General features: G+C 46.6%; 4 protein-coding genes and 1 long non-coding RNA gene across 5 annotated transcripts in view; 1 reads left to right on the top strand and 4 right to left on the bottom strand.

Annotated features, from left to right (window-relative positions):
• The window catches only part of LOC127336829 (receptor-like protein kinase HERK 1), a 2723-nt gene extending 2722 nt beyond the window's left edge, over position 1 (bottom strand). The window contains exon 1 of the mRNA XM_051363692.2: position 1. This exon is cut by the window's left edge and continues 2722 nt beyond it. The gene's annotated coding sequence lies outside the window, so the exon portion shown is untranslated.
• A 1293-nt stretch (positions 2 to 1294) lies between these two features.
• On the bottom strand, positions 1295 to 1685 carry LOC127330795 (uncharacterized). The gene is made up of 2 exons (XR_007869431.2): positions 1495 to 1685; positions 1295 to 1363 (listed from the first exon to the last, which is right to left on the bottom strand). It is a non-coding gene; the product is annotated as an uncharacterized lncRNA (long non-coding RNA).
• Positions 1686 to 35757: 34072 nt separating this feature from the next.
• On the top strand, positions 35758 to 41163 carry LOC127336830 (peroxidase 50). Its single transcript, XM_051363693.2, has 4 exons — positions 35758 to 36154; positions 36253 to 36450; positions 38998 to 39163; positions 40486 to 41163. The coding sequence occupies exons 1-4, from the start codon at positions 35933 to 35935 to the stop codon at positions 40890 to 40892; spliced, it is 993 nt and encodes a 330-aa protein (XP_051219653.1). The 5' UTR covers positions 35758 to 35932; the 3' UTR covers positions 40893 to 41163.
• A 435-nt stretch (positions 41164 to 41598) lies between these two features.
• On the bottom strand, positions 41599 to 43988 carry LOC127336831 (universal stress protein A-like protein). Its single transcript, XM_051363694.2, has 4 exons — positions 43684 to 43988; positions 43493 to 43602; positions 43206 to 43324; positions 41599 to 41914 (listed from the first exon to the last, which is right to left on the bottom strand). Exons 1-4 carry the CDS (start codon positions 43862 to 43864, stop codon positions 41836 to 41838), a joined length of 489 nt encoding a protein of 162 aa, XP_051219654.1. The 5' UTR covers positions 43865 to 43988; the 3' UTR covers positions 41599 to 41835.
• Positions 43989 to 44235: 247 nt separating this feature from the next.
• Positions 44236 to 46728, bottom strand: LOC127330796 (uncharacterized). The gene is made up of 3 exons (XM_051356885.2): positions 46596 to 46728; positions 45947 to 46518; positions 44236 to 44245 (listed from the first exon to the last, which is right to left on the bottom strand). Exons 1-3 carry the CDS (start codon positions 46725 to 46727, stop codon positions 44236 to 44238), a joined length of 714 nt encoding a protein of 237 aa, XP_051212845.2. The 5' UTR covers position 46728.
• Between the last annotated feature and the right edge of the window lie 24490 nt (positions 46729 to 71218).

The following is a 71218-nucleotide window of genomic DNA, read 5'->3' as shown; positions in this document are numbered from 1 at the left end:
CATTGACACCGGCAGTGGAGGCGTGCCCGTGCCGCCTGCGGGGTGGCAGTACTTGTATGAGATGCTTGCGGGTAGTGTTGGAGATGACGAACGGAAGGTGCAGAGCGGGAGTGCTGTCTCTGTTGTGTTGACTCTGGCAGGGAGAATATTAAGGTGGACTTGGACCTGGCACGTAGGAGAGCGTGCAGCGGGGGCAAACGCCAGTTTGGTCGTACTCCAAACTTCCAATTTAATTCCACGATCCACTGCTCAAGTGGACGGTCCTTTGTTCCACTTGACCGAAAATTCGATTTTTGTATTTCGGTCTATTTTAAATTCGGTCAGAAAAAAATGAAGACCGAAATATACTTGTTATTTTTACTACCCGACAAATTCGGGTACCTAATAATTCGGGTTCGGGTTCGGTCATGACCGAACAGTGTGGCCGACGTTGTCAATGCAAAACTTAGACATTATTTAGTAAAAGGTTGGCAACATTTTAGATGTACTTAGGATGTTTTTTTCATTGCATATATTATTATCAATTGGCACGAATAAATGTTCAACAATCTAAACAAAAATGTAACAACGCTACAGAAGTTTATGAACATTCAACAATATCACATCTCACGCATATCACAAAATCTAAAGATTGGGACAGTCTTACGTAAAATTCGGTCAGTTCGGTCTATTCGGTTACTTAGAACAAAATGACCGAATTTACCAAACTTAATTCGGTCTATAAAATTTTCTACCTAATATTTTATCGGTTATTTCGGTCTCGGTTTTTTCGGGTTCGGTCTCGATCTTTTCGGTTTCGGTCTTCGGTCATCGGTTTTTTTGCCCACCGTGAGTTCCACTGATTGAACGCTTTTCCGCGTTCCCCCTCCAGGTTACCAAACTAATTTCACCGTCCTACGTTTGAGCATATATATGCCTGGTTATGTGGATAATTTTAGGACACTGCTGAGAATCCTCCGGAGGATAAACTCCTTCCAGCCTCCTGCTTCCCTGATCGACACGTGTCCACTTCCAGCCAAAATCCTGACGATGCTTCATCGCAGCAAAAAAATATCCCGCTTTTGCTTCATTGAAGCACAAAAACGATTCGCCTAAAAAATTCCAGCCTACTGTTTCCCTGATCGACACGTGTCCACTTTCAGCCAAAATTCGGACGATGCTTCGTCGCAGCAAAAAATATCCCGCTTTTGCTTCATTGAAGCACAAAACGATTCGCCTAAAAAAAGGAAAAGACACGAGGAGCTCGCTGGAGACTTCGCCGGAGACCTCGCCGGAGACATTGAAGCACAAATAATGTAGTAAAGAAGCAGAGCCACGAAACATTTACAACACTGCCATTGAATATTTGCAGCACCTCCCCAACCTCACCGGAGACTCGCCGGAGTCTCGCCGGAGACATTGAAGCACAAATAATGTAGTAAAGAAGCAGAGCCACAAAACATTTACAACACCACCGTTGAACATTTGCAGCACCTCCCCGACCTCGCCGGAGACCTCGCCGGAGACATTGAAGCACAAATAATGTAGTAAAGAAGCAGAGCCACGGAACATTTACAGCACCGCCGTTGAACATTTGCAGCACCTCCCCCGACCTCGCCGAGAAATGAAATTGTCTTGCTGCAATGCAGCCCAAATTTCATAGTAATGAAGCTAAAAAAGTGTAGTAATGCAGCCCAAAATAAAACTTAGGACAATCATAAAAAAAGATGCACTTGTCCAACAAATGAAGTAATGCAGCCCAAATTTAACAGTAATGAAGCTAAAAATACGTAGTAATGCAGCCAAAAAATAAACTAAGGAAGCACAGCCATGGCTCCGGCGAGACGCTCATAGCAAAATTGGGATTGCAGCACCGTCGATGCCCTTTGCAGCTCCGCCACTGCGGTTGCAGCAGCGCCGCCGCCGGTTGCAGCTCCGGCCACAGGCGCCTGCAGGAGGGGCAGCGTCGCACGGGATGGAGGCGGCGGAAGGAGTCGGCGCCGCGCGAGATGGTGGCCTACTGGCTGCTGCTGCTGTTGTGGGGGAAGGAGGCGGCGGCGCGCTCCCTCGAGGCCGGCAGCCTGAAGCAAACCACGGAAGGCCAAGCCGTTGTGGATGGGCGAGACCTGGGCGGCGGCCGACGAGGTCGTACTTCTCGAGGAGGTGGAAGACGAGGTGGAAGAGGAGGTGGTCGGGCGGCGGCCGGCGAGGTCGGTGGAGCACTGGTCGATGAGGTGGAGGTCAGCGGCGGCGCCCGTTTATAGGATGGCGCAGTGGAGGTCGGCGGTGACCGCGGGCACAGTGGATCCCCCCGGCGGCGCATGGCTTCAAGCTGAGCTCAATGGAGACAGCGGCGGCGCAGTGGTGTGGAACCGAGCCTCGCACTGGTATTTTTCGATCCGGAGGGATAACCTCCTTTGACTAGCAGGCTTACGTGTGTGGGACCCACTGTTGCATGTGTGTCAGCGCTGGCCCGCACGATAGAAACCATCCAACGGCGATGCGCCCGGAGGCTGGCAACGCGCGTGCCTCCGAAGGATAACAAGCATTTTCCATAATTTTAGCTATCTCAGAACTAACTTAGTTCTCGGCCAATTCCTACTGCATCGTGATTCATGCACTTAAGTTGCAAGTTACATATTTTCAATTTCAAATGAAGTTGCAACTACAAAATATATCTGAACCGTTAAATTTGCCTCGCAATTTATGCTAATTATGAGTTATAATTAAAATCGATGACACCATCTAGCTGAGAACTAAGCTAGGTCTTAGTCGACTGAGAACCAGTCACTCTCATATATGCCACCAACTTGCTAAAAAGCGGCCATTACAAAAAGCAATGTTATTTTTACTATTAAACAAGTAAAAAAATACCCGTGGGACGTTACTATAGAACAAATTCATACCTATGTGGGTAATAAAGTGGTCTCTTAAATATGCAAAAAAACATATCAAGAAGTCAGAAAATGATAGGCAACAACAACACTGCTGCTCTCGTCTCTTTCCCCCAAATCTTCTAAGCGATAGTTCCATGGAGGTGGTCAAGATGCAAGATGTACAAATATATGTAGCAGTGCAGAACAAAAACAGAGGTAGTAGCAATCCTTACTTGATTAATTTATAAGATGTCAGACTGAGGTTCTTCAGTAAACATTAAAAAAATGCACTTAATTGGTATACAAAAAATCCTGACAGAACTGGGAACTGAGATAAGTTATTCGCTGCATTCATAATTTATTTTTATCCCAAGAATAAACTTATGGGGCAAGATTCGTGATTATTAATTTTAATCAGCTACCAAATGAGGACTTGTAAAATGCTATCGTAGGTTAGATGGTTGAACGTTGCCCTCACCATGAATTACCATCATTATTAGTTTTGGTTTTAATATGGAGGACTTAGGATTAGAGAAAGGATATACTTAATTCATCCTGTTATGGAATCTTCCTAAGATTACCGATTGATGATGCATGGCAACTTCTAGAAGAAATCTATCGTAACAGTATAAATTGGTCAATAGAAATAGAAAGTGCTGGTACATTACATATTGATCAAAGATGTGTTGATCCATTCTTAGCAACTGGAAAGGTACAAGACTGACGACCCACAGGTATAGGAGGTGTATCGTAGTACTTTTGATAAATAAGAGTGTCGAATCCAACGGGGAGCAGAAGTTGTTGACGAGCATTTTCGATCAAGAATTCACTGTAAACATTAGCAAACAGGTTTTCAGAGGTATTTAGTATTGCAGATAAATAAAGTACGAGTAAATAAAATATAGTAATTATAATTGCATCGAGTGGCCCAATCCTTTTTGGAGCAAAGGACAAGCCGGTTGTTTTACTTATGATGACCAAACGTTCCTGAGGACACACGGGAATTTCGTCAAGTGCTTTCGCTTCACATAGCTAAATAATCTTCATTGGTTTGATAAGCGTTGTGTGAGTGAACCTATGCTAATGCACTACCGCAACTTTGGACTAATGCATACTTGTGATTATACCCCTTGCAAGCATCCGCAAGTACAAGAAAGTAATTAAGATAAATCTAACCACAGCCTTAAACTTTGAGATCCTATACTCCCTCGTGCACCAGTTTCCTAACGGGGGTTAGGGTTTCTGTCGCTCCCGCAACCCCATAATTAGTAGGCAAATACACGATACATTCCCCTAGGCCCATAAAGGTGAAGTATCATGTAGTCGATGTTCACATGACACCACTAGAAGAATAGCACCACAACTTACATATCAAACCATTAAAAATTGGGTGTGCCTACGTCTCAGTTGACTGAGATTTTCTTAAGTCTCAGTCAACTCAGAAAAGTGCAACTACAATTTAAAGAAAAGTGCAACTCGGTTCAGTTGCACAGTTGCACATTTCTGTCAGAAAAGTGCAATTGCACTTTTTTAACAGAAAAGTGCAACTCAAGGCACATTTTTATAAGTGACTTGGACTTAAGAAAATCTCAGTTGACTGAGACATAGCAAAACCGTTAAAAATTACTCAACATAGTTCCACTACTAACAACATGACTTCTCTCATGTTCTCAAGAACTAAACGAACTACTCACGAGACATCATATGGATCATAATCAGAGTTAATATAATGATGAATAATAATCTGGACATAAACCTTAATTCAACGGTTTCACATAATCAGAGTCCATTTTAAAATAAGTTTCTCAAAGTTCACATGTAAAAATAGTATGCACCATTTTATTTCAATTCAGATTCAGTTCTAAAGACAGGCCAGATGGTAACAGTACAATCAAATTCTGATGGAATTTTGGGAAAATTTTTAATAGCGCCGATGATTTTTCGTCCAGAAGTTGATATTTCTTTTCACACCCGATGCAACGCACGGGCAAATTTCCTAGTAAAATATAAAAAGGAAAACAATAAAGCACGTGTAGGTTAAGCAGCTAGCTTAGTTTATTACTTGTTGATCGATGCAGCCTGGTACTACTCATGGAGGGTGTGTATCCGTATTTGTACACCTGATATAGTAACAGTAGAGTACTCACCACGGCAGGAGCAGACACTCCAGTTGATCGATAGAACCCTAGTGCGCGATTTGTTTTTACTTGGGCGAGGAGAGGACTCAACTGAACGTAGACCCAGGAAGAACAATGAACGCCTGGGCTGGAGCAATTTGGCCCGCGAGCGTAGACAGGCCCATCGTCTCACCGAACGGGGCCTCTGCACCCAGCTGCTGGACCCGTCCAACCTCAATAAAAAACAAACGCAAATTCTATCTCATAGTCGACCTCCTTTTGGTCGTACGCCGAGGTCGCGCGTCCACGCCGTTGGATCAGATCGGACGATCGCGCGTCGTCCCGCGCGGGGCCACCACCTGGTCGTAACATCCGATCGCTTTTTGGTGCGTGTAGTAATTTTTCAGGCGGTTCAATTTTCGGGACTCGTACGGTCGTGCTCATCCATTTCGCCCTTCGCCCAAATCTCTCCCAGAGCTTCGCCCGCACCGACGGCCAAATCGCCGCCACTCCCCCGCGATTCTCGCCGTAGAGTAGAAGATCCTGGCCGCGGCGGGTGTACACCATGCCGGCTGGCGGTTGATTCGTCGTCGGAGCTCCATTTTCGTCCGCTCGGCGGGGGGAAGGTTTGCTTCGTCGCGCGCTGGTCACATCCCTGCATTGCTCGTCGACGGTGAGGTCTGGTTTGCGCGCTCTCCTCCCTCGACTGCAGCACCGCATCTGTTTTTGCTCTCTGTGGTTACATCCTTTGCATGTTCTGGCAGGGATTCGGGGATTTTTCGGCTTTTCTCTGTTTGCTGCTACATCTACTTTTGCGCCCGACCTGTTTCCTGGTAAGTGATGTCGATTTTCGTTGAGCATATGTTAGGATCTGTTGAAGCATTCACGGATCTAAGTTATTTTTCGAGGATCTCCCCTCTGCAACTGCTGATTTTAGTTGTAGCAACATATACATGGTCAAGCTCATAGCTGATGTTTGTGGATCCTTTTTTTTATGCAAACAGGTGTCTATCTGAGCTGTTTATGTTGATGCTGCTTCTGCCCCCAGTCAGATCTGCACATATCTGTGGTTTCTGGTACATGCTCATAGCTAATGTTTGTTTTATACAGTGTTACATTCTAATGGTATGCTCTTCCTATCTAGTGGTTACATGCACCCATGGTTTTGCAAGCAGTGTACTATGTATGTGGGAATGAAAATGTAATAGTGTCCCCTGTTTTTCATTTTTTAGATTGTGCATCTGCAAAATCAAATGCTAAGTCTAGTTTAGTCCCTGCAAAAATTAATGGTTATCAGTTGTTCAGATGTCACAAAGCATGTAGCACATGGTCCACAAACCATGTAACTAGGTCACACAAACCATGATATAGTATCTGCATTACTGCATGTCACATGATAGCTATATCTGGGGGCATGTAACTGAACATGATATGTTTGTGTTCATTACCAGCAGCTATAGCTGTGTAAGTGCTTGTAACATATTTTGCTAGATGTAGCAAGGGGAAAGGGATTTTTCTTTTTTTGCTAGGTGCATGTAACTGAATCTGGACAGTATATTACCTCCAGACCTCGACGTAGTATGTTACATGAGATATCTATACTTAAATTTTTTTTTCTGGCTGCTTTAGGGGCATGTAAGGTAACTATAGATTTTCTCATCTTACATGCAGTGTTTATAGCATCACGTCGACCTTGTTTAAAATTTATAGCTCCCACTCTCTACCATCCTTTTTTTCTACGATTGAGTTTTTTGGTGAATGTAACATCATAAGGTGTAGGACACAAAATGGAACATGCAGCTTACATATATGCTATATGCAATAAGAGATTTGAGCTAGCTTTTTTTCCTTCTGTATATTCAGATTAGTTGTTTTTTGTTTTCCCAGTAAAACTAACTAATGTTCTTAGACATAAAATATAACTATGGACAACAGCGAAGAATCTAGGAACCCCATGGTTTCTCGTTTAGTTATGGATTACCTTGGTCTGCAGCCTGGCCCAGTAATTGGTGTCCTCTTGGTTTGTGTCCGTTTCTCTTCATCACCTGAGGCAATTTTCCATGCACTCCACACAGTCAGAGCTTTGACTTCTGCTCCTATCAATTATGTCGTAAACAGCACACGGCATGCTCAACTGATTGTTAGGTGCACAAACCCAGTTGATGCACTAAACCTAGATTACACAAGGGGCACCTTCAAGTTTAATGACACGTTGATCAAATGCATCAACCTCGAAACCATCAGCATGTTACCTTATGATGAAGACGAAGTTTACTCATGCACTGTTGAGCATTTCCTTGCATGCCATGAAGGCAATTCTATTATGCACTACCCTAGAGGGTTTGGGACTCCAATCGAAGACATGGACTTGCATTACTACCCCACGTTGTCCGCCACCACAATGGACATCCTTGGTGTACAAGAAGGCCCTTCAGATTCTCTGCTCAGAGTGGAAATCAAGTATTTCGGACGCCCTAGGGATTTCTTGTATGCCATACGAGTTCTCAACCTCCCAAACCACAAGTTTGTTGTTGACCAAGATGGAACAATGTACATGAAGTACAGGACCACATTTGAAGCTCATTACACATCTATCCATCACTTCTACGTGGGTGGACACATGATGATCAAGTTCTATCGAGTAGCATATGTCAACAAAAGGATTGCTGCCCTTGACGCGTCTTTCATGCCAATATATTTCAGGGCTTCAATTGATGATGCATGGGAACGTGTTGTCTAGTGCATCTAGGGGAGGAAATACCATCAGGCTGCATCGGGGGGGGAGAGGCTTCGAGTGATCGTTTTTTTTTTGGAATTTCATAACTAGATTTTTGGGAGGATGTTCCCAAATCTTGTTTTGTCATATTCCCCCTGTGTTTTTTTTTACCTATGCTGCAATGTACTTCTGAACATGGAAATGTAATAAGTACTTTTTATTATGTCGAACTTTCAATCTCATTTTCTATTAGTTCCTATGAACGACATTTTATGGTCTGTAATTTTTTTTATATGTGTGGATTGTTCGATTCTTTTTAGAGATGGTCTATAACTCTTTTCTGTAATGTATTCCATCTCAATTTCTATTAGTCTGAAATTTTAAGGGTTCACTTTTTGGGGAAATGTCTTATGCAGGTTACATTTTTCTAATAAATTGTAACTTCTTTTTTTATGCAGATTTTTTGTTACAGGTACAATGACAAGATCTAGTAGTAACAAGAAAAACAAGTCTGTCAGAAGATATTCAAAGTACAACCAGATGCGCCATAAGCTTACACTGAAGCGTTCGATGTCACCAGTCCAATTCCTAATCAAGCAAGAGGAAAATGTGCCTGAAGCTAGACCAGCCATTCAATTTGTGAAACAAGAATCTCCAGGGGCTGGTAATGAACAACACCAAGATAATATGGTTAGTCACTTTATAACATCCTAGTCTACTGCCTTTTTTGCTCTTTTTCATTTGTATTCTGTAATTGTCATAGTGAAAAATACATCCTCTGATTTTTTTCAACTACTTTTTTGCTTTGTTCTGTAGACAAAAAGTAAGAAATTGTTTCAGAGAGCTTCACCTATGAGGATGGTCAGGTTATACCCAAACATTACAGAGGAACAACAGCTGTTGATAAGGAACAATGACTATGGCGGTCTCCTGGATATTAAGTGTTCTAAGTTGCATCCCGATCTGTGCCAGTTTCTAATGGAACACTTTGATCCAGCGTCTTGCACATTAGTGTTCCCGGGACGTGGCGCAATACCTGTGACAGAAGAGTCTATTCAACAAGTTATCGGTGTTCCATTTGGAGATATTGATGTCATTTTTGCTCGAGATCGAGAGGCAACTGCTTTCATGAAGGAGCAACTATCGCTTACTGGGAGGAAACAGCCGACCCTTACCTCATTAGAAACAAAGCTTACTGCAATGAGACCTGCTAACAACAAATTTCTGAGGCTTTTCATAACTTTTGCAATGTGCTCTTTTCTGGCTCCAACAACTGGAATCCGCGTCAGCCCTAGAGTATATCCTTCATTGACAAATATTAAAGAAGCAAAACGGCTCAACATGTGCAAGTTTGTTATAATGATCCTTTGTAAATCATTGAGTGTAGATGCAGACAAGGAACAAGTCGGTCCATGCATGTTGTACCTCATGGTACCTCTTCCTTCTCCAATTTATTCATACGTTTTTGAAATCTAACTTTTACACATGCATCGTCTCTTCTCAACATGATTCTACAAAGGAAACGCTTTTACTTACATCCATGGTCTTCTTTTTCTTCTCTTTTTTTATGACAGGTAAAATATCTTGACTCATTACAGTTGCGAGATTTGGATGTAAACCCTGAAGGTACTAGAGTGTCAGTATGGACAAATGAAATGGTTAGAAAAGCTATAAAGCAAGACACTAAAGAAAATGGCTCATTCGGTGCAGTACCGGTGAGTTTTTCCCTCTTCATTTAGGTGCTTTTGGTATTTTTTTTTTCATAAACTCCATTACTCTGAACATGTTACATTGCATTTCACACTCATGTCTTTTTTAGAAACAACCTTATTATATCCTTATGTTTTTTCTCGATATGATTGCAGCTAAAGCAAGAATTCTCAGAAGTACAAGATGCATCGGATGACAGGACAATAACAGATGGAAGTGATAATGAAAATGTGAATGTTGCATCCGATCCAGAGATGAATGAAAGCTGTGGTAATGATGGTTGCATGTCGGAGTCTGAAGTTGCAAAAAGCATAACAAGTGGCCCATCTGATGCAACAACACAGGGGTATGAAAACAACGATACTGCTAATGACAATGGGCAATCAGAAGAGGATGAATATGTTCAGATGTCACAAAGCATTCTATTCTCAGACCCTCGCAAAATAACCAAGTTCAACGAAAAGAATGCTCCACAAAATGTTACACAGGAAGTAAGTCGTGCAATCGTTTTTTTATACTTGCACATTTAAATGCTGACCACTATCATTACATCCTTTTTGAAAAATTTATATAAAACACCATTTTCTATGAACAAAAATTTAAATTTCTTCTTCTACAGTACATCTCATTTCTTTCCAATTATCTTCTTTTGTAGGACAAAAGGAGATTTACTGAAGCAGTTGAGTATGCGTGCCATGGTTTTGAAGCTTCCTTGCAGATGCTAGTCAGGAACCTAGCCACGAGCCGAAGTGACCCAACGACATCAAGGAACCACAATTCTATGCCAGAGAAATCAATATTACCCAGTCCCAAAAAAAGCAAGAGAGCTCCTTCAAGGAAACCAAAGGTACAGAAAGACACAGAGTTGCAAGGTCCTAAACATGAGGATGTTGGTACGATTCATTCTCAAGTGGAAACCAAGGATGACATCATCTAACTGAGAACTAAGCTAGGTCTCGGTCATCTGAGAACTATATGCCACCAATTTGTTAAGAACCCTATATTGTTAAACTAGTAAAGAAATGCCCGTGTGACGTTACTACCGATGTGGATAATAAAGTGGTCTCTTAAATATGCAGAAAACATACGCCCTCTCTCGCAGTTTATTAGGCTGCGGGTACCCCTAGGTCGTAAATTTGATAAAGTTAGCATTAGTTATATGTTATAAAAATTATATCATTCGAAAGTTTAGATGTTCTATTTTCTAATGATATAATTTTTATATTATATAATTTAAATTAAATATGTCAAATTGGTGACCTAAAGATACATGGAAGACTAGTAAACTGAGACGTAGGGAGTATCTAGGATGAATCTCGCCTTTAATAAATGCATATTGGTTGATAGAAATAATAATTTCCGTAATGAGGGCAATCCTATTTGTGATAAATTGTGCGAAGATTTTAAAAGAGCAATTAAGAAGACTGCTAGGTTTGAACCTATCATATTACTGACATCTCTCTCCTTAGGGAACCCATTAGGGCGAGAAGCTCCATCTGAATAAGATTCAAAGACAAATTTTGATTTCCTCTTCAAAGAAGGGTGCTTCTAAGCTGTGATTCTGCTCGACAATGATTTTCTCTTGAGGAATAAATCATCACACAAAGAGCAACAAAAAGATCTTTTTTTAATTGATCCTTATGGCATTTTTTGGCTATATCTAACATAACTCTATCATCTGTCATATGTCCGTCATGCCCTTCAAGAGATTGGGAAGCATTTTTCTGCTCCTCTGATTTGATATAGGCATATAGCATGGAAATATGTTGTATTCATATCTCCTTCCTTCATATTTCTATCTCTAGATCTCTATTTTGCTTTGACTCCCTCTTTGAACCAAATGTTATGCATGTCAGCATAGATTTATTTTAATCTACCCTATTCTAATGTAGAGAACTCATCGATTTCAGCAATGGTATCTAAGGAATCATACTCATCCGTGAGCTTCTTTTTATATTTCTAATCCCCGACTCTATATTCTTACTCTAATCTTTTGACCATTTCCTAAACCTCCTCAGGTTTTTCTACCAAATGTTAATTGAATTTCTACCTCTAATAGCTAAATCCCAGTTTTCTCACCTAGCTCTTTGAAATCGGCTCTCATAGGCTACCATTTTTCAAATATATAAATGATGTCTTGGGATTAACCTAAATCAGCTCTTGTAGGCAACCACTTTTCATATATATAAATGGTAGGCTAGGGAATAGTAACCTGATTAAACTAGATTCCGTAGGCCACCATTTTTGAAATATGTAAATGGTAGGCTTGGGAATAACCTCACAACCAGATTCCACTGAATTTTTGTGTGATAACTCCCAACTCTAGGGAGAGCTCTCATGATAGCAAGGGAAATTTTGATCAAATTCTCCATTGCAGAAAACTCTATCAATCTTAGACATGATCGAACTTTCTTAGTTGTTACCCCAAGTAAATTTCGTACTACTTAACTTAACCCTAGAAGACTCCAAATCTAAATCGTGCATTAAATTTATCACTACACTTGTGGTTAATAATACCAATAATTTCTAGGTCAAAAAATACCATTACTTTTATCACTTAGAAATCTAACCAAATTAAAGTCACCGCCAATTAAGGTGTGTCTGTGTACATAAACTCTTTTTTTTTTGTCTTCATAGGAGGAGCCATAGACTGTAATTACCCTAACTACAATGCCATTTGCCTTCAGCTTGACAATAACAAAAATAAATAAATTTCAAACTTTCCAGCTAATGATATCATAAATATTCTTGTCCACACCAACAAAATGCCTCAGCAAATGGATGGGAGGGATTTTCATTAAAAAAAATCCTACTGCCAACTAGAGACTTCAAATAACTATTAGCAAGATGTTCCTTTTTAGTTTCCATAATATCAACAGTACTTGCATGAGTTTTCTTATAAATAAATTAATTTAAGCTGATATGTTCCTGCTTTGGGCCTAGATGCCCCTAGGGATCCAAAAATACAAAATCATTTGGAGATTTTTGTCCTGTGGTGCTTGCCCCGCCTATTTATTTCCAACAAAAGTCTAACCTAAAAGCATCACGGAAACTTTCTCATATCCACCATCCACCAGATGAGTGGATAAAGGAACAACATGAGCAGATACACTAGTGTGGTCCAAATTATTACTGGTGCTCCTTGAATGAACTACTCCCTCCAATCCATATTACTTGATGCTAATATAGATGCATCTAGACACATTTTAGTTGTAGATACATCCATTTTAGCATCAAGTAATATGGATCGGAGGAAGTACATAATCCTAACACGAAAAGTGAAGCTACACACGGTTCTCATGCAGAGAAGTACGTTTACATGGAGCACGGGGCATGTCGAAGAAGGGAGAGTATCTGATAGATTTACCGGGCATGTCTCTACCTATCATGCAGAAAAGTATTTTCACATGGAGCACGGGCCACGTCGAAGAAGGGAAAGTATCTGAGGGACTTAGGGCATCTCCAACCGCGCGACCCAAACGGACATACTAGGCCTTCCGGTTTAGGCCGTTTGGGTGGCCGAGCGGACACGTGGACAGCGGCCCGCGTCCGCGTGTCCGTTTGGGTCGCGCGCTGCGCCCAACGCGCGGACGCATCGCATAACCGTAGAAACAGGAAAACAAACAAAAAAATGCGAATTTAAACGAAATTATATTGAACATATGCCCTATTTTGGGCAAATTTGTACATAGCCCTATTTTGGGCAAATAAAACTAACAAAAGAAGCCCCTATATGGGCTTTTAAATTTAAACTAATATTTAAAAACCCTCACTAGTAGGAAAACCCTTATAGGCGAAGCTTAGTTCTGTGGCGCACCGTTCTGAATGCGCCACAGAAACTTATTTTGTGGCGCACCAGGAAGTGTGCGCCACAAAAATAGCATATTTTTGTGGCGCAAGGCTGAACCGTGCGCCACAGAAATTATGTGGGGCCCACATTCTGCCACCACGAATTATTAGGGTAGGTATTTCTGTGGCGCACAATGCTCTCTGCGCCACAGAAATAACTATTTCTGTGGCGCACTGGCTCTGGTGCGCCACAGAAGTAGTTATTTCTGTGGCGCACTGGCTCTGGTGCGCCACAGAAGTAGTTATTTCTGTGGCGCACTTGTGCTGGTGCGCCACAGAAATAGGGTAAGTTATATCATCCCCGTACCCCTCCCCTCCCCTCCCCACGCCCGTACGTTCACCTCCTCCGCGCGCCTCTCCCCTCTCCCCCGCCGCCGCCGCCATGGTCGTCGCCGTCGCCGTCGCCGCCGCCGCCTCCTTCCTCCGCGAGGGCCGCATGCCGCCACGCTCCACCCATCCCCGCCACCTGCAGCACAAGCCGCCTGCGGCGGCGTGGAGGAGGAGGCCGCCGCATGGAGGAGGAGGGGCCGCCGCGTCAAGGAGGAGGAGCCGCCGCGTCTTCCTCCTCCTCCACCCCTGCCGTCGTCGTCAACCTCCTCCTCCACCCCTATCGTCGGTGAGCTCCACCTCTCCCCTCCCCTCCCTCCTCCTCCACCCCTGCCGTCGTCGTCAACCTCCTCCTCCACCCCTAGCGTCGGTGAGCTCCACCTCTCCCCTCCCCTCCCTCTTCCTCTACCCCTGCTCTGGATGTGTTGATGTTGTGCTCTGGATGTTGTGCTCGATCTGGATGCTCTTGTGCTGCTGTTGTTCTCTGGATGTTGATGCTGCTCTGGACAAAATTACAGAGAGGATGATGTTGTGCTCGATCTGGATGCTGTTGTGCTGCTGTTGTGGTCATCATGAATAAAAACAGTCAAACATTCTTTTTGTTTTACTTTGTCTTTGTTAGCTATATATTTTTTCTATGCTCTGCTGTGATGCTTGTGTTTTGGAGCAAGCACTGGCATGGCATGTGAGAGAGAGCATGAGAGAGTTCTTGGGGGCAGAGATGATGGCAACATCAGCACTGGTCCTGCATTGGTCCTGCTTTGAATTAGTAAGATCAAGTAGTGGCTTGAGTTCCTGTTGGTAACCAATACCAACAGAGAGCTACTTCATTTTAAGTAGAATTTTCTTTTAAGGACTCTAGCTAGATTAGAGGGGAAAAAGATTGCTGATTTGTTGCCTATGATAATGGATCATCAAATGTTTCCCTTTGTCCCTGGTTGCCTCCTTAATTGATGCCTTATGATCCAAATGATCCAAGTCCCTTGCATGATCCCATTTGTCCCTAATGTTGCTTAAGATGAATAAATTCCCTCTAATCACCATTTGGAGATCAAGACTAGTTCTTGATATCCATTAGCTAGACTCCAATATTAAAAATGTCTCCCAAATATGGAGACAAACATTTTAACATTACCCCAATGTTATTTCTCTCAAATTGACAGTTTCTGATGGTATGCTTGCTCCTCACTGTACTTTATCAATTCCCTACTGATCCTAAGTACCCATGAATATCTGGTGGTGTTCTTCTGCTGTTTAGTTACTGTCAACACATGTGTTTGCATGTGTGTGTGAGCTGCTTGTAGTGTCACTTGACTATTCAAGTTTCAATGTTGGTTACTTTTCCTCTAGTGCAAGAAATGGTTGAGCAGATGTTTATCCACTGTTGGCCTTTATTCTTGGGTAGCTCAAAGTGTCATGCACTTACTTTGGATCATCAAATGTTTCCCTTTGTCCCTGGTTGCCTCCTTAATTGATGCCTTATGATCCAAATTACTATATTATTGGATTGAGTGATATGGCTACTGCTTGTTTGCTCTCCAAATTACCAAGTGATGAATATATAATCCCTTTGGAGCATCTGCCCCATGCTATATATGTGTATTTGACCATGCTTATGATGGATTTCTTTTAAGGACTCTAGCTAGATTAGAGGGGAAAAAGTTGCTGCTTTGTTGCCTATGATAATGGATCATCAAATGTTTCCCTTTGTCCCTGGTTGCCTCCTTAATTGATGCCTTATGATCCAAATTACTATATTATTGGATTGAGTGATATGGCTACTGCTTGTTTGCTCTCCAAATTACCAAGTGATGAATATATAATACCTTTGGAGCATCTCGCCACATGCTATATATGTGTATTTGACCATGCTTATGATGGATTTCTTTTAAGGACTCTAGCTAGATTAGAGGGGAAAAAGTTGCTGCTTTGTTGCCTATGATAATGGATCATCAAATGTTTCCCTTTGTCCCTGGTTGCCTCCTTAATTGATGCCTTATGATCCAAATGACCCAAGTCCCTTGCATGATCCCATTTGTCCCTAATGTTGCTTAAGATGAATAAATTCCCTCTAATCACCATTTGGAGATCAAGACTAGTTCTTGATTTCCATTAGCTAGACTCCAATATTAAAAATGTCTCCCAAAATTGGAGACAAACATTTTAACATTACCCCAAGTGATTTACTTGTCGATGATTAGATGGTTGGTCGATCACTCGTACACTCGGGGGTGGAGCAAGTGAGGCTTGGTGTGATGGCACAAATATCAATATCTTGTGCATCCTACCTGGCCTCACTTACTCCATCCCTGGATGTTAATATTTGTTTCGACCAACAAAGTATGAGGCATTCCATTTAGTTGATACCACTTGGCTCTTTCTTCCATTTTAGTGCCGATGATTAGAATGTTCGGTCAACTGTACACTCCGGGGTGTCGCTAGTGAGCCTGGTGTGATGGCACAAATATCAATCTCTTGTGCATCCTACCTGGCCTCACTAACGCCATCCCGGGATGTTCATATTTGTTTCGACCAACAAAGTATGAGGCATTCCATTTAGTTCATACTAGCTACTTCTTAATTGCATTGGCCTTTCTTCCATTCTAGTGCCGATGATTAAATTGTTTGGTCACTTGTACACTCTGGGGTGGGGCCACTGAGCCTGGTGCGATGGCACAAATATCAATCTCTTGTGCATCCTACCTGGCCTCGCTGACCCCATCCCTGAATGTTAATATTTCTTTCGACCAACAAAGTATGAGGCATATGATATCTAGTTGAGATACCACTTGGCTCTTTCTTCCATTTTAGTGCCGATGATTAGAATGTTTGGTCACCTATACGCCGCAATATACTTTGTAGACGAGCCCCCCTTTCCCTGGCCGCCGTTCCGTGAACGAGTCCTTGACGAGACAACAACGCCGACATGCCTCTCCGGCGCAGCACCACTTTTCTTCTCTCGCCGTCCAGTACGTGAACGAGTCCTTAATGCCAAGACGGTGCCAGCCTCCCTAGCATCATGCCGACCCACTGTTGTCGCGCTTCAGGCCGTGTCGATCACGCGCCACTGCACTCTTCGCCTTTTTGCCCGGTGAACGAATAGACTAATCGTTGGAATAAGGAAGCCGATGACGGCCGATCGCAATTTAATCTTACGACCGGCTGTCATCGGTTTCCTTATTCCAACGATCAGCCTATTGGTTCACCGGGCAAGAAGGCGAACAGTGCAGGGCGCGGGACACACGGCTTGAAGCGCGGCAACACGGCCCGGCATAATGCTGGGCAGGCCGGCACGGTCTTTGCATCAAGGACTCGTTCACTGGACAGCGAGGGACTGGCGTGGTTCTGCGCCGGAGATGCAGATCGGCGTTGTTGTGTCGTCAAGCACCCGTTGACGGAACGCCGACCGGGGAAAGGGGGCCCTTCTGCAAAGTATACGGCGGTGTATACTGCAACTATGGTTTCTGACCATAGTATTTGTGTTGACCAACAATGTATAAGGCACATATTCTATTTTGTCATTCCATTTGCTTTGAGATTTTCAAAATGCCGATGATTAAAATGTTTGGTCACCGTATACTCGGGGGTGGCGTAAGTGAGCCTGGTAAGATAGCACAAATATCAATCTCTTGTGCATCCTACCTGGCCTCGCTTACACCATCCCTAAATGTTAATATTTGTGTTGACCAACAATGTATGAGGCACTTATTCCATTTTGTCATTCCATTTGCTTTGAGATTTTCAAAATGCCGATGATTAAAATGTTTGGTCACCGTACACTTGGGGGTGGCGTAAGTGAGCCTGGTAAGATAGCACAAATATCAATCTCTTGTGCATCGGACTTGGTCTCACTTACGCCATCCCTAAATGTTAATATTTGTGTTGACCAACAATGTATGAGGCACTTATTCCATTTTGTCATTCCATTTGCTTTGAGATTTTCAAAATGCCGATGATTAAAATGTTTGGTCACCGTACACTCGGGGGCGGCGTAAGTGAGCCTGGTAAGATAGCACAAATATCAATCTCTTGTGCATCGGACTTGGTCTCACTTACACCGTCCCTGAATGTTAATATTTGTGTTGACCAACAATGTATGAGGCATTTATTCCATTTCTCTTGTGCATCGGACTTGTTGGTCTCACTTTCTTCCATTTTCATCATAGTAGGAACTGGATGAAGGACCCCGATGCAAGCGAGCCTGGTGGGTAGAGATGACGGAGCTAGCAAAGGAGGAACCGGATGAAGACTACTTTGTATCTCGAAATTGTGAATTTTGTATGAATTAAGAGTTGTATGCAAAACATTTGACACTTGCCACTATATATGTATCTCGATCGGGCTCTAAGTAATGTGATGATGATGTCTATGTTATATCTGTGCAATGTACATGATATTTATATTATATCTGAATGTTGCTGTATAAAACCTGTGTATCTGTATTGCTGTCTATAAACTGCATATGTATAGCGAGCGACACAAAATCGTGTATAATACAAGCAAATTCTGTGGCGCACTTAGAACCAATTCTGTGGCGCACGCTTTTACGTGGCGCACCTAAGAACAAGTGCGCCACGAAACCTTAATTCTGTGGCGCATGGGCAGGTGCGCCACAGAAACCTTATTTTTGTGGCGACGTTTCTGTGGCGCACCTCCCATGCGCCACAGAATCCATTTTTGGTGCGCCACTGATGAGGCTTTTCCTACTAGTGCCTCTATTAGGGTTTGGTCGACGGCGCGGTGGCCGCCGGTGCGCCGCCTAGCCCCTGTGGGCGTCGTCGGCGACGTCGTCGACGTCCCCGGGCGGCGAGGCGCTGTTGTGGCTCGACCGCGCCGGGGACTCCGGCCACGGAGACCACAGGGCCTCCTCCCACGGCGAGTGGGGGTCCGGAGCCACCCGAGGCTACGGCGGCGCACGGAGCAGCGCCTCCTCCCCGAGGCGCTGCGCCTCTCTGCCCGAGCGCGGCGCACAGCCTCCCCGGCGCCGCCGCCGGTCCGCGCGGCGCTTGTCCTCTCGCTGCCGCCGTGCTCCCGGCGGCGCTCCTCGTCGGCGCGGCGCTGGCCTCCTCCCGCCGCGCCGCCTCCTCCTCCCGACACGCACAGCGGGCCTGGGCGTAGAGCTCCCAGCCCTCCGCCTCCTCGACCGCCGGGGCGCGCCGCCTCCTCCATCTCGGAGGTGCGAATGGCCGCATGGAGGTGCGGCCATTTCGCCTCCTCCTCCGCCGCCGAGATCATCGTGGCGGCGCGGAGGTCCGGGTCCTCCTCCGAGGACTCCGGCCGGCTCGAGAGGAGAGGCGGCGGTTGCGGCAATGCCGCACCGCCGCGGCGGCCTCTCGATGTGGAGGCCGCGTTGGTTTCCTCCCGATGGCCGCAACGCCGGCGGACGACGGCGCTGCTCGCCGCCTCGTCATCGTTCGCTCCGGAGCGAACCGTCGCTCGGGGCCATGGCGGCGGTTTTGCTCGGGGAGTGGAGTGGGGACTGAGTGGAGGGCCGGATCCCTCCGGTCCCCATTTAATAGTCTCCCCTGGTCACCGACAATTGAGCCCAAGGGAGACGAGGCGACAGCGCTGCGGACGCGAGCGGACGGCGCGTGCCATCCGCGGCCACGCAAAGCTAGCCCAGATTTGGGCCGGGTTTGCGTCGTTCCGGACGCCGCGGCCGTCCGCTTTTGCGGTGCGTCCCCGCGCTGGGCCGCGTTTTTGTCCGGCTCGACCCAAACGGACGCGCGGGCGCCGGTTTGGGTCGCGCGGTTGGAGATGCCCTTACCGAGCAGTAGAACTCTCCCTGTGTTAAAATACAAAGTAACAGTAGGGTAGTACCAGCTGCCGAGAGATACGATCTCATCAGAAATGTCCAAAATCCCTCGTATTCTGCTGTCTGAAATAAACAAATCCTTTTCGTTCTGCTTTTCCGTTGTGACGGACCGAAGGGGCGGCAGACAGCGAAGATGGATGCGTCTGCTAGGGAACAGTAGAAAACAAGGCGTCCAATGCGCTTCAGTAGAGGCGTCCGATTCTCGTCACCAATCTATGCTGTCAACTTGCGTTCCTGGTTAGATTAGCCTCTCCAGATTAATCTTCAGTCAGTCCCGATCGTTTCCCCAAAAAACCCACTCCGCTCTGCACCACTTGCGTCGCACGTTGGGCTTCTGAAATGCTCCAGAGATGTCTGCTCGTTTTCTGCGTATCCAAGGTACGGGTGCTAAACTAACATGATTGCGATGTACCAGTAGTAGCTAGTGGGTTAGTGGAAGTATTTTTTGTTTAGCCATAGATTTGTGCAAGTTACTCCAGGTGTTTGCTAGGCTAGGCGCATAATTGCATTGCGTGTTAGCCGTAGATTATCCTGGCCGGCTGCTAGTTAGCTTGGTACTAGGGAAAGCGGCCGTGTTTCGTTGCAGCATGTCCGTGAATCTTGTATTCTCTCGCCGACGTGCGGCGCAGGTATCGGCCGGACAGGGCGGCCTGGCTAGTCTACCGTGCCCATGGCCGGCCACAAGCTGGACACGCAACGACGCCAGGCATGTGAGGACGCCTTGGATGGTAGCCAGAGCTGTACTGATTCTCCGGGCAAGCAAACGGAGTGCAGAACTGAGCATGCTCGCCTGCTACATAGCTATGGCCACTATCCCATACTGTAGACTTGGTGCATGCAGGCAGACCATCAGTTCTTGGCCTTTATTTGTTCTCTGAAGCATCTAGTCGCTCGATTACTCGACCCTGTAGGGACAGTGATTATAGTCGTTCGGGTTCTCAAGTGTGTTTTGTTGCTCGATAAAGGTCCTCTTAAGTAATTACCTAGAATTAGCATGTAGAGTAGCATTAGAGCATCTCCAGCCGCGTCCCCCAAAGCGTCCCCCAAACCGCGCCGGATTGAGCGTTTGGGGGACGTGTTTCATTCGTGCCGCCTTTGAGAGACGTCGCTCCCCAGTCGCGTCCCCCAAACAAAAATTCGGAAATTTTAAACTTAACGAGATTCGACTAAGATTCGTCCAAACTTACAAGATTCGAACGAAATTTGACTAAATTTAAACTAAACCTAATCTAGAACCACTTGCGGCGGCCGGAGGCGTCGTAGTACTGCTGGAAGTTGTACATGTCGTCGGTGACGACCTCCTGCTTGACGCGCTCGCCGACGGGCTCGTCGCCGGGCTCGTCCTTCACCGCGCCGCTTGGTCCTGCCTCGCCGTCGTCGGTGAGGTCCACCAGCCGGCTTGCCGAGTCGCGGATGGACAAGGCGATCGCCGCGTCGAGGTCGCCCCTCCGCGCGTCCTTGTCGTTCATGGACGCCAAGAACGCCGCCGCCGCAGACACTGGCGATCCTCGGGGTCGTCGGCTGGCCGCGATGAGCGCCGTCGCCGCTCATACTCCGCCAGCAGCGCCGCCTGCGACGCTTCCTCCGGCTCCTCCTTCACCTCCGGCTTCGGGATGAGGAGGGCGCCGCCGCGCCTCCCTTGCTGCCGCCGGCTGCCGGTGCCGCTGCCGCCACGCCTCGTGTTGACGGGCGTCGCCGGCTCCTCCTTCACCTCCCGTTTGGGAACGGTGTACGGCGCCGACCGGTAAGACGAGGACGGCGTCGATCGCGCCTGTCCTGAGGAAGATGAGTGCGAGGAGGACGAGTACGTCGTCCTCCTCGGCTGCCATTGAGGAGACGGCGGCGGCGACGACGGCATCTCCAGCCTTGGAGCGCCGTTGTGGATGCCGCGGATGACGTTGTCGAGGGTGCGCCCCGGAACGCCCCAGAACAGGGCGCGGCCGTCCTTGTTCCAGCTGTTGGGGCCGCCGACGAGGTTCTCGGTGCTGTGCATCTCGACGTCGTACTTGGCCTTGAAGTACGTGGCCCACCAGGCGTCGTTGCCCTTGGCCGCCCATGTCGGATCTGCCCGCTCCTCGGCGGTGAGTTGAGCCCGCCGGGCCTTGATGGCGTCCCTCCATTGATCCGTGTCCGGCTTCGGCGGCGGCGGGATGCCAATGCCGTTCACGGCCATCTTCCAGCCGCCGCTGCTTGGCAGCCGCATGTCCGGCGGGACTGGATACCGGGCATGGTACATCGCCCACGCCTGCGCCACGGTGAGGCTGCCGCGGCCGAAGCCGTTCGCCGCGGTGATCTTGCGGGAGGACGAGGTCGACATTTTTTGGAGCGGCGAGGAGAAGATCTGGGAGGGGGGAGGCGGCGGCGATTGTGATGAGCGGCGAGAACTGCAGGGCGTCTTAAAACAGCGGTGGCAGCGGGTGGTTGCACGCAATAACTCCGGCGCGGACGGCCACGCGGCCATGCACGACGAGACGCGTCCCTGCGTCGCCTGGGAAAACAGGGACGCCATTAACGTCGCTTGACCAAAGGTAGGCGACGGGGTTTTAGCCTTCCGTGCCGCTGACGGGTCGGCCCCGCCACTCCCCGCCTCGCTTTTCGTTGTGTCCGGCGTGCCCGGTGCGTCCCCTGTGGGACGGGGACGGGCTCGGGGCGCCGGACACCGTATGGGGGCGCGCCGGACAAAATTGGGCTTTGGGGGACGCGGCTGGAACGGTTTTTTTGTCCGGCGCGCCCCAAATCCCTTTGGGGGACGCTTTGGGGGACGCGACTGGAGATGCTCTTAACAAGTGAAATGAACCAGTGCCTTGAATGAGTATTTTCGCCAATTTTAGAGGAGGTTTCACCCTAACACCTCCAACTTGCTAACACTAGATGACACCCTCCACATCTCCTTAACGGCCGGCGTCGGAGGAGGCTACTGGGCAAAGCTCACACATGGGACGGCAGTGGTTGGGCCCTTCTTCACAAGCGGTAGCGGGTGTGCAGCGGGGTTTCGGTAGCGTGGTGCTGCCGATCTCCCAAGGCAATCTCGGCACATACATTGGTGGTGGTGGTGGGGGGCTCCCTGCCACCCTTGTAGGTACGTCTAGCAGACATCTAGGTTGGTGGCTATAGGCCGTGTGGCAGTTCGTCCTGGTTGTGAAGGTTGGGTGGCACCATGGTGGTGCCAGCGTTAACGGGCTAGGTGGCCATGGCCATGATGTGGCCGGGTGTCATGGCGCATAAGCTTCCAGTGATGGTAGCAGCACCAACCTCACGAGCGGTGGCGATCTAGCTGGATGCAGGTTTGGGGAGGTGTGGCTGCCAGTGAAAACCGAGCTCAAATTAGGGCGTGGCGGACGATGCCGACTCTTGTGTGTTGCTTCCTTGTTGAAGGTATCATTGTTGCAACCTTCTACTCCTTGCCGGAGCTGCTCCGGTGGAAAACCCTAGATCTGGTTCTCCCTGATGGGAAAATGGCGATGCGTGGCGCCATTTCCCCTAGGGGACATCGTTTTTGGAGTAGTTGTTGGATGGAGGGACTCTAAGGTGGAGCGGTGTGGTTCTTTCCGTGTCGACGACTGGGTCTCGGCGGTGTGACACCGTGAAGTCTTGACGGAGTATGCGTGTTGAGGTGTGCGCGTAGGGAGGAGACGCCATTTGGCGCCATGGTGGCGTCATCAGTAGGGTGGGTGAAGCCAATGCATATCTTAACCATTAAGATTACTCGGTGTTTCGATATCGGTGACAACATTTGCAATCTGTAGCATGTACATGAGGTGCTCGCTAAGAGTCTACTAAGACGCTTGAGCATTCTTCTTTTGCCTAGAAGGCATCTCAGGGTGTGCGATGTGTTCCTAGTTCCTAACTGATGGAGTAATTATTTTATTTTCTGGGCTTAAGTCCATGTTGTCAAGATCTTTATCCATTATCAGGTTCGTAGGTGTGTTGTGCAGAGGCTTCAGAGCTTTTGATATGCTCTTTGTTCGCGCTTTTTGGAGTATATTAGTAAAAAAGACGGTGGGCTTGTTTGATTCATATGATAGGAAAAATGAAGGAATAGAAAAATTAAGGATTGCTATGACATGCCTCCTTGAATCCTATGGGAAAGAAACCTACGGAAATTGGTACAAATGGTACTGGTTGTTTGATGGTAGTATAGGAAATACATAGAATTTTTTTATTGAGATTGAGTGTATCATAGTTGTCATGAACACATAGAAATTTTTACAAGAGGTTTAATCATATAGGATTGTACTATAAGAGGTTTACTTCTTTTTCTGATGTTCGTATTTCGTCTAATTTGAGTAGTATAGGTGTCTCTTTGGGTTCTCTGTCAGATGAGATTGTGGTTTCGACTAATGTGTTGAGACAGATAGAGCTTGACCGTTTAACGGTTGCTCCGACTGAATCCACTGGGTCTGAAACTACCATAGTAGATGATGATGAAGATGATGACATCCTAGATGGTCAGCTTCTCTCGGCTATTATTGGTAATGTTACAGAAGTTGATTTAGAACACTCGAAACTTAGTTCAGTTTATGATCTAAATGCTTCTGCACGTGGTTCTCGATCTTCGGCTGGAAAGAAATCTCGTAGATTTAGCAAAAGTTCTAAGAATAAATTAGTCTCTCGATGAATGGCATGTTTTGGAATAGCAGAGGTCTGAGTGACTTAGCTAAGCATTCCCACATTGCGGATGGTTGTAGAGATTATGATTTAAACTTTTTCGAGACGGGTAGGCAAAATTTCTCACAGAGTTTTCTCGACCATTTGTCACGTGGGATTAACTTTCAGTGGTTTTTTCGCCCGCCTCGTGGTAGGTCTGGGGGCATTTTACTTGGCGTCCGCATAGACACCATGACTGTTTTAGCTAGTTCTGATGGAGAGTATCACATTAAACTTGATATTCAGAACAAAGCGGACGGTTTCATTTGGAGTCTGGTTGCTGTGTATGGTGCTGCCCAGGATGCTTTTAAGGCCGACTTTTTACGTGAGTTGGTAAATCTTGCAAAAGATAACCCATATCCGATTTTGATCGGAGGGGACTTTAATTTGCTGAGATTTCCTCATGAGAAAAGTAAGGTCTTTTCGATGGCCATTGGCCTTTCTTGTTCAGTGCTGTCATTGACAGTTTGGACTTAAGAGAGGTTTTTATGTCCGGTCGACAGTTTACATGTGCCAACAGCTTGCCTGAACCCACATACGAAAAGCTAGATCGTGTGTTGATGGATACCGAATGGGAACTTAAATATCCAATGGTATCTGTCCGTGCACTAGAACGTATTGAAAAACTGTCTGACCATGCTCCTATCCTCCTAACCACTGGGAACCCTCGACTCGTTTGTAAACGGCCGTTCAAATTTGAACTTGGCTGGCTACATCGAGATGGGTTCCAAGAGATGGTCAAAAAGGTTTGGGAAAGACCCGTCGGGGGTAGCACTCCAATTCAGAGATGGAATAATGAGATGCGAGCAATGCGCAAACATCTCTCTGGTTGGGCTGCCCATACGGCTGGTATTCTTAAAGAGGAGAAGGCTCGCCTTTCAAAAGTGATCGATGACCTAGAGGCTATAGCGGAAGTGAGACCGCTGTCCACGGAAGAGATTGATCTTAAGAATCAATCAAATGCACAGATGGCGGGTCTCCTCCGAGAAGAGGAACTCAAATGTTATCAACGATCCAAAGCCCAATTCATATTGGAAGGAGATTCGAATACGAGATATTTTCATGGCTTGGCCAATGGAAGACATCGGAAAAAACTATTCACTCTCTCATCCAAGAGGAAGGGGTGATTGAAGGCCATGAGCAACTCAAATCTTACATCACTAATTATTATAAAGATCTGTTTGGGCCTCCGGAGGAAAGTTCCTTTTCTCTTAATGAGGGCTTAACGGATGATATACCCCAAGTTTCTGCTGAAGAGAATGGCCTACTAACCGCACCTTATTCCGAGAAAGAGGTTCAGAAGGCAATTTTTCAGATGGAATGCAACAAAGCACCGGGTCCAGATGGTTTTCCAGCGGAGTTTTATCAAATTTTCTGGGATACAATCAAATCGGACCTTCTAGATTTGTTTAGTGCTCTACACACAGGACAACTAGAATTGTTTCGTCTAAATTTTGGTGAAGTAATTTTGTTACCGAAGGTTAATGAGGCAGAAAGGATCCAACAATATAGACCTATATGCCTTTTAAACGTCAGTTTCAAGATTTTCACGAAAGTGGCCATCATTAGACTTAATACGGTTGCGGATCATGTCGTCCAGCCATCTCAAACCGCGTTCATGCAAGGAAGGAACATCCTTGATGGTGTGGCGGTTTTGCATGAGACGGTTCATGAGATGCATACTAAGAAATTAAATGGGGTTATTTTAAAATTAGATTTTGAGAAGGCGTATGATAAAGTAAAGTGGTCTTTCTTACAGTAGACACTCAGGATGAAAGGTTTTTCTCCCGAGTGGCGGGCTCTAATTTATGATATCGTGTATGGAGGTAGTGTGGCAATTCGGGTTAATGACGACACCGGCCACTATTTTCAAACACAAAAAGGGTTACGCCAAGGAGATCCGCTATCACCGATGTTGTTCAACATTGTAGCAGATATGTTGGCGATACTCATAGAGCGGGCCAAGTCTGATGGCCAAATTGAAGGTGATTCCTCATCTGGTTGATGGGGGCTTATCCATCTTTCAATATGCCGATGGTACAATTCTATTTATGGATCATGATCTCGAAAAGGCTCGTAATCTGAAATTAATTTTGGCAGCTTTCGAGCTGTTATCGGGTTTGAAAATCAATTTCCATAAAAGTGAATTGTTCTGTTTCGGTGATGCCCAAAATGATATGACTCTATATTCAGAGTTGTTTGGTTGTGGGCAAGGCCAATTTCCTATTCGCTATTTGGGTATTCCGATTCATTATCGGAGACTTACGATTGCTGAATGGAAAATTGTCGAAGAAAGATTACAAAAACGCCTTAGTAGTTGGAAAGGTAAATTGTTGTCCCTGGGAGGAAGATTAGTACTCATTAATTCGGTACTCACAAATATGGTACTGTATATGTTATCATTCTTTCTTCTGCCGAAAGGAATTCTGCATAAACTCGATTATTATCGATCCAGATTCTTTTGGCAAGGGGATAGCGAGAAAAAGAAATATCGACTGATGAAATGGAGTATAGTTTGTAGTCCCAAAGATCAAGGCGGACTTGGAGTTCACGACCTAGCGGTTAAGAATTCAGCTCTACTGGGTAAATGGCTTTTTAAGCTTCTTACCGAGGATGGGATATGGCAATCTATACTTCGGAGAAAGTATATTGGCTCGAAAACGTTATCCCAAGTGGTTTGGAAACCTGGGGATTCCCATTTCTGGGCTGGTCTCATGGCGACAAAGAATGTTTTCTTTCGCCATGGTACTTTCTCGATTAAGAATGGTGAACAGATACGTTTCTGGAAAGATGTTTGGTTAGACAATGCTCCCTTATGTGAACAGTATCCTGCTCTATATAGTATTGTTCGTCGCAAAGATGATACCATTGCCGCGGTAATGGCTTCCTCACCCCCGAACGTGATGTTCAGACGAGTTTTGCTTGGACAAAGGGTATTGGCATGGAATGATCTAATCCACCGGCTGGGAGATTGTTATCACCAGAATTTGACCGAGTCAGAGGTGGGCCGCGATCAAGATGGATTTGAAGAATATACATGGAAGAAATATGTGGATCGGCCTTTATATGCAAAATATGGGCTAGTTGGCCCGTGTATCTGTAACATAGTAGATTACGTGTCGTTTTAGTTAGAGTTCGCCTCGTGCACGGTGGGGATTATTCCCACGTTAGAAAGTCCCCTGGACTATAAATATGTATCTAGGGTTTATGGAATAAAACAACAACCAACGTTCAACCAACCAATCAATCTCGGCGCATCGCCAACTCCTTCATCTCGAGGGTTTCTACCGGTAAGCATCATGCTGCCTAGATCGCATCTTGCGATCTAGGCAGCAGAAGCTTCATGTTGTTCATGCGTTGCTCGTACTGAAGCCTTTTTGATGGCGAGCAACGTAGTTATCATAGATGTGTTAGGGTTAGCATAGTTCTTCGTATAAACATGCTATCATAGTGCGACCCTTGCATATCTAGCCGCCCTTACACCTATCTTAGGTGTAGGGGCGGCACCCCGCTTGATCATTATTTAGTAGATCTGATCCGTTACGGTTGCTCCTTGTTCTACAAGGATTAGTTTAACATCTGCAATAGTTAGGCCTTACAAAGGGTTGGAGGATCCAGCGGCACGTAGGGTGTCGTTTGCTAGTCCTAGGCAGGATGTTCCGGGGATCAACCTCGTGTTGGTTTTTAGGCCCTATCTAGGATCGGCTTACGATCACCGTGCGTGGCCGCGAGGCCCAATCGTGAGTAGGATGATCCGATTATGCGGTGAAAACCCTAAATCGTCGTAGATCGTTTTAGCTTTATCTTGATCAAGCAGGACCACCATATATTCGTGCACCTCGTACGAATCATGGGTGGATCGGCTCCCTGAGCCGATTCACAGGATAACCTGAGAGCCGATCGAGGCTCATATTTAATGTTTACGTGTATGCCATGCAGGAAACTAAGCGAGGCATCTCCATCACCTTCCTGACCAGGTATAGGTCAGGTGGCACGCCCTTGCATCAGCATCGGACGTGTGTACCAGAGGCTTTGTGGGCCGTCGCTCAGAGGGACCAGGGCCAGCCGAAGCCCTAGGTTGTTCCCGGCTCTACTGTGTTGCCCGTCGCTGCCCGCCGGTGGGTTTTGACCGCAACACATTCTGGCACGCCCGGTGGGACAAGCTTCTACATCAACCACCTCGCCATCTACATCTGAGATGGCAGACGGCACTCCAGTCACGTACGAGGATCTGACCGGCGAGCTCAAGAAGAAGTATGACGAGATCAAAGTCATCCTCGAAGCCGACCTCATCGGCTCTTTCCACAGAACCCGTTCACATGGCATCAGGTGGAAGGGGTTCTCGCCTAATGGTGCACTCGATGGGATAGACCTCTCTACCCCGTCGGAAGAACGCACCAGGTCCCTGCGGCAGGAGATCAACTACTTGGTGGCTCACTCGCTACACCGCCACTCTGAGAACCTGGTAAACACGTTGGAACGTGTCGCTCTTCGCGTGATCCAGGAGATCATGAGGCACCAGTACTCGCCGTCAGGACCAGCTCTTGGGACGCATCAAGGAGAGTTGCCACTCCAGTCCCGTCCACCGCTGCCATTTGCGTTGGCAGCACCAGAAGTGCCGACTTCACCGGCATTCGTCGTCTACAAGATCGGTGGTGACCCTAGTGACTACCAGTTCTTGCATGAGGCGCCTAAGGAGATCCCTCACGGGTACACATGCACGTATGTGCCAGATTGCGGTAACTGGGCGCTCACAAACCAGGCCACAACATCAGGGACTTCTGGGAAAATAGGAGGGACGTCAGCGATGGATCTTGAGAAGCAGACGTGGCTAACTAAGTACGTCACCCCGACGAACCTCCAGAGCTCAGCTCCTGCAGTTGGCTCAGAGCTGGAAAAGCAAACATGGCTGGCTAAGTACGCCACCCCGGCGAATCTTCAGAGTTCAACTCCTGCAGCCCACAAGACAATGGATCAGATCAGCACCATACTGAGAGACCAGTTCGGCATGGTGCCGAAAAGGAGGGCAATCGGCTATTCCAAGCCGTACCCTGACGACTACGAATTGATCCCGCTACCACCTAAATATCGGCTCCCTGATTTCTCCAAATTCAGTGGATCAGATGGTTCCAGCTCCATCGAGCATGTGGGCCGATATTTGGCATAGCTAGGAACGGCCTCAGTGTCGGATTCTCTACGCGTGAGGTTCTTCTCACAGTCCCTCACGGGATCGGCTTTCGGGTGGTACACCTCGTTGCCACCAGACTCGATCCGGACTTGGAAGCAGTTGGAAGAACAGTTCCATATGCAGTACCACTCAGAGGCTTCCGAGTCTGGCCTTGCCGATCTAGCACAAATACGTCAGAAGCGTGGAGAAACTGTGACAGAATACATCCAGCGCTTCAGGAATCTTAGGAACCGATGTTATTCGGTTCGTGTGACTGAAAAGGAAGCAGTCGAGTTGGCAGTAGCGGGCCTTGCAACACCGCTCAAGGACATGGCCTCCCAAGCAGACTACCCCTCACTGGCGCACATGGTTCGAAGCTGTCGGCATATGAACAGCGCCACCCGGACCTGTACCAGGACAAATTCAAGCGTGCAGTAGTCCTGGTCGAGGCAGAGGAAGACGAAGTTTCTGCGGGAGATCAAGAGGTAGCAGTGGCTGAATGGGCTCGGGGGGAACCCCCGTGTCCTGCAAATGGGTAAAGCCACCAGGCCCGCCCAGGGTGTTTGATTTTGACGTGACCAAAACTGAGCAAATCTTCGACCTCCTGCTCAAGGAGAAGCAGTTGACGATTCTCGAAGGTCTCAAATTCCCCACGGTACAAGAGCTGAACGGAAAGCCATACTGCAAATGGCATAACTCGCTCTCCCATGCCACCAACGACTGCAGGGTGTGGCGTCAGCACATCCAATCGGCGATAGAAAAAGGACGTCTGATTTTCAACCAGTACGCCATGAAGGTCGACACCCAACCCTTCCCCGCCGTTAACATGGTGGAATGCACTTACCCTGAAGGTTGCCAGCCAGGATCCTCGTTCAGCATCAACATGGTAGGACCTGGGCACCACTCTGGCAAAGATGGAGACGAGGGCAGCTGCTCCCGTAGCAAGGACACAGAAGAGGCCGCTCCACGCGATCGGCTCCGTCATGATGGCAAGCGCTACGTCACAGAGGGAGAAGTGAAGAACATAAGATATCAGCGACCCCTCTCTGATCACCTCCTCAACAAGTATGTGAGTCAGTATGACCAACGCCGACGATCCAGCGATGATGATGAAGGAGATCGTCTGGCTAGAGAAGCCAGAAGATATCGTCGGCATGATCGCAATGAGGAGGAGCACGAGCGCCGTGCCAAAGGAAAATCAAGGGAGCAAGACGACAACGACAGGCACTGGGACTGCCCCTTCTTCAGACACTGCTGGGATTCAGGAATGAGCCGATTGCGCACAATCGGCAATTGCCCAGAATGCAACCAGAAGAAGAAGGAGGCAGCCAACGTGTTCGTGTTCAAGCGCTTAGGGCCTCTCCCGCCACAAAGCAAACGTGCTGAGTCCCCTCGATGGGAAGATCTCGAGGATTCAGAAGACGAGGGACAAGAAGAAGAAGAAGAAGACAGGTACCACCGTCCAAAGTGGTGCCCTGATGGACTCAGCCGTTCCCAAAAGCGCAGGGTTCAGCGATTGCGCGGCCTGGAGGAAGCCGAAAGGTTATACTTGCATACGCTAAGGAAGGCACGACCTGATCTGGCTGCGAAAGTTCAGCGAACCCTGGACGAAGAGGGTCGTCCACGGAAAATGGAGTGGCGTCCCAAGCCAAGGAAAGCCGATGATGAAACATCGGCTGGCACAAACATGGTGTTCATCCTCCCTTCGGAGTTCAGTGCTCCAGGATTAGACGAGGCACCTGTGACACAACTTGACTGCGGCCCACGGCCGGTTATCTTTGAGAAGCCACGAGAAAGGAGCTACAGACATCTGAAGGCCCTGTACTTGCGAGGTTATATCGATGGGAGGCCTGTAAATAAGATGCTGGTGGACACCAGAGCGGCAGTCAACATCATGCCATACTCTATGCTACGTCGGCTGGGACGCTCTAGCTCAGATCTAATCAAGACCAACGTGACATTGAGCGATTTCAACGGCCAAGCGTCTGACGCACAAGGTGTTCTGAACGTGGATCTGACCGTAGGAAGGAAAACTATCCCTACAACGTTCTTCATCGTCGATAGCACGAGCACTTATGCTGTTCTGCTAGGAAGAGATTGGATCCACGCCAACTGCTGCATTCCCTCCACGATGCACCAATGCATAATACAGTGGGACGGAGATGAGGTAGAGGTCGTCCCAGCCGATGACTCATTAGAAATTTCAACGGCTGGCATGAACGCATGGGAAGCAGCAGGCCAAGAACCCCTCTCGGGTATCAATTTGGACGACTGCGAGCGCATCGATGTGACGAAGGGAAGGGTTAAGCTGGTTTTATCCACTGGCCTGACCATGTAGCTGAAGCAAAGCGATGAGCAAACGTGGCGAGGCTGATCCTTGTGATCGGCCCCAAAAATCTATGAAGGGACATTACAGAACCTTCAGTCAGCGCTTCAATCAATATGGAGGCCGATCCCAGCAATCGGCCAAAATTATCCTCACCACATGTTCTATTTGTGTTCGTCATGGATCCTACCGGAGCCGACGTACGAATTACAGAGCCGATATCTGCCATTCCCTGGCAGATTCGGCTCGGGGGGCACCTAAACACGATGAACATGTGAACATGTACAGGAGAACATGTGTGCAGTGAAATATTGGGGCCGATAGGAAAAAATCGGCCAGTAAATTTTTTTACAGCCGATGCAAGGGCATCGACTTTATAACTAAGAGACGAAGCCGATGCGCAGCCATCGACTCTAGTACAATTATACGAGGTTTACCGGATCTCCACCGAATCCAGTTCAGCTGTGGGGCCCTCTGCTTCTTCGCGGGAGTAAAACAATGAGAACTTCTTCAGCCGCTTTGAGCCGAGTTCAGCAGTGTTGACAGAAGGGGTACATCGGCTTTCTAAGGAAGAAAGGTGATCGGCTTTGTTGCATCCTCTCTGACATTCTCGCCCCGAGTAAGGCTCGGGGGGCAGCAGACCTGGTGGACGCTCTGTTCAGGAGCCGATTGGGGTACCATCGGCTGATCTTTCGTTGCAACCTTCTTCACAAAATGATGAGTGTTTAAAGAAGACCATTAAGTTTGGTTGGAGGAATTCAAGGGCTTCCCTGAAGACTCTACATTATCCACCAGATTTCAAAATCATCAGTTGAAGAATGGAAGAGAGAATTTTAAAGGACCGATGCGTTGCTATCGGCTCATTACGCATTGGCAAAGGGGACAAATTGGCAAGATCAGTATGAGAGGCGAATCGGCTAAATTAAGCTCAAAGGAAATCGGCAAAATCAAATTGGGAAAAGTTCTTCATTGATAGATTTCTTACATAAAGAGCTGATTGCTCTCAAAAGGAAGTACTAGGGGATACATTGCCCCATCTACTGCTACTGGTCCTATACTAGAGGTCCTATCTACGGGCCGTCGCTGCCCTCGTCGTCGCCGTCGTCGCCGCTATCGGCGCTGCTCCCGGCGGGCTCGTCGTCGCTCCAATGGCCGCCGACCGGGCCCTCATTGTCCTCGTCCTCTTCGTCAGCGTCATAGTCGTCGCTGTCGAAGTCGCTGAGGTTCCCCGGCCAGGGGCAGAACCGCTTGGCCGGCGGCTCGTCGGAGGAGGTGTCGTCCTCCTCCTCCTCCTCTTCTTCCTCCTCCTCCTCCTCGGGAGAGGTGAAGTCACAGGAGAAGCGATCGTCGTCGCTCTCCTCCTCCGTTTCCCCGTCGGCGAGGAAGCGGAGGTCGCTTTCCCCGTCGGTCAGGGACTTGTCGTCCTCCAACCAGATGGAGAAGTCATGGCTAGACTCCTCCCCGGCCTCAATGGCGCGGCGGGTGTTGGCTGCGTGGACCTCCGCCGGGTTCGGTTCCGGCGTCGGCTCGCGAGAGGAAGAGGACTGGGTGGAAAGATCCGATGAAGCAGAGGAGGAAGAAGACATGGTGGCGCAGGAGGGCTTTTGGAGTGCTAATGCGAAGAAGATGCGGAAATAAACTGTGCGGAGCGGTTAAATAAAGGGGATATAGTGGAAATTCAATGCCACAGCAGTTTCCGAGGAAGTGGTGCCTAAGAAAAAAAAAACTGCCAGGTCACGCGGAGAAGTTGAGAAGGCAAGGCATCATGATGACGGATACTGCAACGGTTCTGCCACGACATGACCCAACGAAGGAAAAGCAGAGTGATTGGTAATTCCAAAACCAGGGGGGCATGTGTTATCACCAGAATTTGACCGAGTCAGAGGTGGGCCGCGATCAAGATGGATTTGAAGAATATACATGGAAGAAATATGTGGATCGGCCTTTATATGCAAAATATGGGCTAGTTGGCCCGTGTATCTGTAACATAGTAGATTACGTGTCATTTTAGTTAGAGTTCGCCTCGTGCACGGTGGGGATTATTCCCACGTTAGAAAGTCCCCTGGACTATAAATATGTATCTAGGGTTTATGGAATAAAACAACAACCAACGTTCAACCAACCAATCAATCTCGGCGCATCGCCAACTCCTTCATCTCGAGGGTTTCTACCGGTAAGCATCATGCTGCCTAGATCGCATCTTGCGATCTAGGCAGCAGAAGCTTCATGTTGTTCATGCGTTGCTCGTACTGAAGCCTTTTTGATGGCGAGCAACGTAGTTATCATAGATGTGTTAGGGTTAGCATAGTTCTTCGTATAAACATGCTATCGTAGTGCGACCCTTGCATATCTAGCCGCCCTTACACCTATCTTAGGTGTAGGGGCGGCACCCCGCTTGATCATTATTTAGTAGATCCGATCCGTTACGGTTGCTCCTTGTTCTACAAGGATTAGTTTAACATCTGCAATAGTTAGGCCTTACAAAGGGTTGGAGGATCCAGCGGCACGTAGGGTGTCGTTTGCTAGTCCTAGGCAGGATGTTCCGGGGATCAACCTCGTGTTGGTTTTTAGGCCCTATCTAGGATCGGCTTACGATCACCGTGCGTGGCCGCGAGGCCCAATCGTGAGTAGGATGATCCGATTATGCGGTGAAAACCCTAAATCGTCGTAGATCGTTTTAGCTTTATCTTGATCAAGCAGGACCACCATATATTCGTGCACCTCGCATTTAATCATGGGTGGATCGGCTCCCGAGCCGATTCACAGATAACCCGAGAGCCGATCGAGGCTCGTATTTAATGTTTACGTGTATGCCATGCAGGAAACTAAGCGAGGCATCTCCATCACCTTCCTGACCAGGTATAGGTCAGGTGGCACGCCCTTGCATCAGCATCGGACGTGTGTACCAGAGGCTTTGCGGGTCGTCGCTCAGAGGGACCAGGGCCAGCCGAAGCCCTAGGTTGTTCCCGGCTCTACTGTGTTGCCCGTCGCTGCCCGCCGGTGGGTTTTGACCGCAACAGAGATATTTACCTATCGCCTGAACCGGACGAATTTAGATGGAATCTCCATGTAGATGGTACTTTCTCAGTCAAATCATTATACAATGCGATCCTTCATTCTGATACACCAGTTGATAATAATAAGAAAATCTGGAAGATGAAGGTACCATTAAAAATTAAATTTTTTGGATGGTACCTTCGTCGAGGAGTTGTTCTTACTAAAGATAATCTTGTGAAGCGGAATTGGCATGGAAGTTCTAGGTGTGTTTTCTGTCATCAGGATGAAACTATTAAACACCTGTTTTTCCAGTGCCATTTTGCGAGATCTATATGGTCAGTCATCCAAATAGCGTCTACCCTGTATCCCCCAACTAGTGTGGCCAATGTCTTTGGCAACTGGCTTCATGGTGTCGATTCAAGGTTTAAGTTGCTTCTTAGGGTGGAGGCGCTTGCAGTTATCTTGGCGTTGTGGCTAAGTAGAAATGACAAGATTTTTAATGATAAAAACTGTTCTTTGTTGCAGGTCATCTACAGATGTACAGGTATTCTCCGTTCGTGGTTACCTTTTCAGCGGGTGGAGAACCGAGACCTATTTACGGAGGTCTGTACACGGTTGGAGGCTAGGGCGAGGGATAGTTTTTCCCTACATGGGTGGCAGCATAGGCTACGGATTGTAGCACCACCCTCATCTTAGGCATTATATGATTTATCGTTTCGATATGTATTTCGCCTTGTTTTTTTTAATATTTTGAACTCAGATACTTGAACGGCTGTGTACATCCTGGTTATGCAGATGCTGGATGTAATTGCTTAGCAAAAGTAATAAAGCATCCTTTATGAAAAAAAAGCAATCCATAAACTCAGGCACCAAAGGGTTCAATCTTTTTAATCAAACGAACTCTGTAGGGTAAAAATCCTACATGAGTTTTGTAGAAAAGATAAAACTCATGCACCAAAGGCTGATCCCTGCACGAGTTGAGAAAAGGAAACGTTGGATGAGTTCATCGAAAACCGGAAAAGGGAAAAGATAATCTATTCCGACCCATCATCGGCGCCGAGATTGCAAACGGCTGCCTCGCGCAACGGCCGTCTCTCTCGGGTTCACATCGCACTGCTGAGGTGCGCGCGGCGCCATGCCACTCGTAGTATCTCTTTTCCGTCATTTCCTCCGGGCATCAACCCGACGAACGAACCCGTTGGCCCTATATATCCACGCGAACGCGACATCCCCCGCACTTCGCTCCCACGCAAGCGCACACAGCATCTCTAGGCAGCAGCCGGTACCGCGCCACCGTGTCGCGCGTACCCGCCGTCAGTCACGCCCCCACGGTGTCTGTCGCCGTCACACACGCGCGTCCACTCCACACCGAGGTGGGGAGCCGAGCTGAGCGTGTTCTGTCGGCAATGGCGGGCGGGAAGCTGCTCTGGAGAGCCGCTCTGGTTGCCGTGGTCGCTCTGGCGGGCATGGCGGACGCCGCGAGCGCGCAGCTGCGGCAGAACTACTACGGCAGCAGCTGCCCGAGCGCGGAGTCGACGGTGCGGTCGGTGATCTCGCAGCACGTGCAGCAGAGCTTCGCCGTGGCGCCCGGCACGCTCCGCCTCTTCTTCCACGACTGCTTTGTACGGGTAAGCGCGTCCTCCATTCTTGCTCCTCCGCCGCGTGCGCCGGCTGAGAAATGCACGGCGTCGATTGACATTGCTGCTTGCCGTGAATGCCGCTGCAGGGATGCGACGCGTCGGTGATGCTGATGGCGTCCAACGGCGACGACGAGAGCCACAGCGGCGCGGACGCCACGCTGTCGCCCGACGCGGTGGAGGCCATCAACAAGGCCAAGGCGGCGGTCGAGGCGCTCCCCGGGTGCGCCGGCAAGGTCTCCTGCGCCGACATCCTCGCCATGGCCGCGCGCGACGTCGTCTCCCTGGTACGCGCGCGTCCTTCACCACCAGATTCCTCTAGCTAGCTATAGCTCAGCCCACACGCCGCAGTGCCACCCCCGCGCGCGCGCACGCACGGCATGGTCACCCGCCCGCCATTGCTCGGCTGCCGGTAGTGCGCCCCTGTCAGGCGCGCACAGCACGGACCCATAAGAGAAGGGGCGAGTCCTGGTTGGCTCGCGTTCATCTCCCTGACCCGCCATCCTGTGTTCCGGGCCTTGCTCTGTGCAGTGTGCGCACCACTTTGGCAGTCGAGCAAGCCCCCACCACGCCGGGCGGGCAAGGGCGGGTACACTGTTCGACCAGCTTGCCTGTCAGTGACTTTTTAGGCACCGCTGCCTAGGCTAGCCAAGTAGCCATGGTCCAACAATGCTGCTGCTTCCGGCCGCGGCCGGTGGTGTGATCCACGGGCCATACCTAGCTTGCACAGTCTCAGAAATCGTTCCCGGTGTCTCACTGTCTCGGTCCCTCCCGAAGCGAAAACGCAGAAAGGCGGAGCACACGTGATGCGTGTCGGATGCCCGGCCGGCGCGTCGCGACGCGCGCATGCGCCACCCGGACCGGGCGGCGCGCTCGCCGTGTCCCTCTTCTCGTGCCGATGTGTTCGCCACGGCGCGCGGTGACCATGTCCCTCGGCTTGGATAGGGACGCCAGGGCAGCCCGACGAGCTCTCTCCGGGGCGAGCTAGCTGGCATGCACGGCGAACTTTGCTGTGTCTCTCTGCTTTTGAGAGATGGCAAACAGCTTTGAGCCTACCACGCTTTGCGCAGCAGCGTGAGTGAGTTCGCGCGACAGTGACGTGACGTGACATGAACAAGATGAGATGCCGGCTCGTATTTCGGGTCACTGTAGCCTGTAGCCTCGCGGTTTCTAGTCTGCATCTCGCCCGTGACGCTTTGGCCCGAATAGGTCCGTGAGACTGACGCTGCCTGCAACGCAACGCACGATGCTCTCGGCTTCCAACTCTCCCAGACAAAGTTTCCATTCCATAGAGTCGTAGCCCGCTGGCAATGACTAGGTATCGACAATTTAGCTCACACACTTCCCAGAGCACTAGGGGAAATGATTCCAGTCCTGCTACCCATCTCGCTGAACCGAATTCAATCAGTTTTTGAACTAAAAAAACCCTGAAACCAACTATTTCCTCATGCAACTGCAAATGCCTAGTTACCGGTTAGTGGGAAATTTGCAAAATATAGAACCATGACAATGCAAGGCTTCAAACTGAAAAAACAATTGGGTTCCAATATTTTCGCAATATGCCCCCGGTATTTGTTTACGCTTCTCGCCAAGCCTGTCTTCGTGAACAACAAGCTTGCCCTCACCCTATTAGGGGCGGTTTTGTCTAAATTACAAGTTAGAAGTGGCATGGTGGCGTTGCCGACCCACTATCTTGCCCCTTCGAGACACCTTCATGGAATGGAGGAAAGCGTCGGAGAGCTTGCGCCTTGACCGGTCGAAGTCGGCGACCTAGCAGGAGCGTCGGTCGTAGGACACATCTGACCATGAGATGGTGGCGGTGGTCGATGTGATGAGCCAGCCCGGCGACGGAGGGTGGTGCGGCTACGACAAGTTGCGTCGATGAATTTGAGTATGAGAGAGGAGATACCTGAGTGAGAAAGAAGAAGGCCTTGATAAGTGGGTCCCATAATCATGAGTGGCCTTATTATGTCAATTGAAATACCTCAGTCAAATGTATGGAATATTTATGCCACATCATCGATTATAGCCAGTTCCATCAGTCATAAACGGAGTCAAACTGTGTTTACTGATCGGTCATTTTTTTAAAAAAGGACCGCTGATCGATTAATCATCATCAACAATGGTTAAAAGAGCACCAAAGGTAATAAAAATTACAAATAAGTCTTATACCACCTAGCGAAGGTACTGGAGCGAGCCGCCATCCTTGCCACTCGATCATTGGAGCCAGAGCCAGACAAAGTTTTTTGAAGTATAGCTTGTTGTGGTAGAGGAACATTAAGTCATCATGCTAAGGCCCCAAAGGACCAATGCAGCAGAGCATCAACCATCACCAACAATGAGAACCGTAGATCAAAAGAGCCATACCTTTACAGACGAACATGAAGACGGAGATGATCTATGGAGATCCACCGGACATAAAACTTCACGCGCCCTTCGCCGACGCTAGAGCGAAGAGGACCTTATTATCCCATGAGGATAGCTGCCCCCTCATTATCCGAACAAGACTGAAAAGCAACCTAAAAGGATCGGGAAACCTTCCACCGGCGAGGGACCGTGGTTCACAACATCTCCAAAGCCATTAGGCCACCTGAGACGGAGCAGATCGGCAGCGTCGCTAGCGAGGAGACAAAACCCTAGATCTGTGAAGTCAAGCTCAATCAGTGTTAACCGGTGGCAAATTGCAAAAAAAATAAAAGCCGGTGGTCTTTTGATTTGAAGTCTTGAATTGTGGTGGTATTTTGCAGTTTCTCTCGATTAGTGAGTGGAAAACTCCAGTAATTATTCAGCATGCAAAGACTACATTGGCTGACATTTCTTATTTCTTGGTGTAGACCGGCGGTCCGAGCTACGGCGTGGAGCTGGGGCGGCTGGACGGCAGGACGTTCAACAGGGCCATCGTGAAGCACGTCCTCCCCGGCCCGGGGTTCGACCTCAACCAGCTCAACACTTTGTTCGCCAGCAATGGCCTCACGCAGTTCGACATGATCGCGCTCTCAGGTACCAATTTCCATCCATTTCCAACTTCTACTGCCAAGGAGTAAAAATGGTGTACAGGCTTGGGGATACTCACACGGTTGATAGTTAACCATACGGATTACTTTTACCACTCCTCGGTAGCGTTGCGCCGCATTTTTTTAAAATTCATTCAGTAGGTTGATCGCAGTGCAAGCATCTTTCCATGGCCTCTGCACATTTCACGTGACACATCCGAGCGCAAGACAAAGTGGTTCACTGTTTTATACTGGGATTTCTTTGTTCCTTTCCATGACAGCTTATAGAAAACTATGCTTCCCCAGTTTGTTTTGTTTGCATCCAAGTCGAAAGCTACTTTGCGTGAAAAGAAAATCCACATTTAGACAGTGAAATCCCGACACAAACAGACTAAAAAAAGAAGAGATTTAGGCTGAAGCAGCAGCGAGGTCATGTGCTGATTCCTGACACATATGGCCATTTCCCATTTGGTGTGCCCGGTTTCATTTTTTTGACGTTTCTTTTTGTCCCTGATTCCATATCGGGAGTATCATAATTTATCTCACTGGCCGTACGTGAGAACAGAGGACATGTCTGTCTGAATGTTCTTGGTTTCGCGTGAGACCCTAGAGCTTAGTTGATCTAACCGGAAGGGTTAGATTTGGACGCAGAAGGCCCACCATATGACACCAAATCGAAGCAAGTAGGAGGAACTTTTCCACTGAACATGTCTAATTGGTCCATACAAAGTAAAATTAGCAGTGCTCGAGGACCACAATGGCACATGTTTTACATGAAATTTTTGCAACTCACAAAAGGGCAATTGTTTGAGACAAACTTCACATGCTCTCAAATTCAGTCAGTTGGGTGTTCTAGCTCTAACCGGAAGGCTTAGATTTGGACACAAGAAGGCCCACCATATGACACAAATCGAAACAAGCAGCAGTAACTTTTGACTGAAGTAGTCTTTTTGGTCCATAGTCCACACAAAGTTAAAAAAGCATAGTGCAGGCAGGATAACAGGAGCACATGTTTTGCCAACTGAAAATTCTTGAACTGGAGAATTGATTTGTTGACACAAACTGCACTACCTCTCATTCAGCCCTGAATCCGCACTTGACTATTGCAACTGACTTATTTATTTATATTTCATTGGTAAAGATAATTAATGCTGCACTTTTTTTTTTTTTGAGAATAAACACTCAGTATTTGTTAATCCTGAACCGCTACTTGGCCAAAAACTGGCTCCCTGTCACAGGTCCGAACCAGCAAATTGGCCCATAAATTGATCAGGCTGAAGTTAGAATCTGCATTGCCCAAGTCTAACTCTGTTTCATGTCTTCCTGCAGGTGCGCACACAATCGGGGTAACGCACTGCGACAAGTTCGTGCGCCGGATCTACACCTTCAAGCAGCGCCTGAAGTACAACCCGCCGATGAACCTCGACTTCCTGCGGTCGCTGCGCAAGGTGTGTCCCATGAACTACACACCCACGTCGTTCGCGATGCTGGATGTCTCCACGCCCAAGACCTTTGACAACACCTACTTCGACAACCTCCGCTACAACAAGGGCGTGCTCGCCTCCGACCAGGTTCTGTTCACCGACCGCCGCTCCCGCCCCACTGTCGAGCGCTTCGCCGCCAATTCCACCTTCTTCAACGAGGCTTTCGTCGCAGCCATGGCCAAGCTGGGAAGGATCGGGGTCAAGACCGGCAGCGACGGCGAGGTGCGCAAGGTGTGCACCGCCGTGAACTAGGACTAGGTAGCATTGTGTTCGGTCGTGCGTTTGAACGTGCGTGTGAGTGTTAGCTGGGTTACTTGGTAGGTTTGGGACAGGAGGGAGACTACATGTAGTAATGCCGCGCAGATGCAGGGTGTATTTTGTGCTTCTTCTGTGTGTGTTCATACGTTTTTGTGGTGGGATTATGTTAACCATTCTTTTGAGGGAAGTGTGAGATGGAATGAGTTCAACAGAATATGGGATTTGTGACATGGTTACGCCCAATCGACAGCTTTGTTCACTGCTACTTGACGAGTAAGGATTCTCAATTTCTCATGGTGAAATCTTCATTTGCCTACAAATGTCGCCGTATCAGTTAAGCGCACATTTTTGCCTTTGTCTTCCAGCGTCAGTGCTCGCTTGTCGCTTCAAGCATGTTTCATTGATCGATCAGTTTTTCTCCACCAAGAGATTGCGTTTGCTACACACGCTCGGCTTTAAATAAATGAAGCTCCACGGGCAAGGCAGGTACATGGAGCCAAAGAAAAAAATTGCGAGGAGTTGCCAAAGAAATTTGTTAACAAGCAAAACTTCCTCGTCAACCAAAGCGAATGTGTTGGCTGCATTGTTCACGGCTTGTTATTCACTAAGTAGCCAACCAAAGGAGTGACAGAAATATGTTTACACCAACCAAGAACATAGTTGCAAACCCACGGAGCCCTCGTCAACCAACCCGAGTCAATTTCAGTATCCAACAACCAATTGCTCACTCTGAAAATTCCGCTTGGAATAGGTTCATGTACATGAGTACTGAATGAATACAGTGTGGCTTCAAACTGCCAAGCATCTTTATTTATATATGCATCTCAAGTATGGTTTATTTATATGCACATCGTTACTAGGACAAACAAACAACAGATAGATACACCTGTCATGGGCTCTTCATACAATGTGGAGGAGCACATTATATAGCAGTGTTTCATTCTTTCTTCTTCACGACAAGAACGGGACACTTTGCCTGGTGGGTACAATAGTTGCTCACACTTCCGAGGAAAAACCTGCAGTTACAGTAGCAAAAATCACATCAGTTGGAGATGGAGAAACCCTGCGGGGTGAGTACTTGATTTGGCTCTGAGCAGTTATCGTCAGAACTTATAAGCACGGTAGCTCTAATGGAAGTTTATGTTATGCACGTTCTGAACAATCTATCCCAGGGCTAGGTATATGAGCATTTAGTACTACAAGCTACACAAACGTTGTTACGCATAACGACAGTATGCGAGGAACAACACAGCAAGTACAATAACTCGGGTAATTCGTAGGTACCAATCATCATCTCTCTCACTTTTCTTGCCACACAGTTGGCCAACTGAGGGTGGAGGATTCCCTGGTCAAAAGTTTGGCAAGCCAATTAGTGCCCATATCTAGTAGTGCTAGTTTGGGCACTAACCAAACACACCTTTAGAGCTCGTTTGGCATCCATCATTTTATTTCATTCCATTTCGCAGAAATTAAACGAAATGAAGTGAAATTGTTGATCTCATTTCAATTGATAAATCCACAGAAAAGACAGGGTACCAAGAAGAATTAAGGTTAGGCATGGGATGAAATTCATGGAATTCTGATACCAATTCCGTGGCAGCCAAACAAGTTGATTTTCAAAATCACAAATGGATTCTTTGACTCTAGCCCCAAATTATAGGAGTCAAATGAGCTCTTAGAGTATAGTTCTTCAAAAAAGACTAGATAACACATGTCCTAGTAAATAAGAAAAAGCGTGTTCGCTCTAGAGGTGTTTTTCTGAAATTGTTTTGTTGAAATTCTTCTCGCGTGTCATGCAAAAAAATTTTTTTTTGGGTAATTGTCTTTTCAGGATACTTAAGCAAGTCATTTTGAATGAGGCACTAAGTCTTACAGGAGCATTCTTAGCTTAGAATCATATTTCTTTTTTTTCGAGGTGGAAGAATCACGTTTCTTATATGGACTAAAGCTGGCAAATCACAGGTAAGTTTCTGAATTTTAATTTACCACTGGATGAACAGAAATGACCAATCAGCACTTGGTTCTGACCGATGCCCATCTATCTAAAGAAGGATAAAAGATAGTTCTCGACAACAAATGTTTAATCATGTTTGGTTCAGGGGTCACTTTCATAGCAAGCAAATAAGAAGAACAACATAAAAGATTAGCATTGATCTCAGATACATTTCACTGTAAAATCGAGAAGAAAGGATCACATTAACTAGTTGATTCAGTACTACAACGCACTAGAGAATAACACATTTCCGGATCTAAATTGGAAATCCCGACAAGCACAATCACATAGCAGAAAAGGATGATGATTGGTACCTTTGTATAGGTCCACGGCTGTGGCTTCCCAGGATGAGCAGATCGACATTCAACTTCTCTGCAGCTTCGCATATGGTTTCCTTGGGATCACCCACCTCGATGATGGTCTCAGCATCAACCTGCACACAGATTCAATCAATTAATTAATTAATCAGATGTAGGCGACGAAGCAATCCGCGAAACCAAGATCCAGTCTTGTACCCCCAATTACTAGTTCGCGAAGCATCGTAGCAAGCACAGACCGGATCGAGGAAGTAATCAGGAAGGCGAGCGAGCGAAGAACATACCCCGTGTTCGGCGCAGATGGCCTTGGCCTTGTCGACGAGCGCCTGGGCGAGCTGCCGCTGGTGCTCGTTCACCGACCTGATGAGCTCCGGCGACGCCACCGACGGGCCAACTGCTCGATCAGCAGCAGCAGCACGATTTAGTAGGTATTAACTCAATGGGAGGAAATGAAACTGGGCAGCGCGGGGCTTACGCGGGGAACCGGCGGCGGCGGGGACGTAGTTGAGCGGGGAGAATGGCTGGACGGTGAAGAGGACGAGGCGGCGGGGCGCGAGGTTGCGCAGGGCCCACTCGAGCGCGTAGTTGCTGCACTCGCTCTCGTCGATCGCCACCATCATCTTCTGCTCCGGCGGCGGCGGCGGCTGCGCGGCCATGGTCGATCGGCTGCTGGCGGCGAGGTGGGGATGGATGGATCGGTCAAAAAAGCTCTCGAACTGTGTACACGGGACGAGACGAGCTTGGCTGGTTGCTTGCTCTGCTTCTCCTGTGAAGTAAACCGGTCAATGCCGTCGCAAGGCTGAATGAAGGCGACCTTCTTTTTTGCCACGACTGGACCTCTCCCGTTGGGTTCGTGCCTCAGCCCATGAGGATAGCAAGTCCTCTTAGGTGGGCTTTTAACTAGAGGCACTTAACGAGTAGGCCGATGTTTTTTTTTGTAATATGTGCGACTAGTAATCCAGGTTTACAACTAACATGAATCATGGGAAGTAAATCTAATGGTTCGAAGTATTTTCTAGTTGCATCCTCACTTGTAACTAAAACATCCCAGTTACAACCTTATTTGTAACTAAACAAACTCGGTTATAATTTAACTTGCAACTCACATGCACAAATCAGGATGCAACGGAGTGGTTTAGAACTTGACTGAGCACGAACTTAGTTAGCAAAACCGTTTGATATTTTGCATAATCACGTATATTTTAAAACCAATTATTTAATTATGTTTATCATTTTTGGTATTTCTATCTTATATTTCTACAAATCAACATTAATTGAGGACATGGTGTTTCTGCACCCGGATGCATATGCACCCTTTATTTGAAATGCATTTTAAACATAATTATGAATGTAAAAAAAATACAAATAAACATGTGTCGTTTATATGTTGACATGTTACATGTTCACAAAGTTGTCTTAGAAAAAATCTATATATTTTGTGTTGTGTTTAAAAAAGATAAATTTTTGGTGCTAAAATAGTCTATTTCTCGAGGCATTATTTATCTTTTTACATAGGGTACAAAAAATTGTTGGTTTGATGTGAAACTTTACGTGCACACATAGAACATGTCTCTCTAGGTGCGAAACTTTTTACTAATTTTTTTACGTTTTTGAAATATACTTTGCACATACCAGGTGTATATGCACCCGGGATCAGTTTTGGTTTCCGATTAATTGACCACTTACTACACTGACGTGCAAGGATATCGAGAACAATATAGCATGCCTCAGTCTACCTCTTAAAAGTCTAGCTATGTACACTTTTGCTTTGATATACGTAGAATTTGTACCATGCATGTTTCAAGGTTTTACTATAAGACGCGCACCCATGAGCAAAATCTTCAATTAACAGAGTTTTTAAATATTTGTACTTCCTTTTATGTTTTGTACTAAAATTGGAAATTCATTTTTTGAGAACCAAAGTGTGGTTAAATGGTTAGTAGTGTACTTAGGGTTCGTCGGTGATGAAAATAGGTTTGACATCACGTGTCTCATTAAGTTGGAATATTATTTCAGTGGAGGGACACTCACATCACTCGCGAGAATTTGTGTTAATTTAGCCCCCGTGTATCATTTAGAACAAATATTTTTGTATGAGGAACATTTCCATGAGGAATATGTTCAGTTCACGGAGTTTTGAAATGTTTGCACTTCCCTTTATGTTTCGTACTAAAACTGGAAATGTACTTGTCTTGAGAATCTTTTCTGGTTTAATAATTAGTAGGGTGCCTGTACTTGGAGTTCATCGGTGGTGAAAACATTGGTTGACGTCATGTGTCTCGTTAAGTTGGAATATTCTTTCAGTGAAGAGACATTTTCATCGCTCACGAGAATATGCGTTGATTTAGCCTCTTGTGTATAATGAAGAACAAATAATGTCTACAACAATGTGAGAGCATCCCCACTCGTTGGCGCTTCCCACGCCCAAATCCGGACGAAACAACCGCCGGATTGGACGAAATTAAGTCGTGGGGAGTACCGTATTTCCAGTCGTCCACCCGGAGTTCGGCGGATAGAGTTTAAATTCAAACAAATCGCCGTCCCGCGCTACAAGTACGGCCAGTTGATCGGCAAAAGGAGCAAAAGGATCAGCCACTGATCGGCGATCGGAGGGAAATTACACGGAGACAGGCTCGTCGGCAGTCCCGGCCGGCACGGCGGTGTCCGACGGACCAGTTTCCTCACAGGCCGTGGCCGAAGCGGCTGCGGCGGCCGGCGAGGAAGCAGCGGCAGTGGACGTCGAAGCAGCCGTAGTCGACGAGGTAGATGGTGAGGTAGACGAGGTAGGAGCCGGCGGAGACGACGAAGGACTGGCCGGAGAGGCTCGGAGGATGTCGCTGCGGTGGCCCTGGTACCAATTCCTCGTCTCCTCGTCCATCAGTTCCATGTCGCCGCCGCCCATCAGGAACGCCAAGTCTGTGTTCCTCTTCTTCGCCGCCGCCGTCGTCTTCAGCAGGGCCATCCGGACGCCTTGGTTGGCGAGCATCTCCCGCCACCTGCCGTCGAACTTGTCGTTCCTCCCGTCGGCGTGCGACCTCAAGTCGGCCCAGCACTTGTCGATCGACGCCTGCATCCTGTCGGCGGGATTGTCCGTCCGTTTGAGCTCTTTCAGCTTCTTCTGGCCGAGTTCAGGGCGCCCTTCCGCCGCGCAAGCCGCCGGAGCGTCGGGGTTGTACTGCTCGGTCTTGCTCTTCGAGAGGGTCGTGCGAGTTTCCTTCCACTTCTCGCAGTTCTCGAGGCGGGCGTAGACGTTGAGGAACTTGAACTGCAGGCCGGTGTCGTCCGTGTACATGTCCAAAGCTCGGCGCAGCTGGGGAAAAAAGAGCACGGCGATACGGGTCAGCTAACGACGATGTACCTCGGTGATGCAGGGTCGACGGAGCATACCTTTTGCTCCAAGTCCTGGCCGCTGATCGGCCGTTTGTCGACCTCCTCCTGTATGCCGTGCCATTTGTTGCACGCCGTCTGCATGATCCCCCAATGGGTGGCCATTGCCTTGTCTCCCCGGTACACGTTCATGTTCGTCTTGGAACACGTCAAGCTCGGGCGGCGACGGCGTGGACCTGGACGGTTGGACGTATGCGCCCTCTTGGAACACGGCAGTCGGCGACGGCGAGTACAGCGAAGGGGAGAAGGACGACGGGGAACTGGTTGTACCTTGCGTCGGCCATTGGCCGGGGAACATGCTGCCGCCGCTCATGGCCATGCTGATCATCCTCGCTTGTTCGTCCTGGGCCGCCGCCGCCCTCTTGGCGGCGGCTCTTTTCACCCTCTCCGCCCTGCCGCTTGTTTCCACCTCGCGTCGTTTCTCGTCCGCCGCCCACTCGGCGTTCGACATGCCCGGCGGCTTCGTCTTCTTCGCCCGCATCTTCCTCGCCGGCGCCTTCGGCGGCATTGTGGTGGACGAGAAGACGAGGAGGAGAGTGGTGGTGGACGAGAAGACGCCGCCGGGAACTGGAGCTGGAAGACGAGGAGATTGGCCAATTTCGGCGGGAGAGAATGGGGATATGCAAGCAAATTGGAGGGAATGGGGATATGTAAGCAAATTGGAGGGAAAATCGACAGGATTTGGTTTTCCAGTCGCCGACTACGCGGGTCCACACGACGTTTCGCTCCAAAATCTTTCGTCCGGAGTCCCCGAGCGCGCCCCGGGGGGCCGGGGATGGCGTGGACTCGCCGGATGGATGAAGGGCCAAATCCGGACGAAAACGAGGAACCGGGGGCGCGACTGGGCCGATTTACGCCGTCCGGATATAAAAAAGGCTCGCCGGGGGCCTGTTCGGGGGGACGAGTGGAGATGCTCTGATGAGGTCATTAACCTTCAAGTTCAGCCACTTCTAAACTTTCTCTAGTCGCTCTGTGAGTTTGCGGGTCTGATGGTAGTCAAATAAAATTGTCATTTTTTTGTACTCTTTTCAAATGCAGCTATCATATGGTCCTAGGAAAGTACTACTTCTGAACGATGATTTCTTCATTAGAGTCTAAGTCCGAGACGTGAGCTTTTTAACCTAAACCCTGTCGAACAAGTTACGTGAGCATCATTTCTCGAAAACATTTTGTTGAATTAAATGTACATTTCCAATGACAATAATAATGACATATTCACATCTTTTCTTAGATTAAGATTACCATGATATGTGTTATAGTGTACCTTTTCTGTTCAATGCTAGTTTAGTTCATTTAGTCATAAATGTAGATAGTTATGGAGCCAAGATGCATGTCTAACAAATATGTTCACATAGGTTTCTAGAATGCAATTTTTTTTTGTCTCGTGTGCAAACTAAGAATTACAGAGTGATGAGACATCTATAGGTGTCCTCAGAGCGCACTCCTAATTTATTACTCCCTCCGATTCATATTACTTGTTGCTAATATGGATGTATCTCTAGGAGTAAGATGTGTCTAGATATATTAGCGACGATTGTAGGTTCAGTTGTGGTTGGCAAGTGGCATGTGCCTCTTGTAGAAAACTAACTACCAATGATTGGTGAAAAATTGTAGTTGTAGAACTTACGAAATTAAGAGTATGTGTATATAAATTGACGAGATATGTGACAAGTATCTAAGTGTTCTTCGAAAGAACAAGGACATAGATAGTTTTATCCCTCCGTGGTGCTAATATCCCTACTCATATATTTATTTCAACCTGCAATCGATCGTTATCTAATTCGCTTCATTTTTTTTATAAAAATGCACCTGATACGGTAACGACAAAATCCAATTCAATCCGATCTGATCCGATTACATCTTCTCCAAGACAGGATTTTCCTATATGTGCGGTGTGGTTTGTTGCGGTGTGGTCTGTTGCATGGTGTGTGACTTGTCTCTTGGAGGCGACGAAAGGATGGGAGGCGGGCGCTCTGCCCCCTTATATAGGGGGCGCAACCCTAGCTCTCCCGTCCGGACGCAGCAGCTGGGCCTGGGCTGCCGCAGCTGCCCCGCAAGGTGGGCTCATCTCCGGGTGGGCTGCAGAGTAAGCTGCATTGCGCATCGCCTTGCACTTGGGCCGCAGAGCGAGCGACAAGGCCCAATGCATTCGTTATCCGCTCGGTAGATTTGTGGAACGAACCCAGGGGAACTTCTGAATCGACAGGACCTTGGTAATATTTGCATTAGTAATTATTTTAAATCAAATCCTAATTTGAGCGTAGTAATATTTTCTCACACTAACTTCCACAAGTAACCCGTCATCAACCCATCTCATAAAATAAGGCCCCGTCCAAGAATTAGTTGAGAGATGTGGAGTTAAACCAATAATAATCACTTGTTATACCAAACTTTCATACTTATTTATGATTTATTCAATGTATTATATTTTAATTAGTTCCATTCATATTACATAGTATAATTATCCACACTAGGATGATGCTAAGTTTATCTAAACTGAAATTGCAAATGGCCCATGTTATAATTCTGACAAATCTATTTGGAAAAGTCTTTATCTAAACTGAAATTGCATTTTCAAACAAATATTTTTATCTTTTAATAAATTATGTTCAAACCTTAATTGGACAACACTTTTGTGAATTTAACAACCTTTTTCTTTGAATAATTATAATGGTATAATTAGATTTCTTAGTGGATTAATATTATGTATCAAGAAATACATTTATATTGTCTTTCTATGTGTTGATAGATATTTTTATATTTAATTATTTTGGTATATATATTTGAAGTGTGCATGTCTAAACAACATGTTGATAGAGCTTTCTAGAGTGCATGATTCTTATTCCCAGGTGCATACCGTAAATTATAGTATGTGAGATATCTAAAAGTAAATGTAGACCGTAACACCTTATTGTAAGGGTACATTGCCCCTATGTGTGGTTTTGGTAATTAATGACAACCCCTATGGACTAATGTTTTCATTGAGTTTATATGAAGGAATATTCCATAGGTACTACTTGCTCTCCATGTGTTGGATTCAAGTATGGATGCCATGAAGATAAATATATATACCTTGTGATTTGGCATCAAGATCATCGGTATGAAGATATATATGTGATATGATCAAGAAGAAGAAATGAAGATGGAGTTCTTATGTGGAACTCAATATTAGCCATGCTCTATCTCAAGTGAGTATGAGAAGATACAAGGTTGAGTTGGGCAAGTTCAAGATGAGCATCTTGAGTGGATCACATGCTTGAAGCTTGCCGTCCATTTGGTGATAGTGGACATGTGAAGATGTGCATCAATGAAGCTTTCCCATCATTGTGTATGGGGGAGCATTTGTGAGTATACACGAAGCGACAATGATCAAGTGATGGGATGCGCAAGGCAAAGGTATGACCTTGATAGGTTTTCCTTTTACCGGTCTCGAGGTGGTTGATGGGAGACCGGATTATAGGATAGATAGCCGCACTATTAAGAGGGGCTTTCGGTTGGTTAACTTGATCACATCGTCTTAGGGAGCTCAATCCTTGCATGCGTTGCATATTCTTATTGCTTCTTGGTATTTCTCGGTGTGAGGTTCTTGAGCTTGTTGCTAGCTTTACAACAAGCCCAAGTTCATCGAAAACGGAATCCGCATGCATCTTCTATTGCGTTTTCGAGTTTGGACGTCTTCACCGTTTCTTGACGGTGGGAGACTCCCTCTCTAAAATCATCTAAAAATGTTCTGTGAGGAGTCTCCATATTTCCAGTTTTTGTTGGGGTTCTATTCGTCGTTATCTTTCCAACAAAATTGGTTTCATGTCAATCGGAGTTCGGGAGCAATAGTTATTAAAGAAAAGGAAAAAGGAGAAAAGAAGAAAAAGAAAGAAAAAAAAGGGGAAGGAGCCAGCCGGCCGGACCGGGCCAGGCGCCGGCCCACCCGGTCGAAAACCGGCCTGGGAACCGGTGCCATCCGGGCGGAGTCCCGTGGGCCTGGCCGCCCCATCCGGCCCAAAGACTGTTACCAACCGCCCGCCCGGCCGCCACCCCGCCGGACCGGCTCTGGCGGACCGGGGCCACACCGCCCACGCGCCCACCCGCTCGCCCCCGCGCGCCCTGGCCTATCCGCCGCCTGCGGCGGCAGCTGCTCTCGCCGGCTGCTGGACCGGCTGGGCCGCCGGCCTCCTCAGCGCCTGGGCCGGTCGGCCGGCTGGGCAACTTTTTAGAGCAGTTTTTTGCCCGTTTTATTGTCTTTTTTCCCCCAACAGTTTTATTTGCTCCTAGCTATAAATAGACCCTTCTTCCATCTTGAGCAACTAGTTCTTCCCATTCTCTCTCCTCCATTGCTACTATTTGAAGAACTTGCTCTTCCCCTTGAATCCTCCAACCATTCTTGCTCATATTTGAGGATTTGAGAGAGGGGATCTAGATCTACACTTCCACCAAACCGTTTCTTCTCTAAGTGAGGGAATCTCTTGGGATCTAGATCTTGGAGTCTTTGGTTGACTTTCCCCCTTGTTCTTCCTCTCCAATCTCATCCTAGCATTCGTTGCTTTGGTGGGATTTGAGTGTGAAGGACTTGAACACCTCCGGTGTTCTTGCTTTGCATCATTGCATAGTGTTGAGCTCTCCACCACGATTTGTTCGAGTGAGAGACCGTGAGCTTGTTACTCTTGGAGGGTGACCTCCTAGTTGGCTTGGTGATTGGTGCTCCGGTGATCTCTTCAAGAAGATTGTGAAGAGGCCCGGGCTTCTCCTTCGTGGAGCTTGTGAAGTGGTTGTGGAGCTTGCCATCTCCGGAGCGGAGGAAAAGCTAACCATAAGGAAAGGGCCATTATCCTTCGTGGGTGTGGTTCGGAGAATAGGGTGAGCCTTCGTGGCGCGGGGAATCCTTCGTGGGACCTCCACTCCTCCAAACGTGACGTACGTTGTTGCAAAGCAAGGGAACACGGGAATACATCCTCGTCTCCGCGTGCCTCGGTTATTTCTATACCCGAGCTCTCTTTCCTTGTGATAGCCATCGTGCTTGAAGTACATATATCTTGCTATCACTTGTGCTACATATATCTTGTGCCTATCTTGCTTAGCTCTAGTTTCTATTGTTACACTTAGTTGAGCTTAGCATATTTAGGGTTTGTGCTTGTAAACTAAACGATAGTTTAATTCCGCATTCATACAAGACAAATCCGCAAGAGTTTGTAATTGCCTATTCACCCCCCCTCTAGGCGACATCTCGATCTTTCACTTATGCAAACAAGAGTGTTGGAAAAAGAGTTGTATGAAAAAATGGGCCAACTTGGGAGATAAAAAAAAACTTTTTTTTTTCATTAGCTTTAGGAGGAATTCCATTGATTCTCTTGTTAGATAAGACATCTCGGTTGCCATTGTCACTACTCTCAATGAGAAGGCTGACATCCTATATCAATGTTACAAAGATACCTTAGTTATTTTAGTTGACACTAATCATTATTTTGATTTCTCCTCCTTGTCAAGTGCCATGCATAATCTTGGTCAGATTTTGTAGACTTTTTCACCTCTGGTCATCAATGAAGTTGTGGCAACAATACCTAGTGACAAAGCTCCGTGTCTTGAGGGTTGCACGGGCCTTTTCCTTAAGATTTTCTTGCAAATAATTGAACATGGTTTTTATAGATTGTCTAACGTCGAAGCTTTCTAGTCATTTTTTTGTCCTCATTATGGTTTTCTTCTTGTTGTCGAAAGAAATATCCATACCTAAAGGGACCCCCATGGGCCTATTAGGACATTACACGGACAAGAATCAAGAAAAGTCTGTCTAAGACTAGTTAAATAAAGTCCATGGTTATTGCATGGTCAGCACATCAGAGATGGTACCCATAAAAAAGAATCCCACTAGGTGGACGGATGATGGGCTAGTCCACCATGGGCCACACTCTATCACTTCAACATTTCTCCTAGACTAGTGAATCAAAGTTGTACCAATGTACTTCTCCCATCTACCATATTGTGGGACCGGTCATTTCTCTAGGACTTCCTCCTTATATAAACCCCTACGGGGTGGAGGCTTGTTCACTACTCATTCAATACAAGAAACGAGAGGGCTAGAGCTCCATGTCTCTGACGTTGAGCTCTAGTTTCATATCCGTGGAATACGCGACGACTCAGACCGCATCTTCTAGGAGCTCAGCTCACCCCAGGAAGTCACTGACGGCCCGTGTGATGTACAACCCCTCGATGCTCTTCGAACATAGGATTAAACCATGCTCCATCGAGGTAGCCAATCCTATAAAAAAAACATTGTTGTATCAATGCCTGCATAGTGTACCACAAGTTCCGCCACATATAAGGCCAACATACACACCCCTACTAATAACTTTTAATTGAAAATGTCAACGTTGCTTGACTTAATCTATTGTTTGTCGATTAAGGCTACAATTTTCTTTCCAATTTTGTGCTTGGTTTCTCTTTTTTCAATTTTTATTTTATATTCTCTATTTTTATATGTATTGTGTTTGTTTTCTTCTTCCTTTACCTTTTTTTTGAAATAGTTGTTTTCGAACTACACATAGATTATTTGAATTTTTTTAATACTATGAGTTTTTCTGTATTTATATTTGTTGCGGTATGTAGACACAAATTTTATAAGACATGAACAACTATACATATATACATATATATATATATATATATAAAATAAACATTTATTTAGATATATGTGAATATTTACTTAGACCTATGTGAACATTTATATCATTACAAGGTTCGCTATTATTCTTATTAAATTGATTTCTAATACTAGCTAAACATAGACTTTAAGATTTGAAAAAAAAGAATAGAAAATTCTGTTAACGGGCTGCGCGCACCCGCAGGAATGCAGGATGCAGCACGGACTGAAACGGTAAAATAAGATGTCTCCGATGTTCACCGTGGGGCGGCCTTGCTGCACGCAGCCTTGATAGCCACCGGGACCATGATCCTCTTTTACGGCCCACTGCACAGCTTGTGTCCCCTACAAGCACAAGTCTAGAACACTATAGATTACCCTGGGCTTACTGCAGTATCGTCCCCTGTCTGCCTCGAGCCCTCGACATTGCATACCCCCTATCTCGATCTGTGAACTGCAATGACCTACCTGTCCAACATGCACAGCTTCCATACTTGTCCCAACTTGTAAACCACAGAGATAAGACAAGAAACATGCCAATGTTGGTTCTGCCAAAGGGCTAAGCCACCTGACCAAGCATATACACAGAAAAGAAAAAGCAAGCTATGCGTGAACCAGAGACATCGCCCTGGGCGAGTGTTTAATGACCAACTTGACAGGCTACCAGTTAATTCATATCCCTACCCGGCCGTGGATCAATTGTCATGCTCATGCATGTACTCACTGTACGTAATCCCCACTGGCCACTGGAACCATACGGACTTCTGAGTACGTACGCTGCATGCATCCATCGTCGATCCCACGTAGCCTACAACCTCACCCCTAGATCGATCTCATGCATGATGCATCTATCCATCCGTCGTCTATGGCATGGCCAGCTTTTCACCTGCACACTGTTGAAGTATAAATGCATTGCCTAATCTCTTCCATCAGATCGGTCTTTTGGTTGCATCTCTCTCTACATGGTATCAGAGCCAAGAGGTCTTGAGTTCAAGACACGACTGGCGTAATATAAAATAAAAATATTGAAGCCCACTTTCGGTCCACGTTTAGGCCTGAGGGAGCCACACGTGAGGGGGAGTGTTGAAGTATAAATGCATTGCCTAATCTCTTCCATCAGATCGGTCTTTTGGTTGCATTGGTTAGAGCATGCAGTTCTACACACACGATCCTCTCAGCCTCGGTTATGGGCATGTCACGGGGAATCAGTCTGAGCTTTTTGTGTGTGTGTGGATAAAACCAGATCTTTATTAGGCAAAAAGGGCAACATCAGGTTCAGCCAACAGTTCCTGAAGACCATCTGGTCTGAGACTAACCAAAACATCGGTCTACTCTCTGTTCTTAATTGCCAAGTTGGCCAAGCAGTGGCTAGCCCTCACTTGCCCTCAATCGACTTTTACAATATTGCACTCACGATTACTAAAACAGAGTAATTTGATCTCATAAATAATATGCATATATGCTAACCGGTCTTCAACATTGTCACAGACCACCGCCACCAGTTGAGAGCAGTCTGATTCAACAATGACTGGAAGCTGGCTATGTTGGAGGCTAAGTTCCAAGCCCTCCAAGCAAGCGCATAATTCTGCTTGAAGAGCACCATCACACGACTCCAATGATCGGCAAGCTGAAAAGATTATACTCCCTCGCGCATCTCTTAAAATCATCCCAGTTCCAGCAGAACCATCTTCTGCTTTATTGTGGGTGATTTCATTCCTTTCATACCAGGACCTCCAAGCAACAAGCAAGGTATTCTCCATCATACGAGCTGGTAGATTCACTAGGTCCGGACGGAATCAGTCTAAGCTTAACCAACTAATGATTATGTACTAAAATAATTAGCTTCTAAGTAAGTGTCGGATGCGAGCTTCACGTACATGCAGATGCATGCACAGACGCACAGTGATGAGCTTCACGTAAATAAGTCAACTTTAGCTTTTGCTCTAAGATAAACTTTATCAATTTAACCAACTTTGTAGAAAAAATGTACCCCCTCCGGTTCAAATTAATTACTCTATCCATTTTTTGAGCAATTATTTTGAACCGTAGGAAGTAGCAACATACATTGGCGGGGCAGGGGACCAGCATGGCCTGCCGGACAAGGATTTTTTTCCATTTAACACCTTCTTTTTCTATGCTAAAACCTCCCTAAAATTTTGTGTTTTAGTGCCTAGGCCCTTCCTAACAGTTTTCATGGGCTTGTTATGTTAATCGTCCACCCTCAAAGCAAGTTCTCGCCTCCGCACGCCCCTTGCAAAATATATGACATCAAAATGGATATAGATAGAAAGGCTTAGGTGATTAGCTTTCCCTGTCTCTCATCGGTGGCACCACCGATATGCCTCACCTCCTGTGGTAGGGACATGGAGGCGCTGTTGTTGTGGGTATACTTTATGGGTATATCAACGATATGGTCTAGATCCGACAAGGCTAGGTGGCCCATAGATGGTGATGGTGGCATATGGCCCATCGGATGGCCCAGTTGTTGTTGATAGAAGATGGATGAAGTCCAGCCCAGGAACAGGAGCCGGATCTCAACCGACCTTGCAGGGAGTCGGATCCATGACGGCCCATGAAGTATCCGGATCCAATATGGCAACTAAGGAAATGTGGATCCTTGACGTGCACGGCAATGTAATATTCCGTAGTTAGGCATCTTGTATTCCGGTTAGGACTCTTCGTGTAAACCCTAGATCCGGACGCCTTTATAAGCCGGATCCTGGAAGCCCTAGGGGCACAACCACAACTCATTGTAACAACGCGCAAGCGCCCAGATAATTGCAGACAAGCAGCAGTAGGCCCTGTCATCGTGAAGGTGTTCTGAAGCTGGGTAACTCGCGTACCACCGTCCCGAGGACTCTCCGCCCAATGGCCCCTACTTCTTCTTCCCCTCGTGAGGATCCCTCCTCCAAGGCATCGTCAAATAGGCAACGACAGTTGGCGCCCACCGTGGGGTCAACAGCGTCTGGAGGCCGGAACAGGGAGGGTTCCGCCATGGGAAGCTACGACGACTCCATCGCCGTGGGCGCGTGTCCTTTACGCCGGGAATTTTCCGATCACCCCCCAGGACGAGTGTTGGATTCCGGCTAAAACCGACCCCATCAAGCTCTCCATCGTCCCAATCGGCGGTATTCACCTCTTCATCGGGGAGACCGTCGATTCCGACGGAAACGCCCTAGTAAGTCACGCTGACGCAACCGCCGCTGAGCAGGACGCTGTCGCGAAGATCCGATCTGATATGCATGAACTTCTTAAGGAAGATTCCGCCTTAGATATGGAAATTTCAAAACCCACCCAATCCGCCCCTGAGCAGAAAATTACGGTGGAAGAGCAATGCTGTAACATCCCAAATTTCAATAAAAAGAAAGTTAGAAGAATTCCAGAGAGCAAAATTTTAAACCAACAAAAACTTTTTAAACTGCATATAGTGCCATGCATAGGACTTGTGCATTTGAGTGATATGCCATGATGAGTGTTATTATATGTATGTGCTATACTCTAAAACCCTAACTTGATCATATGAAGATCACCAACCAAATAAATCAAAAAGAGGAAGAAAATCAAATAAAAGAAAAACCCTAAAACCCTCACATATGGCAGTATGCCATTTTTATAAATTTTGACCCTAGACCAATTTGGTCTTCACCCTTTAGTTGAACAATGTTACTAAACACTTATTACAACTTTTGTAATCAAAGAAACACAAATCAAATGGATTTCAAATTCAAATTTGGCTCACATATGATAATGGTCAAATCTGCCAATTATAGTCTGATCACTACTTTGAGCCCCTGCATTTCAAATTTTTCAAACTAAACCTTGCTAACTCTTTGCACCTCATCGAAGACAACATCAAGGTGAACACTTTTTGTAAGGATCACCATGCCAAATTCTTTCTAGATCAAAAGCTATGCTCATCCAAAGTTGTAACATTTTATTAAGTGGAACAATCTCCCACTTAGCCAAATTTGCAAAACTTTGAATTTAACCATTCCACCACCACACCTCATCATATCTGGTCATTTAGAACTCAACTAAACACACACAATTCAAATTGGTCAACCATTTGAATTAAATCAAATTTAGGCAAAATTCACAAATTCCAAATATGGAACTATTTACCACTATTTGAAATAGTGATCTACTCACATCTAATCTACCCCAAACCTAGTCTAAATGGTCCCCTGGTCCCCTGGTCCCCTCTCACCCTTAATGAGGCATAGTAACCCTAGGAGGGAGGAGAAGCAAGGTAGGGCATGGCCATGCCGGCCATGTCGCCACCCCGATAACCTCCCCCTCTCCTCCTTCACTCCCCGCCCTGGCCCTGGTGTCAAACGAAGCCACCGTGCTCAACTACCTCTCCTAGCACCGAACAGCTCACCGTAGACGCCATAGCCTCGCCGGAGATCACGTGCCACGGTCGCCCCTGGATGCCGCTCGCGTCGCGCGTGGACGCGCACAGGACACGCGCCGTCCCACTCGCTCGCGCTCGCCCTGGCCCCGCTTGCTAGCCGTTGAGCACCGCCGTGACACCACGACGCCGCTAGACACTCGCTCGACCAGACCCTGGACCGCCGCCACCGGAGACGGAGAGGAAAATCCCGTGAACTCCGCCCGACGACACGGAAGCAATGCGAGCTATCCAGACGCCGCCCGACCGCGCCGTCACTGCCATTAGCTTCGCCTGGACGTGTAGAGCACTGCCGCACCCTCGCCTAGCTCAACCGCTCGCCGGAATCGCCCCGCCCATGTCGACCACCACCCTGCCCCGCAACCCTCACTCGACTCTATAAATAGCGAGCTCCCCTGAGCAATCCAAGCACACCACCATCCTCTCCTCCCATCCCTGCTTCTCAACCACCACTCCACTCACTCAATCGTCGCCGGAGCAAGCTCAATTTGAAGATCGGAGCCGCCCGTACCCGGAGATCACCGCCGTCGATTGGAGCCGTTCCAGGAGCTGCCGCCGGTACCAGAAGCTTCGCCGTCGTCCACAACGTCATCACACACACTGCCCACCCTAGCTGGAGCCACGGTGAGCTCTCCGACCCCCTAGGCTCGCCGCCAAACCTTCGGCATCTCGCCGGAGAAGAAGATGACCCTGAGCCGTTAGATCAGGATCTAATCCAACGCCTGTTAGCCCCCGTACCGATTCGGGTTTTGAATAGAGGCTGACGAGTGGCCCCCACTCTGTCAGGCGGCCCACTCGCACGAGTTGCGCTGCTGGGCCGTTTTTCCCTTTTTCAAACCATTTCGGCCCAACTCAGTTTCCCGCCGGCCCTTTTATTCAAATTAGATTTAATTCAAATCCATTTCAAATCAATACTGGCCCCAACTTTGAAAATCCATAGAATCAGTTTGGCTTGGCCAAATTTAACAAATTTTATATTGTTGGAAAGCTATGAAAAAGATCTACAATATGCCACTGGTCCCATCTAAAAATTAGTTGTAGAATTAATCTGATAAAAAGATGAAGGCAGGGACTTTTCCCTATTCAAATAATTATTAAAAATCAACCAAAATAGATATTAGGTTAATTCCAACTCCAATAGCTCACATTTGACTTACACTAATTTTTTATGCAAGAAAATGGTGTGGTCACTTTGCATTATCATGCCCTAGTTTAATTAATGGATAATATGGCTAGTTTATGTAGTTGATATTGTCCAAAACTATTGAGTAAATCATATGAAGTATTATACTTCATTTAAATCTTGTCTAAAATGAATTCATGTGATGTTTGGACCCCTGGCCAAACTCTCTTATGTGAATTACTTGGAGACTTAAATCATATGTAGCATTATTAAATGGTATGAGGTGGTCTACCTCATTTAAATTATTTTCTCAAATGATGATGATGAATGTTTGACTTAGGTCAATATAAGTTCATATATGATTGTTTGAGAAATTAAATCTTAAGAAGATTTCAATGAGAGGAAATTATTTCTCAAGAACCCTATGGAAACTATCATTTACATATTAAATAAAAAGAAGTTAATTCTCCTCAAGCAACACAACCAATGCACCCAAATTAGATTAATTGTGTGCCTAGAATAGTTTGTGTGATTATATGTGATGTATGGAATAGCCATTGAATTAGTTGAGTGATTATACTCGTATTTAAATTTAGACGCTAGCACCGGAGAATACCAGGAAGAAGAAGGTTGCTACCAAGAGGAGGAGGAGGAGAATTTTGAGAACTACCAAGGCAAGCTAATATTCTTGCAAAGTGCAAAGCCCTTTGGGGCAAGGCACCATGAATCTTATCTTTTCTTACATAAGCCTATCCCAAGTTTCTACATTACAAGTTCTATTTGTTGTTTTCCAAGATTTACTTTTATAGTTAACTTTGGTCAAAGTAAAGAAGTCTACTAGAGTAGTAAAGTTAGTATCAATCAAGCAAAGCAAGATAGCACCCCTCATGATTTAGAGCTAGTGCTAATGAATAAAACTTGACTACTCTAGATGGGAACAATGTGACTTGAACTGAATTTTGAAACCTTGGAATGATGCAGCATTCCATTGAATGAGTTTTGAAGGAGAATATGACAAAGAGAAGATGGTGATTTTTTGATAAACATGATATTGGTTTGAATGCGATACCTTTCCAATATTGAGTACCCCCACAATACCTGATTATGGGTAGGGCTTAACTGGAAGTTTATGCGTCTTAGTATGGGTTCCCTCTGAACACACGTCATAGGGGTTACGCTTGAGGCTGCCTCCGTTGTTGAGAAATGATGTGAATTGTACGGCCAAGCCCTGTGCAGTTCCCAGGTTGACAGTTGGTCTTTTCTGGGAGGCCAAGCTCATGGGGAGAGGTGCTCATACTAGGATTTGTAAGTGAAAGGTTATGGTTGATGATCCGCGTACTGTGTTACGATGATTCGGGGTAATCCCGACGGATGAAATCAAATGTTGTGGCACAAGTGTGCAACCTCTGCAGAGTGTCAATCTATTTTAGCCGCGTCCACGGTTACGGACGGTTGGAAAGGCCATATAGTTTCCGATGTCAAGTTCTTGAAAAGAATGTTGAAATGAGATGGTGAAATGACTTGTGGTGAATTGAATTGAAATCACCACTTGAATGGTGGGAATGACACTAATGTTCCCACTTGAGTTAGTTAGCACTTGAATAAGGTTTTACTCAAATACTTGTGAACTAAAATTGGCTTTATGCAAATAAACTAGAGCTTAGCAAACCTTACTAGAGATGTCTAGCACTTACATTAGTATTAGTTTGCGAGTACTTGAAGTACTCACGGCTTTGTCCCTGGCTATTCAAATGGCCAAAGTATGAAGATGAACAAGGCGATGACCAGCAGGACGCCTACGACAACTAGGAGTCTTCCGACGTCAAGCGTTGGCCTGTGGACTAGAGAGTCCTTGTATCTTACGCTTCCGCTATGAACTTGTGTTTGTTCGTTGATCGATAGATCAACTATTCGTGTAATATGGATCATGTGATTCCAATTTGTAAGACATTATGGTTTGTAATGAATGATGACTGTGATACTTAACTATTATGCCTCACAACAACAATATTCCTGGGATTGCGATGTACGACATAATAGGCATCCGGACTTAAAAATCTGGGTGTTGACAAATGCAGATCCGCTAGGGTCTCCCAGGTGTTAGAGAAGCAAAGGCGCCACTTCGTGCACTTCCTCGCACATACCGCAGGAACCACCCCTCCTCAGGAAGGAGCCGGACCCATGCAGGTTGAAGCTACCGGAGACAGCGATGCCCCGATTCAGCAAGAGGTTGCCGGAGACAGCGACGCTCCGGATCAGCAAGAGGATGCCGGAGATAAAGAGGAATCAATCTTGGGCAACCTAAGCCCAACCTCAGACGATGCTACCACCTTGGACACAGAGGAGTACAATCGCCTTACGAAGGAGCTGGAAGATGACGAGGAAGCTGAAGCAGAATCCGCTCCGCCAAAGCAGGTCCTTGCAACCATAACTGGGCTGGAGCAAGAAACTGACGAAGAAATGACTCCGACCGATGTCGGACTCCCAGGCCCGTCCAATTCGGAGACTCCGCCTTCGCGCCCGCTATATCGCGTAGTGCCGGATTCCGGAGAAGGGCATATTTTCGAGCATAGGGAAAACATGTCCGCATAAGAGCTCGTCGAACAGGCATGGCGGGGCGCTATCGCGCACTCGAAAATCCTCAACAAACCAATAAATCCTGATGACGCCGCAGATCCCGAAGCTCTAGAAGCAAAAACGAAGGAAATGCTGGCCACCGCCAAAGTATTTGCCAACACCGCAGTAGCAATGCTGGAGGAAAGGCAAGAGGCAGAAGAAGTGATGGAAAGTTTCCGCAAAAGAGAGCGCGAAGCCGTAGAATACTTGGAATAGGCCAAGAAAATCCGAGCACGATGGGAAACCATCATAGAGGATGATGGCAAGGAAGCAGATAGGATCCGTCGGGAAGCCATCGGCCCCCGCAAGATCAACTTCGCGACCCCCACAAACCAGCAGCCGCTCGCAACTCCAAAGGACAATATGAAGAAAGCCGCGGAGATTCTAGCCAAAAAATGATGAGGAAATCGACATCGCTTACCTCCGCACACTTGTGGCTTCACCAATGAAGCAACAGAGTACCAACCCAGAACTATGTGTATCCACTTTGCAGAAGGACGCCTCCAGAAGGCAGCATCGTGATGATGAATCACGCACCGGATCCACGGAGCGCAGAAGGAGAACCAGAGAACATCCAAATCCGATCCCCGTACCCTCGAAAACACCTCCGATGGACCCAAAGAAGGGAAATGATCTAATGTACACTGGTAGGGACAAGTACCGGAACCCATCACCTCCACTACGGAACACGCGTCCACCTCCGCCACCTCGACGTCGTAGTCCAGTCGAAAATACCAGACCCCATGGGCCTGGTGGAATCAATATCCGCGACAACGTGGTCCCTCAGAGGAATCGGAACACGGAGCGCGCCGGAACCTCGTCGGAGCCGGAACGAAGAACGCGAGTCTCAGCCCCGCAGAAGCCGGAACGAGGGAGGCGACCGCCATCATGGAGGAGGTAGCCACCAAATCCGGAGTCAGCAACAAGAAGGGCGCGGAGAATCTGAAGGCGGAAGAGAAAGGTCCCATAGGCCCCCTCGCAGATCTCCCTCCCCACTACCTAGTGCAGGAGGTGGAGGTGGAGGCAGAGGCCGGAGATCTCGTTCCCGTTCAAAATCCCCCTGCAACGGCCGCGTGATTCAAAGGAACATCTCAACGAATACAAATCCGAATACATTGGCCCAAAATGCTTCGGCTGGATGATCCGAGAGGAGCCAATGCCAAAAGGCTTGAACCTTAAGCTACCCGGAAATCTGAAGCACTATGATGGCAGCGAAAGGCCCGATACCTGGATCGAAGACTACTTCAATGCAGTCAGCTTCGTTGGAGGGCACCAGAAAATAGCCTACCGCATGCTTCAGTTGTACGTTATTGGTCCAGCTCGCACCTGGCTAAGTGACCTCCCGGAAAACTCCATCTTTTGTTGGTTTAACCTGAAGATCGCCTTCGAGAAACACTTCAGGGGCACCTACAAGAGACCCGCCACAACAAGCAACCTACAAGCATGTATCCAGAAAAAAGGTGAAACCTCACGGAATTTCCTCACTCGATGGTTAGAAACTAGGAACGAGTGTGAGAACGTGGATAACCGCACATCTATGCACGCCTTCATAAGTGGTCTGCAGAGGGGAGGACTGCTCTGGCACAAGCTTACTTGCCTGATCAACGAGAACAATCTAACTCTAGATGACATGATCGGCATTGCAAGTACTCTCACCGCCGCTGATGATGATGCAGGTGGAGAACTTACTTCCACAGCCATACCCCTGCACCAGGAAAAGAAGAACCGTGATAACGGTGGCGGCAGCAACAACAACAAGCGGAAGAATCCCCCCGATGACCAAAAGAGCAGCGGATCCGGCATGGTTTCCATGGCGTTCCAACGTGGAGGTCAAGGAGGCGGAAGAGGACGTGGACGCGGAGGCGGAGCTGGCAGGGGCCAGTAGCACGCTGACGAGGTCACCGCCTCTGGGTTCTGCGCTCCCCAAACATATGAAGAGTACAGGGACATGCCATGCCTGACCCACATGGATCTGGCTACTAGCAAGTCCTCCCACACTAACCGCAACTGAAGCAGGATACAAGCGTGCTGGAAAGCACCTCCCACACGAAAAAGGACGCAAGGGCAAGAACAAGGAAAATGATAAGGACAGTTCCGAGGCGATGGATGAGGATGACGCTTTTCCAGATCCCAAAGAGGGCTCCGCAGCTAATAAGTCCAACCCCTTCGTCAAAAAGAGTGCCAGAGCATACCAGACCTTCCTCGGAACTCCGACGGTCAAAGCTAACAAGTCAGCTCTATGGATCTTGAACGCCACGCTTCTGGCTGTGCCGCAATACGTTAAGTGGTCGGAAAGCCCGTGCACCTTCGACAAGGCGGATCATCCCATTGTCATCCCAAAAGAGTGCTATGCTTTGGTTGTGAGTCCCTGCATCGATGGGTTTGACTTCTCCAAAGGCCTCATGGACGGCGGAGCCAGCCTGAACATCATGTAGCTGGAGACTCTGGAGAAAATACAACTTACCAAGGAACAGCTCAAGCACAACACCATTGAATTTCATGATGTGGTTCTGGGTAAAAAAAGCAAATTCCCTTGGCAGCATCAGACTTCCCGTGGCCTTCGGCGATGTTAATAATTTCCGCGAAGAGATGATAACGTTCGAGGTTGTGCCCTTCAAGAGCTCCTACCATGTCATTTTTGGCAGGCCCACCTACTATAAGTTCCACGCAAGGGCGTGCTACATGTTCAACAAGCTCAAGATTCCGGGTCCTAATGGTATGAGCGCCGTATCCGAAGATTACAAGAAAGCTTGAGAGTGTGAGGTGGGCGTGGCCGCCTTTGCAGAATCTGTGATATCTGAAGAGGAGCGGCAAGGCTACAGAGCCGCGATGGATCCAAAGGAGATGCATACCACCAAGAAGCAGATCTTCGAACAGAAAAACTCGTTCAAGGCCGCGATAGACACCAAGAAGGTCGACCTCAAGGTAGGAGACCGCTCCAAGCAGGTGTCTGTCGGAGCTAGCCAGGACCCCAAATAGGAAGACACGCTCGCCGAGTTCCTCCGAGTTAACATGGATATCTTCGCATGGCAACCTTCTGACATGTCCAGAGTACCAAAGGAACTCGCCGAGCATTACCTCAACATAAATCCGGGTGCGAAACCGGTGAAGCAAGCTATGCGACGCTTTGGAGACAAGAAGCGTCGCGCCATAGGGATGGAATTAGCAAAGTTACTAGAGGCGGGTTTTGTGGTAGAAGTTATCCATATTGATTCTGATATACTAAGAATGTGCATCGATTACTCCGGCCTGAATAAGCATTGTCTGAAGGATCCGTTCCCCTCGCCGCACATTGACCAAGTCACTCATTCGATAGCAGGGGTGGAACTTCTGTGTTTTCTTGACGCATATTCCGGGTATCACAAGATCCGGATGAAGAAGTCCGACCAAAAGACGACCTCATTCATCACACCCTTTGGCACTTACTGCTACGTCACCATGCCCTTTGGTTCGAAAAATGCAGGTGCCACCTACCAGCGTACGATGCAGCGGTGCTTGAAGAACCAGATTGGCCAGAACGTACACGCATACGTCGACAACATCGCAGTCATGACCCGGAAAGGATCCGATCTGATCAGCGACCTCACAGAAACCTTTAAAAATCTCCGACAGTACAAGATGTTGTTGAATCCGCTAAAGTGCGTCTTTGGCGTACTAGCCGTAAAACTCCTTGGCTTCATCGTGTCTCATAGAGGCATCGAAGTAAACCCGGAGAAAATCAAGGCAATCCTGTGCATCAAAAGGCCAACTTGTCTCAAAGATGTGCAACGACTAACTGGTTGCGTTGCCGCAATTAGTAGGTTTGTTAGCCGTCTTGGCGAGAAGGCGCTGCCTCTATACAAACTGCTGAAGAAAACACACAAATTTGTCCGGGACGACTGATACGCGTGAAGCACACGTCCGTTGGGAACCCCAAGAGGAAGGTGTGATGCGTACAGCAGTAAGTTTTCCCTCAGTAAGAAACCAAGGTTATCGAACCAGTAGGAGTCAAGGAGCACGTGAAGGTTGTTGGTGGTGAAGTGTAGTGCGGCGCAACACCAGGGATTCCGGCGCCAACGTGGAACCTGCACAACACAATCAAAGTACTTTGCCCCAACGTAACAGTGAGGTTGTCAATCTCACCGGCTTGCTGTAAACAAAGGATTAGATGTATAGTGTGGAAGATGATGTTTGTTTGCGAAGAACAGTAAAAAACAATGTTTGCAGTAGATTGTATTCGATGTAAAAGAATGGATCGGGGTCCACAGTTCACTAGTGGTGTCTCTCCAATAAGAAATAGCATGTTGGGTGAACAAATTACAGTTGGGAAATTGACAAATAAAGAGGGCATAACAATGCACATACGTATCATGATGAGTAGTGTGCAATTCAATTGAGCATTACGACAAAGTACATAGACCGCTATCCAGCATGCATCTATGCCTAAAAAGTCCACCTTCAGGTTAGCATCCGCACCCCTTCCAGTATTAAGTTGCAAACAACAGACAATTGCATTAAGTATGGTGCGTAATGTAATCAACACAAATATCCTTAGACAAAGCATTGATGTTTTATCCCTAGTGGCAACAACACATCCACAACCTTAGAACTTTCTGTCACTGTCCCAGATTAAATGGAGGCATGAACCCACTATCAAGCATAAATACTCCCTCTTGGAGTCACACATATCAACTTGGCCAGAGCCTCTACTAGCAACGGAGAGCATGCAAGATCATAAACAACACATATATTATTGATAATCAACATAACATAGTATTCCATATTCATCGGATCCCAACAAACACAACATGTAGCATTACAAATAGATGATCTTGATCATGATAGGTAGCTCACAAGATCGAACAATGATAGCACATGAGGACAAGACAACCATCTAGCTACTGCTATGGACCCATAGTCCAGGGGTGATCTACTCACGCATCAATCCGGAGGCGAACATGGTGATGAAGAGTCCTCCGGGAGATGATTCCCCTCTCCGGTAGGGTGCCGGAGGCGATCTCCTGAATCCCCCGAGATGGGATTGGCGGCGGCGGCGTCTCTGGAAGGTTTTCCGTATCGTGGCTCTCGGTACTGGGGTTTTTGCGACGAAGGCTTTAAGTAGGCGGAAGGGTAGGTTTAGAGGCAGCGCGAGGGCCCCACACACCAGGGCGGCGCGGCCCCACCCTAGGCCGCGCGGCCCTAGTGTGGCGGCGCCTCGTCGCCCCACTTCGTATCCCCCTCGGTCTTCTGGAAGCTTCATGGAAAAATAAGACCCTGGGCGTTGATTTCGTCTAATTCCGAGAATATTTCCTTTGTAGGATTTCTGAAACTAAAAACAGCAGAAAACATCAACTGACTCTTCGGCATCTTGTCAATAGGTTAGTGCCGGAAAATGTATATAAATGATGTAAAGTGTGTATAAAACATGTGAGTATCATCAATAAAGTAGCATGGAACATAAGAAATTATAGATACGTTTGAGACATATCAAGCATCCCCAAGCTTAGTTCCTACTCGTCCTCGAGTAGGTAAACGATAACAAAGATGATTTCTGAAGTGACATGCTATCATAATCTTGATCAATACTATTGTAAAGCACATGAGATGAATGCAGCGATTCGAAGCAATAGTAAATACAATGAGTAAACAACTGAACCATATAGCAAAGACTTTTCATGAATAGTACTTTCGAGACAAGCATCAATAAGACTTGCATAAGAGTTAACTCATAAAGCAATAAATTCATAGTAGAAAGCTTTGAAGCAACACAAAGGAAGATATAAGTTTCAGCGGTTGCTTTCAACTTCAACATGTATATCTCATGGATAATTGTCAACATAAAGCAATATAACAAGTGCAATAGGTAAACATGTAAGAATCAATGCACAGTTGACACAAGTGTTTGCTTCTAAGATGGAAGGAAGTAGGTAAACTGACTCAACATAAAGTAAAAGAATGGCCCTTCGCAGAGGGAAGCATGGATTACTATATTTGTGCTAGAGCTTTTATTTTGAAAACATAGAAACAATTTTGTCAACGGTAGTAATAAAGCATATGTGTTATGTATAAGACATCTTATAAGTTGCAAGACTCATGCATAGATTACCAATAGTGCTCGCACCTCGTCCTAATTAGCTTGGATTTACATGGATTATCATTGCATAGCATATGTTTCAACCAAGTGTCACAAAGGGGTACCTCTATGCCGCCTGTACAAAGGTCTAAGGAGAAAGTTCACATTGGATTTCTCGCTTTTGATTATTCTCAACTTAGACATCCATACCGGGACAACATAGACAACAGATAATGGACTCCTCTTTAATGCACAAGCATTCAACAACAAATAATATTCTCATAAGAGATTGAGGATTAGTGTCCAAACTGAAACTTCCACCATGGATCATGGCTTTAGTTAGCGGCCCAATGTTCTTCTCTAACAATATGCATACTCAAACCATTTGATCATGATAAATCACCCTTACTTCAGACAAGACGAACATGCATACCAACTCACATGATATTCAACAAAGGTAATAGTTGATGGCGTCCCCAGAAACATGGTTACCGCTCAACAAGCAACTTATAAGAAATAAGATACATAAGTACATATTCAATACCACAATAGTTTTTAAGCTATTTTCCCATGAGCTATATATTGCAAAGACAAAGAATGGAATTTTTAAAGGTAGCACTCAAGTAATTTACTTTGGAATGGCGGAGAAATACCATGTAGTAGGTAGGTATGGTGGACACAAATGGCATAGTTTTTGGCTCAAGGATTTGGATGCACGAGAAGTATTCCCTCTCAATACAAGGCTTAGGCTAGCAAGGTTGTTTGAAGCAAACACAAGTATGAACCGGTACATCAAAACTTACATAAGAACATACTGCAAGCATTATAAGACTCTACATTATCTTCCTTGTTGTTCAAACACCTCACCAGAAAATATCTAGACTCTAGAGAAACCAATCATGCAAACCAAATTTTAACAAGGTCTATGTAGTTCTTCATTAATAGGTGCAAAGTATATGATGCAAGAGCTTAAACATGATCTATATGAGCACAACAATTGCCAAGTATCAAATTATTCAAGACATTATACCATTTACCACATGAAGCATTTTCTGTTTCCAACCATAATAATGATGAACGAAGCAGTTTCAACCTTCGCCATGAACATTAAGAATAAAGCTAAGAACATATGTGTTCATATGCAACAGCGGAGCGTGTCTCTCTCCCACACAATGAATGCTAGGATCCGATTTTATTCAAACAAAAACAAAAACAAACAGACGCTCCAAGTAAAGCACATAAGATGTGACGGAATAAAAATATAGTTTCACTAGAGGTGACCTGATAATTTTGTCGATGAAGAAGGGGATGCCTTGGGCATCCCCAAGCTTAGATGCTTGAGTCTTCTTGAAATATGCAGGGATGAACCACGGGGGCATCCCCAAGCTTAGAGTTTTCACTCTTCTTGATCATATTGTATCATCCTCCTCTCTTGACCCTTGAAAACTTCCTCCACACCAAACTCAAAACAAACTCATTAGAGGGTTAGTGCATAATCAAAAATTCACATGTTCAGAGGTGACATAATCATTATTAACACTTCTGGACATTGCACAAAGCTACTGAAAGTTAATGGAATAAAGAAATCCATCAAACATAGCAAAACAGGCAATGCGAAATAAAAGGCAGAATCTATCAAAACAGAACAGTCCGTAAAGACGAATTTTTCTGGGGCACTTAACTTGCTCAGATGAAAATTCTCAAATTGAATGAAAGTTGCGTACATATCTGAGGATCACTCACGTAAATTGGCAGATTTTTCTGAGTTACCTACAGAGAATACTACTCAATTTCGTGACAGCAAGAAATCTGTTTCTGCGCAGTAATCCAAATCTAGTATCATCTTTACTATTAAGGACTTTACTTGGCACAGTAGTAACAACTTCCAAGACACAACAAAACAGTAGCAAAATAAAAACATGGGTTATCTTCCAAGAAGTGCTTTCTTTATAGCCATTAAGATGGGCTCAGTAATTTAATGATGCTCTCGCAAGAAATAAGAGTTGAAGCAAAAGAGAGCATCAAAAGCAAATAAGAAACACTTTTAAGTCTAACCCACTTCCTATGAAAAGGAATCTTGTAAATAAACAAGTCATGTAAGCGTAATGCAATAAGCATAGGAAAACTAGACAAGCGCAACTTCAAGATTTTCAGCAAAAAGAGAGGTGTTTTAGTAATATGGAAATCCCTAGAACCATATTGTCCTCTCTCATAAAGATTTTCAGTACCATCATGAACAAACTCAACAATATAACTATCACATGAAACATTCTTATCATGAGCTACATGCATAAAATTATTACTCTCCACATAAGCATAGTCATTACAATTAATTGTAGTGGGAGCAAATTCAATAAAATAGCTATCATTATTATTCTCATCACCATAATCATCATGTATAGGAGGTAAAGTATCATCAAAGTAAATTTTCTGCTCCATGCTTGGGGGACTAGAAATATCATGCTCATTAAAACCAGCTTCCCCAAGCTTAGAATTTTCCATAGCATTAGCAACAATGGTGTTCAAAGCATTCATACTAATAACATTGCCATTAGCACGCATATAAAGTTCTATAGGTTTTTTAATTTTCTCTTCAAACACCTCATGTCCTAACTCAAGATAAACACTATAAAGATCTCTAATATTTTTGTTGTTTTCCATTAAGCCTAACTAGTGAAATAAAAACATGCATGGAATTAAGTAAAGTAAAACAAGTAACTATTTTTTTTGTATTTTTGATATAAAGCAAACAAAGCATTAAATAAAATAAAGCAAGACAAAAACAAAGTAAAGAGATTGGAAGTGGAGGACTCCCCTTGCAGCGTGTCTTGATCTCCCCGGCAACGGCGCCAGAAAAATGAGCTTGATACGCGTGAAGCACACGTCCGTTGGGAACTCCAAGAGGAAGGTGTGATGCGTACAGCAGCAAGTTTTCCCTCAGTAAGAAACCAAGGTTATCGAACCAGTATGAGTCAAGGAGCACGTGAAGGTTGTTGGTGGCGGAGTGTAGTGCGGCGCAACACCAGGGATTCCGGCGCCAACGTGAAACCTGCACAACACAATCAAAGTACTTTGCCCCAACGTAACAGTGAGGTTGTCAATCTCACCGGCTTGCTGTAAACAAAGGATTAGATGTATAGTGTGGAAGATGATGTTTGCGAAGAACAGTAAGAACAAGTATTGCAGTAGATTGTATTCGATGTAAAAGAATGGACCGGGGTCCACAGTTCACTAGTGGTGTCTCTCCAATAAGAAATAGCATGTTGGGTGAACAAATTACAGTTGGGCAATTGACAAATAAAGAGGGCATAACAATGCACATACATATCATGATGAGTAGTGTGAAATTCAATTGGGCATTACGACAAAGTACATAGACCGCTATCCAGCTGAAAGAACATCTATCATAGTATGTTTTGTGTGTTTGATGTCAATGTATGTGATAAACTAATGTTTGTCTAAGTGGTACAGGGATTATATAGATACATTTATATGTGTGTTGGATGTGGTTAGTCTTGTCAAAAAGAAGCAGCAAAAGGATCACCAGGCCGGATAATCCGGGCCGGATATTTCCAAAATATCCGGCCCCCAGTTTTCGGCTAAGGACTTGAGGAATTGTGACTCAGTATGCTTCTGGACAGGGGCCGGACATTTGCCCGGATATTTGCCCGGTTTTGTCCCAGGGACGGATTATCCGGGCCGGATATTTCCAAAATATCCGGCCCCCTCGAAAACGGCTAAGGACCATAAGAAAAGAAGCTCTGGATAGGGGCCGGACATTTGGCCGGATATT

This window comes from Lolium perenne, chromosome 2, assembly GCF_019359855.2.
Source record: "Lolium perenne isolate Kyuss_39 chromosome 2, Kyuss_2.0, whole genome shotgun sequence".
NCBI lineage: Eukaryota > Viridiplantae > Streptophyta > Magnoliopsida > Poales > Poaceae > Lolium > Lolium perenne.
The sequence above is the reverse complement of the archived record's forward strand: the minus strand, read 5'-3'. Positions and strand labels throughout refer to the sequence as shown.

What these genes read in the sequence shown, in the direction of transcription:
- LOC127330796 (XM_051356885.2), bottom strand. Translation starts at nt 46,727, where the DNA reads ATGAACGTGTACCGGGGAGACAAGGCAATGGCCACCCATTGGGGGATC. An exon ending in GCCAGGACTTGGAGCAAAAG is followed by an intron (nt 46,519 to 46,595) that starts GTATGCTCCGTC and finishes TTTTTTCCCCAG; the next exon opens with CTGCGCCGAGCTTTGGACAT.
- LOC127336830 (XM_051363693.2), top strand. Translation starts at nt 35,933, where the DNA reads ATGGCGGGCGGGAAGCTGCTCTGGAGAGCCGCTCTGGTTGCCGTGGTC. An exon ending in CGCGCGACGTCGTCTCCCTG is followed by an intron (nt 36,451 to 38,997) that starts GTACGCGCGCGT and finishes TTCTTGGTGTAG; the next exon opens with ACCGGCGGTCCGAGCTACGG. An exon ending in CGACATGATCGCGCTCTCAG is followed by an intron (nt 39,164 to 40,485) that starts GTACCAATTTCC and finishes GTCTTCCTGCAG; the next exon opens with GTGCGCACACAATCGGGGTA.
- LOC127336831 (XM_051363694.2), bottom strand. Translation starts at nt 43,864, where the DNA reads ATGGCCGCGCAGCCGCCGCCGCCGCCGGAGCAGAAGATGATGGTGGCG. An exon ending in CGCCGCCGCCGGTTCCCCGC is followed by an intron (nt 43,603 to 43,683) that starts GTAAGCCCCGCG and finishes CTGATCGAGCAG; the next exon opens with TTGGCCCGTCGGTGGCGTCG. An exon ending in CCATCTGCGCCGAACACGGG is followed by an intron (nt 43,325 to 43,492) that starts GTATGTTCTTCG and finishes ATCTGTGTGCAG; the next exon opens with GTTGATGCTGAGACCATCAT.